Source organism: Thamnophis elegans, chromosome 9 (genome assembly GCF_009769535.1).
Source record: "Thamnophis elegans isolate rThaEle1 chromosome 9, rThaEle1.pri, whole genome shotgun sequence".
In the NCBI taxonomy this organism is placed as follows: Eukaryota; Metazoa; Chordata; class Lepidosauria; order Squamata; family Colubridae; genus Thamnophis; species Thamnophis elegans.
The window spans coordinates 42,344,339-42,416,427 of NC_045549.1; the positions used below are offsets into that span (position 1 = coordinate 42,344,339).

The following is a 72,089-nucleotide window of genomic DNA, read 5'->3' on the forward strand; positions in this document are numbered from 1 at the left end:
ATAGATGTAGTCTAATGTGTGAAACTCGGGATGTGATTTTTACCACGATGAAACAAAGAATGCCCGTTTGGGTGACTGAGGCCCCTGAATAGAGACTTTGATCACAGGACAGTAATAACTATCTTACTACAATTGTCCTTTGTTATTATAATTGTTCAGCAAGCGGTGCGTTCGTCTGAGTGTAAAGCAAGTTCCGCATAGGACCAATAATGTTCCAGAAAGAGCTTCCTCTCATGCATATTAAGTCCCTGACTTTCGAAATATTTTAAGGCTGGAGGAAAAGGAAGGAGACACTCAACCGCACCCAGGGCCCGCCGAGTAGCAGAGTAATTCGGGGTGGGGCCCCAGGCAGGAAGACCAGGATCGAGTCTAACGGAGAACCGCGGGGGAATCTGAGCGCTGGGTGTGGCAGGCCGCGAGAGCGACGCGCACTTTCTCTGGCTCTGTCCATTTCCCTTGCTTCCCTAAAGGCCATCGCATCTCGCAGCTTCGCCCCCTCATTTTAAAGGCTACGGTACGTATCGGCTTGCTTTTCGAGCGTGGAGGTAAAACAGAGGCTAGAAAGTAGCGAAAGATCCAGCGGAGGAAGCCATTGCCGAATGCTCTTAATTGCTCCACGTATCGGGTCTTTGTATCTCGGAGGCCTCGGCTGAACCCAGCCTGGAGCAACAGGGCATGGAAACGTCACAGGAGAAAGTGCTCGGGCGGTTTCCTGTGGCCGAAAGTTGAGGTTCAGCAGAGACCCGCTCCCCCCCCCCCCCCGATTTGGAGTGGGTGCCTATTGGGTTACTCCGAAAAAGGAGCTGCTCGGAGGAAACCAAAGAAAGTGGTCGGGTTTATTTGCTTGTTTCCTGAGTAGCGGTACTTGTTGGCCGCTCTTTTGAATTCTCGAAGGGTAACCCTCTGCCCCTTATTTTCCTTCGCAGCTTTTGCTCTTCACCTAAACGATCCCCGAAGCCATGGCAAAGGTAAGCCCTACCTTGTTTTTTCTCCTCGCGGTGTAATTTAAAATCTAATTTACAAGAGGGCTGAAGAAATTTTGAAAGAAGCCAATCGATTTGATGAATATATAAATAAATTGTAACGCTACCGCCATTTTGCAGGACACTTTTTGGGGGGTATTTGTACAATGAGATACTTTCAGCCATAGAGATTCCTAAATCCCGAAGGGCGACCTGCCATTCCTGTGAAATAGGTTTTTTTTTTTTAATCCAGTTAGTTTGTAATGCCAAACGAACGTTTTGGTCTTAAGGATGAAAAAAAAGTGAAGGGTAAAAAAGTTATTTTTGAGTTTCTGATTGAACTCTGGTGGCTCTGCTCCCTGCACTTTTACATTAGTTTCCCCCAATATGATATTCTCCAGCTGTGTGGGGACTAGAACTCCCAGAATTCCTAGTCAATCAGTTAGCTTTTTTATAATTTGTCAGATAATCTGAAGATGAATGACTGGGGATAAGAAATTCCTGTTTGGGGATGTGGGAGGACAGTTTCTTCCTCTCTGTTTTTCTTGTAACTCTATGCTGATTTGATCTGGGCAAATTTATCTAAATATTTAAAGAGGCCAAGTTAGGAACAGGATGAGCTCATGTTGCTCAAATGTTCCACTTCATGCTTTTTTTCCATTTTCCATTCTTTTAGCCATTTTTTTTCTTGAGCTGCAAATTTTTTGGCTGTAAGTTGTGTCTTCTTTTTAGCAGTGCAAAGGTCAACAATTAACTAAATAATGAATTTCCTATTCATTCCATTTGTATTTTTTTGCATTTTGGTATTGGATTACCATTATTCTATATCCTTTTTTTTACAAGTTTGAATATTTTTGAACCAAACTAAATCTGAAGTAAGTTTTACAGAGTTTTCTTGAAGTTTGCAAAAATGATAATGACGTGAGGAACTAAGATCATTCATAGTATGACTCAAATTCCCAAATGTCATTTAATTTACAAAAGTTAAATGCTCTAAGGGCAGGGATGATGTTGTTTAGTCATAGCTCACTCAGATTGTATGCTTCCTCGACCCTATGTGGATCTTTAACTTGATGGCCTCCAAGTTTTGATATAGAGTTGTTAAAATTCATATCAACTAACTTGTCCTGTGTTGGATAAACATTGGCAGTTGTAGCTCAACACAATGGAGAGTTCCAGACAGCTTTACAAGTGGTTCAACAAATGAACTCCTGTACACTTATTGTGTGCAAATAAGATTATGTTGAATGGCTTGTAAACTCATTTCACAACCCCAGAGAAATGTTAAGTAGCAAAGAAACTGATTTGAACTGACATAACTAAAGAAGTATTTCAAATGCATTAGTACAGCTTTCTTTGTCTCATCGTGAGTTGTAATATACTATATAATCTATCTATCTACTTTGATAGATACTTTAGAAGCAATACAGAATACCTGCCAGATGAATGTGATAAAAAGTTCAGTCATTCTATTGAGGGAATAGAAACTGCTATTGGAAATAAATGTTTGGATGTTGGAATTAGATTATGTATTTGCATAATGTAGGAATTAGATTATGAATTTGCAAAATACATCACTGAAGATACTTTCAGAAATCATAATTATAAATAATATTCATAATATAATTTAAAATGATAAAGCCTGTATATGAAGTGGATCAATGCATAACTCAGCATAAGTCCGCCTTTACTAGTACTGTCTTCTGATCTTGGTATGCTACATAAAAATTCTAAAGGGGAACCAACCTGTGCTGATCTAATTAATTAACAATGATTGCTTTATCATTGTTAATTAGGATGCCAATGTACACGAAGAAGGCATCTTGCTAAGCAAAATGCATGGTATTTTTTCTTCAGATATGTCTGACAATGAGAAGGAGTAGAGCTACAGGGAGTCTTTAACTTATGATTGTAATTGATCCCAGAATTACTTTGTAAGTTGTGGTGGTCATTACGTGGATCACCATGTGATCTTGGCTAATTTTATGACCTTTTTTGTGGCAGTCTGTAAGTGAATATCATGATTGTTAAGTGAACACAGTGGCACAGTGCTTTGAATGGTCATAAATGCAAGCTGATTGCCAAGTACCCAAAATACGATCACATGGCCACAGGTGGTGGAGGAGTTGCGGCTGTCAGAACTCCAGAACTGGTCATACCCGCTGGGAGGACCATTGTAACTTTGAATGGTGGCTCGGTGATTAGTTGTTAAATTACTTGTAGTATGGGCAAGACGGTGGGAACATACAGAGAATAGCTTGTCGTGGATACGATGGAACAAATAGTTATAATAGAGTTGTCTGAAATCTTGATCCACTTTATGCAGTTCTTAGATTTCTAATACTCAGTGTGGATTGGAATAGAAGTAGAGGCCACCTTGACAGTAGTTTCAAGACTGTTATTTAATAGGCTGCAGTAGGAAGTTTAGATAGGTAATATTGTTTTGGAAGGAAAATACAGCAGAACCCCACATGAAGCTCAGTACTGCTCCTGGGATGCTGATGCCATAGAAACCACAGCCCATGTTCTTCCATATTGCTAATTCTTGAGGGAGATTTGTCAGCAATTGATTGCTCCCCTTTTATTTAAATATATGGGGCACTCTGATAGCAATAGCACTTGGACTTATATGCCATTTAATTTTTATTTGCATTATCTAAGATCAGTTTATTTCTTTAAAAGTAGCATTATGTGTAAACATTGCCTACAAATGGTTGTGATAGTTATTGTTAGGAGATAAAGTTACTCTTCTGTTGCTCTGAATTGAATGTATATTTTAGTAGAAGTCCAACAACCTCGTCTCCATTCTCTTCTTCCTGATCTAGTGACTTTAATTGTTTTTAATCATTGATCCCTTGCATTTTATAATTTTGTATCATTATTCTAGGCAGCCAGCCAAAACAACTTTACTTAGCAAACTCTCAATTTCTTGGTTTTATATGTTTAACTTTGGTAGGATTGCTATTATGTTGTTTTGCTGTAACTAGAAATGGTGCTTTAATTATTAAAATCTTTGGAAGTCCTTAAGAAAGTTGTAATATCTTTTGATGATTTTTTTAAATATTTGAACTTAATTTGATAAGTCCAATAAGTTATGATACAAAAGTCATTAATTTTTGAAGATATATGGTCTGAATCTTAATATTTCATATTTTAAAGCACATTGAAATGTGCATACTTTTCATTTTCTGCCTTCAGCAATACTTTTTAAATGAATGTTAATGGAAATGAAAAACAAATTACACTCTTTCAACTTGCTTTTGACATTTATAAATGTGTCTTCCCTTTTATAGTGCACAAATTTAAAAATGCCTGCCACATTATGTAGATGTTCCACAGTCAACAGATTGTTTTTGAAAGTAGCCTTTTGTCTTTAGTTTTAGTTGCTAGTAGGAAGATTTGGGGGAAAAAACACCCTGCTGTTTAGGATTGCTTCCTCAAAGTCTGCTTTTTCATTAAACACACCAAAGAGCAGTTTCTGTCCATTTTTAAATTTCTAAATTTCCTGCCATTTTTTCTTCATGAAGGGAGAAGAATACAGGATTCTTCCCATTTTGCTTTGAAGTCCAGGAAATAGAGTGAGATTTCTAAGATAGATGGAAAAAACTTCTTTTTCTTATCCAAATATTTATCGAGATTTTCAGTCATGGTTCTCCCAAAGGTGCTTTTTTCAAAAGGCAACTGGACTTTCTGGTTTTTCTTTGAAGACATTTTGCTTCTAATCCAAGAAGCATCTTCAACTTCTTTTCTCATCCAACTGTTCTAAAAAAGTTCCCAAAAGATGAATACAACATCAAGTGGAGGGTCTCCATGCAACTCCTACCTCATGTTTATTTTGGAGAGTCAATATTCAAAGAAATCCATCAAAGATAAAATGTGGGGTATGAGAAATGAGTATGTCGATAATGTAATCAGACAATCTTAATTGCAGTTAACATATATGTTTAGTCTTATATTACATTGTGGTGCCACTTGCTGATGTCTAGAATAACTTTCCTTCTACACACACATTACTTACCTGTTTATTTGTAACTGGAGTTTTTTAACCTTCACTTGCCTTTTCTAACAATACTGTTTCCATAGTAGCTGCAAATAGGAACTTGTGTACGTCATTCCCAAAAAATTACAAAGGAGACATAAATAATCTAGCTTTAGCAATATATGTATAATCTTAGGCGACTCTCAAAACACATAGACTAAGAAAACCAGAACATGCTGCTTTTGACATCACTCTTTAAATTGGATGTGGTCAGACCATGGCCTCAGAACTCTGTACAGCTTCAGCAGCCCCTTCCTAACATGTTGGAGTCACCTCTGAATTGAACTCTACAGTTTCCTGACATTCTGAGTGAAGAAAAATATGATCCAAAATAGCTGTGCTGTAGTTAAAACTAAGTAACCTATACAAACATACTATGGCTAGATATGTGATATATTCCATCTATTTTGTGAACCTAAGTCACTTGCCCCAAAAGTTAAATATAGCCCTTGGTCTCTACAAGGTTGTCCAACTGGCTCCTGATTTAAATAAATTGATTTAATGCTATTTCTGGTTAAATAGAAAATAACTAAAAAAATTGGTCATAATTGTAGAAAATGCAGGATGCCTGAATGTAAATGTTTGAAGCTGGTAGAATTAGGTTCTCCCAAGGCTAAATGTTCATGATAAATAGAAATAATAATAATTTTAGAGTCTTAATTTGAATGCTAATGGATAAGAAAATATAATGAAAGCTATATTTTTACAGAATTATTTGTGGCAATATATGCAATTCCCAAATAAAATTGCTAAATTGCACTAAATATGGCAACTTACTTGTGGGGCTGATACAGAGGTGGGTTCCTACCAGTTCGCACCTATTCGGTAGAACCGGTTCGTCAAATCTACCAAACCGGTTAGAAGACGTTCCACCAGTGGACCCGGAAAGCAGGCCACACCTACAGAAGAGGTTCCAAAATTTTTGAAACCCACCACTGGTCCTTGGATATGATTATTCCACACTATCATGCTCATATTTATAAAACTCTGCCTCTGTGGAAGGTAAGGATGACTACTGCGTTTGTGGTGCAATCAGAACGTTGCATGTGTTGAAGTTGTTTTAACGCAAACCAAAGATGCCTTTTAAAAAACAAGTTTACATCATATTCTTATGCATGCCAGTGCTGTGTGTGAGGTAATTTAAGGTGGTTCTGACAAGTGTCGTCGGCATCTTCATATCCGGTCACATGGGTGGCAAGCCACTCCCATCCGGTCACATGGGCGGCAAGCCACTCCCACAAAGGAGGCCACACCCACAGAGTAGGTTCGAACAATTTTTGAAACCCACCACTGGGCTGATAGGAGTAAATGAGTAAAAGTGTTCAGAATGTTTTATTAAGGCATGTAGCTTTTTTCCTGGGCTGAGGAATGCACTTGGCTTTTGAGAAGCATGCAAAGGATAAGATGAAGAGAATTACCGTAAATCCAGAACATGACAATTTTGAATTGCTTTCATTTGCAATGAAATACAGTTAAATAAAGTATAGATAATAATTATTCTAAACTCATGCTTGTATTTTTTTAAAATACTAAGCATTATAATTTGAAAGTCTCTGGAGTTGAAAGTGTCTGAAGGCCCCATTTGGCCAAGGATGTCAGATTCTATGTCTTTGATTTATGGGATGAAAGTTGGTTTTACATAGGGATAGCATCTCTAATCATGGATAGTTTACATGATTGGGAAAAAACTCCTTTCTGGAGTTCTACACATTTTGTATAGAATCTTCTTAGGTAGCAAAGTATATGAATGCCTTCCTCCCTCAAGGTCAGCACAAAGCAAAGGATGGGAGAAAATAGGCAGTGATTTCATCCTTACTCTCCCTCTTTCATGAAAGATTTATGTTTTTAATCAAGATAAAATCCAATCCCACAAGGTTGATTAATGAAAAGGGGAGTGGGAGTGGATGTGTGGGTCTTTGGTCATCCTGATGTTATCTTCTAAATATTTCCCAGCTTCTTATTATTCTTTATGTAGAAGATAGATATTGAAACATAATTTTCCCTCATGAGTTCCAAATAACATGGGAATAAAGGAAATAAAATAAGTTATTTCACCTGCTTTAACTTTGGTTTACAACAATGAACTTTCATTTAAAAGTAAAACAAACATTAGTAAATTACATTGGCATGTCCTGTTTGATTTGGCCCCAATTTGATCTTTTGTTTGCTTTGCATTACTCATGACCAGCATTATGTTCTTTGGCTCTTGGGCAGCATTATCGTCTAAATGCTTTCATTTTGTTAGTTATTATCTACAGCAAGCATCACAGTCATGGTGGCCATAGGTGGTAGAAATTATAGAATGCAGTTGGATATGAGAGTCTTGGCTTATCATTTTCTCCATGCATTTGCTCTTGCTCCCCATTCCCTGAGTAGACACAAATAGTTTGATCTAAATTTCTTCCTGCAACTTCAAACAGTATTCATTGCATTGGTGACTAGTTAATAGAAACATAGGTATAGTGACTGGTAGTCAACCCTGAGAAACTGGGCTGTTCTCTTGCAAAGATCTAGAAGTTTTAACTACATAATTAATTCCATTGTTTCTTTTCTTTAGTGTATATTTTTAAATATTTTTTTCATTCTGCCTTTATTGTTTTACTTTATAAGTAACTCAAGGCAGTAAACATAGATAATATTCCTTCTTCCTAGGTTCCCCATAACAACAACCCTGTGTGGTGAGTTTACAGAGAGTGACTGGCCCAAAGTCCTTTAGCTGATTTTCATGCCTAAGCAGGGGTGGGATTCAGCCGGTTCAGACTGATTCAGACAAACCAGATGTTAATTGTAATCTGGTTTGCCAAACTGGTAGTTACAAGGACTAGCTGACCCCACCCACCCCTCCCCTCCCAGGAGTCTCCACGTGTCCCATTCATCATGCCAGGAAAGTGAAGAGCCGGTGCAGAGGCTCTTGGAGGGCAAAACATGGGCCCATTTCCAGCCTCCGAAGAGCCTTCAGAGCCTGGAGGAGGTCATTTTTGCCCTCCCGGAGGCTGAAAAAAGCCCCTGGAGCCTGGGGAGGGAGAAAATGCTCCCCTGCCTCCGTGGTGCAGGAAGCTGACTAGGCCACACCCCAATGGCCACGCCCATCCAGCAACTGGGCAGAGAACTGGTTGCTAAACTTTTTCAATCCCAGCTCTATGCCTAAGCACCTTTATCATTTCACCAAACTGGTTCCCTTTTTTATTTACACAACAAAATCCTAGTCATCTAGTTACTTGCAAGATTAGGGTCTCAGATAGTTCTTTGCATGGAATTATTTGTATTTCCATGTATGCATGGAAATTGATTACAAAATGCTGCATGTTGTTTTCAGTGATTACATTGTTTCTTCTGTGATACCCGTTCTAAAATATTTTGTTGGAATTTTCTACTGGTAGCACTTGTGTTTCAATAAAGTGTAGAGATGAAAATAATAGGAGATATACATAATTCAATTATTTAATGTTGGAAGATCAGATTCCATGCTTTCTTTTCTCCCTTGAACATCTAGAATATGCACTCAAGTTATATAGATTTTTGCTTTCATTCATAATATAATTGAATAAAGTGCCCAAAAAAGGTAGTTTCCTTGGGTTATTGGTTGGCCTTGTTAATTAGGACAAGCATTGTTTTCATAGCTTTCCTACCACCACCAAAAAAAGTAGGTCTCTGCCTGCCTTTCCAATAGAAGAGCAATTAGAGATGATCTAGGTTGGACATTATAGGGAATTGGAAAGAAAGCATACCTAGTTTCTGATTGGCCAAATAAATAATGCATGCCTTTCTTGTGAAGTACTTGGCTGCTGACTAATTAGCCAAGGAGGCCTCTTGAGAGCTTTACAACCAAACACTTGTCAGGAATCCCAGCTGGAGTAAGAACTGCTGGCTAATTGCTGGAATGAATCTTCATACTCTACCTCTTCAGCCTCAAAGGGAGGAGGGCTAGTCATTTATTCCACTTGCCTAAGAACTATCAGCATGATTATTTTAGCTTGTCAAGATAGCTATCCCATAAGGAGATGGTGATTCATTTCAGGATTCAAAAGACATATATTTGTTGCCAAATTATAAATGACTAATAATCACATGGCAGCTATACATTTTTTTCCACTAAATTTTGGTGGCTTTCTATGCCAGTTCCTTTTGCTGATTTTTAACAATATTGTGGACTTAATATGTGAATATTTAATAATTGAACAAACAATAGTTGAATTTGCTTTCCGAAAATAAAGAATATAGCTAGTTTCTGAGAAGTTAAGAATGAGGAAGTAGTTGGTCCTCTACAGTGAAATGTAGTGATATTGAAAATGTTCCCTCTTAGATTGAAATACTGAGATTTCATGCTACCACTTTTCTGTAACAAGATGGGATCTAGAATAAATAAAGCTAAAGAGAGAATCCTGTTCTACTTAACATGTTGTGGGACATGTTGTCCCAGCAACACTTATGATTGGGCATGCTTAATGGGGCTGCTGGGAATTTAAGTTCAGCATTTGGAGTATTGTGGGTTGTTTGCTGATTCAGGTGAACTGAGAAAATGAAGTCTAACAATGTTCTTATTTCATGATTCGTGTATGTTAATTATGCCACATACTCATCAAAATAGTTTCTTCAACTTGAAGCTCTTTAGAATTGTTGGAACTATTTGCCAGAATTATCAACTGGTGTTCTTACTACCACCACCCTCCGGCCTGTGAGTAACGCAGACACTGCCCAGGGTCCTCCACATCTTCCTTAGCAGACACATAGGGTTCCTCGCTATCCAAGTCCATCAGCAGCTCAGACGGATCCTGCTGGGCCACAACACATAGGACTGGGTTCTACATATACAGTTAGACAGACTATAAATTGTATATCATAATTTTATTATCTGATTTCATTCATGTTAAAGCTTTTTTCAGGAGTAAGCTCTTTACAACTGTGTTCCATATAACTCCTATATAAACTAATCACAGAATATGAATTATTTTTAATATAATTGTGCTATGAAAGAACTGCCAGGAAGATATTGTTAAACTCATTTTTTATTCATATCCTTCTGGGAAAATTATTTTTAATATTCAATACCTGTTTTATCAGTAAACTCTGGAAATGTTCTTGTCTTTCTGTTTGTAACAGAGTGGCTAAACACATACATAACAACACATCATTTTGTTACACAGAAGAGACCATAAATGCCTTTCTAAGGAATTGTTAGAGAGCTGATTCCCAAACCTCCAAATTCTACTATACAAGCTTTGCTCAAGATCTGATTTGTAATATTCGAATGCAAGCTTTTACCATATAAGAAATCTTTGCACTCAATATTTGCAAATTGTGTCAGATCATATAGATTTACTACTATTAGGTTTAAAGCAGATTATTTTCTAAGCGATCAATATTTAGATTTTTTAACTCATGTTTCTTGATTATCAGTTTTCTAATAAATGTCACTAAAAGGATGCTACATGAACAAAATTTTATTTTTCTTCTAGTATACAAGAGGTACTGTAAAAGACTTCCCTGGATTTGATGCCAGAGGTGATGCTGAAGCTCTTCGCAAGGCAATGAAAGGATTGGGTAAGCAGAAGCAAATAATGTCCCATTGAAACCTTTCCTGACATACAGTTACTATTTTGTGAAAAGGAATGCGTACTCTCTGCAATCATCCCTCTCCTTCCTGTCTACCGTGAATTTGGGCTCAAATTTCAGTAGCAGAGAATCTTCATTGTGTAGGCTTCCTAATGATCTAGGATGGGTGTTGGCAACGTATGGTTACTGAGCCACATGGAGCTCCTTCATCCCCCTGCTGTGGCTCCCTGTTGGCTGACTGGCCCCAACCCTCACCCTCCCCTCCCAGTCACTCCTTGCGTAGCCTGAGAAGGTAAGGGAGATAGTGGGTATTGAGACTTGCTCCATATTCCAGAACAGAAGGAAAACGCCCCTGTACTTGCCTCTCATCTTGCAGGCGCTTCTTCCGGATACTGCGTGCAATGTTCCCTCTAATTTTTTTTCAGTGTGTGCAGAAAAGTATAGTGTTTGAGCGGCATGTTTTCATGCCTGAGCACCTGAATTTTTTTTTAGCCATAATTGCCATCAGAGCAGATGTTGGGGAGTGGGGCAAGGAGGAAAAGGGTCCCCTCCCTCTCCCTCAGACCCCAGGAAGGAAGGAAGGAAAGGAAGGGGGAGGGAAAGGAAATGGGAAAGAAGAAAAGGAAAGGAAAAAGGAAAGGAAGGAAAAGAGGGGGAAGGAAAGGAAATGGGAAAGAAGAAAAGGGAAAGGGAAAAGGAAATGGAAAAGAAGAAAAGGAGAAAGAAAAGGAAATGGGAAAGAAGAAAAGAAAGGAAAAGAGAAAGGAAATGGAAAGAAGGAAAGGAAAAAGGAAAGGAAATGAGAAAGAAGAAAGGAAAGGATGAAGGGGCAGGGAAAAGGAAGGCAAAAGGAAAAGGAAATAAGGAAAGGAAAGGAAGAAAGGAAAGGAAATGGAAAAGAAGGAAAGGAAAAAGGAAAGGAAAAATGAAAGGAAAAGAGAAAGGAAAGGAAAAAGAAAAGGAAAAGGAAAGGAAGATAGAAGAAGGACAGAAAGGGAAAGGAAAGAGTGGAAAGGATTGGTACTGCTCAAAATCAAGGATCCCGTGGACCCCTTTGGCTCAGGCAGTCCAATTCCACCCTGGTTCCCTCTCCCCAAGCGAAGGGATCGCAGAAAGACTGCCAGTTCAGAACAGGGCTTCAGACGACGCAATGCCTGAGAAACCCCGGATGTGCAGAGAAACACAGGCTACAAACAGCGAATCACGTTTTCCCAGGAACTGACGAAGCCCCATAGGACCAATGGGAATTCTCTCTTCTGCAGCGTCATTGGTCTCCGGCAGAGTCTTCCTTGATTTCACCAATCACCAGATGGAGGACAGAGTTCAGTGCAGAGAGAGAAGAGAGGGAGGGGGGATATTTTCAGTCACATTTAAAGAAACACTGCGCTTCAGTTTAATACGTCTGCATGGTGTTTTCTTGTTATGCGCGCAGGCGCGCAGCGTAGAGGGAACATTGACTGCATGCACCTCAGTCACTCAGGGAGACGCACAACTTGATCTCCGCCTCGAGACACTTGCCCCTGCCTGGCTGCAGCCAATTCTCCGCATCTTAATGGGCTCCAGGAGGAGGAGGGGATGCCATCTCCCCCATTATAAAGGATGCTAATTTAAGTGTGCTGCAAAAGGTGCCGCAAGAGCAGTACCTTACACAGCACACTTAAATTTAGTGTGCTTCACAATGGGAGAGATACCTTCCCCTCCTCCTCTTGGAGCCCATTACGACACGGAGCATCGGCTACAGCCGGGCCGGGCCAGTGTCTCAGACCAGAGAACGTTGTGCATCTCCCTGAGCGACCGAAGTGTGCATAGCAATAAGAAGCACCTGGTAGATAAGAGGCAAGTACAGGGGCACTTCCCTCCCACTCTGGAATATGGAGTGAGTCTCCATACCCACCGTCACCCTTACCTTATCAGGCCATGTGAGGAGTAACTGGGAGAGGAGGGCGAGGGAAGAGAGAGATGAGAAAGAAAAGGAGAGAAAGAAATGAGAAAATGATGGAGGGAGTGAATTAGAGAGAAAAAAGAAACAAGGGGAGAGGGGACACAGAAATGAGAGCCAGAGGGAGAGAAGGAGAGATGGAAAAGAGGGAGAGAGAGAGAGAAGGGGAGAGAGAGAAAGAGGGAGAGGGAGAGGAAAAAGAAGAACGAGGGAGGAAGGGAGAGAGAGACCCATTTTCCATGGAAAACACTCAGAACCATGTGACTGGGTGGGAGTGATGTTGAGTTGGCCACACCCACCCAGGTTTTGTGACTCCTAATGTTTTCTGAGGGAAACAGGTCCAAATGGCTCTTTGAGTGTTGGAGATTGGAGACCCCTGATCTATGATCAGGAACTAATTAGTTCGGGGAATGATCAGAAATAGGTTGGCTTCCTGCTGTAGTGTGAATATTAGACAGATAGAGTAAAATAATGTTAAAGGATGTTGGATTATTTCTCTTTACAGGAATCTGATTGGATGTGAGATAAATTTAAAATAGACCTAAAATGTTCTACTGGCAGGATCAGAAATATATCACTGTGGTCACCAAGTTTTCTTTATGCTTTGGCTTGGCAATATTTTCATAGCTACTTGCATAAGTAGACAATAATGGCAAAAGCACTTAGATTTATATACCGCTTCACAGTGGTTTACAGCACTCACTAAGTGGTTTACAGAGTCAGCATATTGCCCCCAACAATTTTGGTCCTCATTTTATCAACCTTCGGAAGGATGGAGGGCTGAGTCAACCTTGAGCTGGCCAGGATCACACATTAAGGAAACAGTCATTAGAATGGGAAGGGACCATTTAGACCATCGAAAGAAATCCCTTATATGGTATAAGAATCCAAAATTAAAGCATTGCCAGTTCTTCAGTATCCCTTCATAGTCCCTTGTTGCCACTGTTGCTCTTTGAACATGTTTATGGAGCGAGTTTCAACTTGCCGCTCCTGAGGAAGTGGACAAGGCCATGGGAGCGGTGAGCGCCTCCACCTGTTTACTGGATCCATGTCCCTCCTGGCTGGTCCTCGGCCAGCAGGGAGGTGACGCGTGGCTGGCTCCAGGGATTATTAACACCTCTCTTCAGGAGGGATCCTTCCCGCACCCCCTAAAGGATGTGGTGGTGAGACCCCTCTCAAGAAACCTTCCCTGGATCCAGCCATTTTGAACAAGTATTGCCCAGTCTCCAACCTCCCATTCGTGGGAAAGGTTGTTGAGAAGTGGTGGCCTTTCAACTCCGATGGACCTTGGATGAAACAAATTAGCTGGATCCCTTTCAATCGGGTTTCAGGCCTGGTTTATGGCACTGAAACTGCTTTGGTCGTGCTGACCGATGATCTCTGGCGGGCCAGGGGATAGAGGTCATCCTCTATCCTAGTTGCTTCTTGAACCTCTCAGCGGCTTTCGATACCATCGACCATGTTATCCTTCTACGAAAGTTATGGGAGGTGGAGTGGGAGGCACCGTCCTAAGGTGGTTCTCCTCCTACCTCTCAGACAGGTCGCAGTCCGTGTTGGTTGGGGGACAGAGATCGACCCTCAATATGAGGTGCCGCAGGGTTCGGTCCTGTCCCCCCTCCTGTTCAATATCTCACTGAAGCCGCTGGGTGAGATCATTCGTCGGCACGGGATCAATATGCGGACGATACACAATTGTATCTGTCCGCCCCGTGCCAACTCAGTGAAGCAGTTGAAGTGATGTGCCAGTGCCTGGAGGCTGTCAGGGTCTGGATGGGAGCAAACAAACTTGCACTCAATCCAGACAAGACCGAGTGGCTATTGATGCTGCCTCCCAAAGATGGTCCTGGACATTCCACCTCTTAGCTTGGGGGGTGAAATTATTCACCCTCGGAGAGGGCCCGCAATCTGGGTGTCCTCCTGGATCAACAGCTGATGTTAGAACACCATTTGCCGGCTGTGACCAGGGGGGCCTTTGCCCAGGTTCGCCTGGTGCACCAGTTGCGGCCCTATCTGGACCGGGAGGCACTTAGAATGGTCACCTACACCCTCGTCACTTCAAGACTGGATTACTATAATGCACTCTACATGGGGCTGCCCCTGAAGAGTGTCCGAAGACTACAGCTGGTCCAGAATGCAGCCACGTGAGCGATAATGGGTGTACCTAGGTACACCCATGTTACACCTATCCTCCGTGAGCTGCACTGGCTTCCCATTGTTCTCCGGACCAGCTTCAAGGTGCTAGTCGTTACTTTTAAAGCCCTACATGGTATTGGACCTGGCTACCTGAGAGACCGCCTCCTGCCATTTACCTCCCAACGACCAATAAGATCACACAGGTTGGGCCTCCTCCGGGTGCCGTCGACCAGACAATGCCTTCTCTGTAGCTGCACCGGCCTTGTGGAACGAGCTACCTGCTGAGATCCGGGCCCTCACCACCTCTCCTGGCTTTCCGTAAAGCGACCAAGACCTGGCTGTTCCGGCAGGCCTGGGGCTGTTGATTAATTTCCAGTCCCACTTGATGGAATGGATGTTGTATTGATTTTAATTTTGTATTTTTAATATTTTAAATGCTTTTACTTGTTGTGAGCCGCCCAGAGTCCCTAGGGATGTGGGCGGCATACAAATCCTATTAAAGTTTAAATTTCTCTGAATTATTAAATGGTGCTGTTTAAAATTTTACATATACATATAGAAATAATAATTGGACATATATCACCCCATAGTGCTTTACAGCACTTTCTGGGCAGTTTACAGTGACAGCATATTGCCCTCAGCAATCTGGCTCCACATTTTACTTGACCTCAAAAAAATGGAAGGCTGAGTCAACTTTGAGCACCATCAGGATTGAACAGCAGGCTGTGGGCAGAGCCTGCAATACTGCATTCTAACCCCTTTGTCACCAGGGCTCCCTAGATATACTACTCAGATTGGATAGTATATGTAACTATAGTATATGTAACTATTAATCTGTACATACATACATACATACATACATACATATATTATATAAATATAATCTTTACTTTTGAACATTATTTCATTGTACTATGTAGAATGTTTATGGGGATTCTTAATCGTTCAGGTCATGGTTGTCCCAAAGGTTTTTTTCCTCAAAGAACTGAAGAAGCTTCTTGGATGAGAAGTGAACTATTTTCAAAGAAAAAAAGCAAAAAAGGCCACTTCCTTTTCGATTATGCACCTTTGAGGTACTAACTTGTTTTCCCGAAACTAAAACCTCCCCGGATAATAAGCCCAATCGGGCTTTTGAGCGCATGCGCTAAAATAAGTCCTCCCCCAAAATATTGCAAACACAGCAACAGTTATGAGATGACCACGCTCGCCACCGCCTGCACCTCAAAAATAATAAGACCTCCCCGAAACTAAGGCCATGTGCTTATTTCGGGAGTCAAAAGAAAATAAGATCCTGTCTTATTTTCAGGGAAACACGGTGTGTAGAATCTTCTTGGGACAATAGAATTGTTGCTTTGTGTTTAGTTTTTTTTTTTAACTGGAGTTCCTGAAAAGTTAATGACTGTCTCAGTATCTTTATTTTAACTTTTAGTCATACAACAGAAATATTGACTTAACTTTATCTTAACTTTTATTAATGTAAAACAAATTCTGAAGGCCAGATAGTGAATAGGAAACAGATGTTTTATCAAATGTGTTGATTTATACTGTCAGGCTCAAGCATCCAGAATGACCTGGGGATAGTTTCCAAAAGAGCTTTATTGCTAGTCACCATCGTTACAAAACATCTTGCCAGATTGACTGCATTTTCTTGGGAAGGTCAGATAAGGGATTCTAGGAGAATGGTCAGACTTGTGCGGCTTTCTGCTCGGCCCCCTCTTAACACCTTCCTTCAGTCTAGTTCAGAGATCTTCAAACTTGGCAACTTTGAGACTTGTGGACTTCAACTGTCAGAATTCTGGGAGTTTGAAGTCCACAAGTCTTAAGTTGCCAAGTTTGAAGACCTCTGGTCTAATTGAAGATTCCACCACATATATTGACTTAGTCTCAAGAAATATTGAGGCAAACAATGTGTTAAATGCGGAGGAAACACTTGTATGAAAGTTTTGGCTAATCAGTAGTGATTGGCTTATTCAAATCCAGTTAGTTGTGCAGTCTTGTCATATTTGTTTTTTTTTTTGTTTTTGAATGAGCGTACATACACCTTCTATTGTGAAAAATTGTCACAAAGTTAAATCCAATTTGCTACCTAATTATGTGATGTCACTCGGAATTACTTCAAATTCTACTGCTAGACTTTTGCTTTTTTTTCTTTTAAAAGTTGCTCAAGCAGTGGATTTGAAAAGAAGCATAGGCCTTGATAATTATTCTCAATCATCCACACAAATTTGGTGGAAAACAAGGCTTGAAATGAAACAGTGATTGAAAATGAGGAATGCAGTGGCTCAGTGGCTAAGATGCTGAGCTTGTCGATCAGAAAAGTCGGTAGTTTGGCCTTTCTAATCCCTAGTGCCGTGTAACAGAGTGAGCTCCCTTTACTAGTTCCAGTTTCTGCCAATTTAGCAGTTTGAAAGCATATACAAATGCAAGTAGAAAAATAGGAACCACTTTTGGTGGGAAGGTAACAGCGTTCCGTGTACCTTTGGTGTTTAGTCATGCCGGCCACATGACCACAGAGATGTCTTCAGACAGCACTGGCTCTTCGGCTTTGAAATGGAGATAAGCACCACCCCTAGAGTCAGGAATGACTAGCACATATGTGCGAGGACAGCTTTTACCTTAATGCTTGAAAAAAGTAAGAGGATGATATTACAAAATTGTCTCCTTTTGAATTTTATTTTGCTGCCAAATATTTTCATGGGTGAAAACTAATATACATTCCATTTTTTTCATTGCTGAATATGATGTGCGTGGTTATTTGGGCAGTAAGTGACTCATAGGTACAGTAGTGACAAAACGGTAGCTTTGAGACCAATCCTTGTATTTATGAACCTTCACAGGGATGTAAAGCAATGGAAGCTGAAAAATTGTTAAATCATGTGTTTCACTTAGTGACTGCTTTGCTTAATGATCTGAGTTGCTGAGTCCCAGTTATGATCACTTAACAAGTGAGGACTATGTTTACATTAATATAGAGTTTTTCCAAGTAAGAGAAGATTTCAAGAAGACTATATGGACTTAATGGTTACCATTCATTAATAAACTATTCTGGTCTTTCAGTGAATGATTTTATTTAACTTGCATAATTTAAGGAACTGATGAAGACCCAATCTTGAAGATTATAACAGGCAGAAAGCAATGCTCAACGCCAGGAAATGGCGGTACAATTTAAAACTTCTTTGGCCGGGTAAGTAAGTGATTCCACTTGTGCTTTTTCATAATACAGATATTTCATGGATGGTTAATTCTTTTGGTTGGCTGATTATTACTTGTTATTTTTCTTACTGTTCACTTCTGGTGTGTGTGTGTGTAATATATATAATATATATAATATATATAAATACATACACAAATGTAACAAACGGCATTTGTAAAAATACTGGGTTTCTGTGCGTGATGGTCTCTTGTGACCGAGCCGATAGACAGAGAATGGAAGCAGTTTGCTTCATCCCATGTTGGGCATACCAGGGGTTGTGACACTAATTACATATACATACACAACCACACACACACACACACACAGCATTTTGTGACTTCCTGAAAGCCCGGCTCCTTTGCAAAAAAGGATGTTCATAGGCTTTCAGAGAGCTCCTGGGGGCTGGGGGAGGGTGAAATGAGCAAAAAACAGGCTGTTTTTTTTGTTCAATTTTGCCCCCTAGTCCCCAGGAGCACTCTATAAGCCTCCATAAAGCTATCCAAGCCCTTTTTTGATGAAAAATGGGCCCATTTTTGCAAAAAAAGGGCCATTTTTATCATTTGGGGGGGCACCCTGGGAGCACTCTACAAGCCTCCCAAAGGCTACCCATGCCCTTTTTTTGAAAAAAAAAAAAAACCAGGCCCATTTTTGCGAAAAATGGGCCGTTTTGGGAGGTTTGCAGAATGCAAAACCTTTTTTTTTAATTTGCCTCTTTAAAACCTTGGTGCGTCATATACTCCGGTGCGTCTTATACTCTGAAAAATACGGTACATACATATATATATCAGAGGTGGGTTGCTCCAGGTTCGGCCCGGATCGTATGAAGTGGTAGTAGCGGCGGCGGGAGACTCTACCCAGCCACCCGTACGCTGCTGTGCATGCGTGCACGAGCAAACCAGTAGGAAAAAAAAAATGGAAAACCACCACTAGTATATATACATATCTCCCAATATTTATATGGAATATTAATATGGCAAGGTCTAGATGGAATAATTAGAACTGAAATACTGGTATTGATATGTATTTCTCATTAATTACTTATCTTTATTCTGTCATTTAGGATTTGGCTCGAGACCTTAAATCGGAACCGTACAGGCAAACTGGAAACGCTCATAGTTTTCCCTGATGAGACCTGAACAGATTTATGATGCACATGTCACTAAAACATGCCATTAAGGTAAAATGAATGGCAGAACTTTAAATTAAAAAGTTAATTTATTTCATAATGGAATCTTTCCTTTTAATTCTGAAGTTAACAGTTATGACAATTGATCTGTTTGGTTATAATGTTAGTTTTCATTGTAATAAAAATTACTTTCAAAAATCAACAGATTTTAGCATTACCTGTGGGCTGGAATAAGAATGTTGTTATAAAACTGTTTATAATATAATGTTCAGGGAACAATGCACCTGTTTAAATTACATTTGTGGTTGAATTTCAGTTATTGCTGCTTTGCATCTATTGGGTGATTTTTAAGCAGCTGCTTACAATTGTTTTGTATTAATTAAATACACTATGCAAAAAGTAAGAAGATGTTTTGAATGCTTTGTAACTGAATTAAAAATGACGTGTGTGAGAGAGACAGATAAGAAGACAAACACAGACAGACAGAAATTAATAGATTAAGAGAAAGAAAAAAGATTTTGGAAAAGAACGAGAATTGCTTAGTGCCCAGAGAATTGACAAAAAAAGAATAAAACAGCAAATAGAAACTGATTGGAAAAAGTATTTTTGGAAGGGAGGATGTTTGGAAGGTGAGGACAACTACATTTACATATTGCTATAAAATCATGTTAAACAAAACATAACCTGGGATTTTGAATAATTCCCAGTAACAAAAGTAATGTGTGTGATAAGGAATTGACTAAGAATGTAAGTGTATAAGTACGAATGAATGAATCAGCCGTATTAATGCTACCCATTCAGAGGAATACATTCACAAATAGGAGAAACATTGCCCTCTTCAATTTCTTAAGAGGGTACATGGTCATTGGATAGTTGCTATTTGATGGTTGGGGGCAAAAAATTTGATAAAAGTGGATATGAAATGGTGAATAAGCCACCTGAACAAAATAATTTCATACTGAAACCATTTTGGTTGCATTGTCCAATTATTAAAGGCTCATAATAGCAATAAACTTCTATTTGATTAATTCAACTGACTGTGCAAGTTCTGTAATATGCAAGTCATGGATAATTATAATTAATATTTGTGAACGTTTTTCTGCTGTCATTCATATTTCAGCATATGGAGTTAAAAATATTACTCTATTAAGTAACTCCTTAGAGGCCTTGTGCTCGTGGTAATTTTGTTACCAATACTGTCACTCGACAAAAAATCCTATGTAGTATTGCAAGTCAAAAATTGATTTTTAATGCTAATATTTGAAGGAAGATAGATACAGTTTAACTTACGGAGTCAGTGGAAAAAACCCCTAACACTGATCTGATTCAAGTGATAATATCAATAAGGTACGGACAGAAGAAAGAAGAGGAAGTAGGTTGGAAAATCAGGTGATTTTTCTTCCTCTCCCACAGAAGAAGCAGCTGGGAACTTTGGAAAGGGATTTTACGGCAATCACACTGTGTTAATGATTAAAAATGTACTGTTAATTTCATATTGATTGCAGAGTGACTAGATGTCTTTAGCTTTTGAAACCTAGAACAAGCAGCCATTGACTATTTCTCTGGGCCATTCAATTGCACTAGTTTTTTCTTTTTTTACCTCAGGAACTAGATCTATATATTTGTCAGGAAGTTTCTATCAGGTCAGCTCATGACCATTATCATCTCTTCATAAGTGTAGGTGGATTTATGAGACTCTGACAGAGTGAGAAATGGTAGTTATCTGCTTATCTGAAGGGGGACATTTTCTCCTTTACCAACCTACTTACATGCTGTGAAAATAATTTCCAAGGCTATAGTGGGTGACTTAAAACCAGTGGGTTTTATGTGATCCCTTGGCAACCCTGTTGATACCTCAGAACCCTGAAATCACACTGGAAAGTTTAGCCATTTCCCCCAAGTTTCTAAATGGGCTATGCTGCAATGTCGCCTTTGTTTCTCCTAGTGTGATAGGTGAACCCAGCCAATGTGCCTTGTTCCTCACCACAGTTAAAATTAATCCTGCTTAGTATAATATGATTTGAAGTGTTGGGTGTTTGTGTTCTTGTATTCTGTTTGTAACAGACCGAGTGGCTGTGTGTTTTTCCTCCCAAGAATTTGGCCAGTATTCACATCACTCAGGCTGGGGGTGAAAATTTACGCCTCTCAGACAGGGCGCGCAACTGGGAGTCCTCCTGGACCCACAACTGACTTTAGAACATCACCTGTCGGCTGTGACCAGGGGGACATTTGCCCAGGTTCGCCTGGTGCACCAGTTGCGCCCCTACCTGAACCAGGAGGCACTCGCAACAGTCACTCACGCCCTCGTGACCTCAAGACTGGACTACTGCAATGCGCTCTACATGGGGCAGCCTTTAAAGAGTATTCGGAGGACTTCAACTCGTCCAGAATGCAGCCGTCGCAGAGGCGATTGTGGGTGCACCTCGGTACACCCATGTTACACCTATCCTCCACGAGCTGCACTGGCTACCGATCGGTCTCCAGATACGCTTCAAAGTGCTAGTCGTAACTTATAAAGCCCTTCATGGTATTGGACCTGGGTACTTGAGAGGACCGCAGCTGCCAATTACCTCCCAAAGACCCGTCAGATCTCACAGGTGTCGGCCTCCTCCAGGTTCCGTCCACCAGCCAATGCCATCTGGCTACTACCCCGGGGGAGGGCCTTCTCTAGTAGCAGCTCCGGCCCTTTGGATATGAACTCCCCGCGGAGATCCGGACCCTCACCTCTCTCCAGGCCTTCTGGAAAGCCGTCAAAACCTGGCTTGTGCCGGCAGGCCTGGGGTTGATGAGTTCCCCTCCCCTCTCGACTGGTATGGCTGTGTGATTTTGTGTATTTTAATTATGTGTACTGTTGTTTATGTTCCCTTTCCCCTTTGAGTTGTTCACCGCCCTGAGTCCCCCCTGGAGAAGGGCGGCATACAAATAAACCTAATACTAATACTAATACTAATTGAAACCAGCCATTTCACATCAATATTATTAAATAAGCCAAAATTGAAATGTTTAGCGATTGTAATTATGATTAAAAACTGTCACACCATCCTCTTGGTCATAGGATCGCCTTTTATAACCTTCCCAGATGGCTTCTGACCTGAAAAGTCAATGGGAAACCCAGCAGGAAGTGTCACAAGTCATGGTCATACGATATCTCACTTAATGACTGCATTACTTTACAATGAACTCTCTAGTTCCCTTTGTGGTTGTAAGTCGAGGACTATTTATATCTTCCAGTTACTACACTATACTTGGTTACATTTGGATCCAAAATAAGGCGATATCACTGACCTGTTATTTTCCAAAGTGAGTGAGTTAAAGAAATAGTAGGATAGTGACCATGTGAATATAGTTTTTTTCCTGCTAGTTGTGAAAACAGCTACCTGATCTCTTTACTCCTAGTTGCAGCCCACTTCTATAAACCATTATATATGAACTGCCAGTATGAAAACATTCCTATAAATTTTCCATACTTATTTTATGCCAAAGTATTTCCGATATATGATAGGCATTGTATTTCATTCCAAAATTCTCAGAGCAGGAAAATAAATTGCTATGGTTGCCCTCCATGAAATTGCCTCTATTGTAATAGAGCAAAACTAACTTGTGATTGCTACGTCATGAGAAAGCTGATCCCTAAAATATATTCCTTTGGCAGGAATTCTTGTATGTATATGAGTACTAGAACAAAGATGCAAACAGTGCTAAATATATTGGCAGATAAGTAAATTACAATTACCTAAATTTAGGAAAGTGGAATATATTAATGTAATTATTAGAATGGTTTAGGAAGGCCAAGTGCTGCAAGAAAGAAATCTGCATAGTTTTTAAGAATAAATCTTTTACGTAGTACACTAATCTGGACTTTAGCTTTTTGCATTCCAACTGTGCATACATTTTTATAAGATTATACAAACTAGAATGCCAAACATGTTCAAATACAGAGCTTCCTTATTAAACATAAGATGGTTTTACCAGTTATTGAAAAAGTATGACAATTAAATGTTCAATCCTGGCAAACAGATTTATAAATTATAATAAAAGTCTATTTTTGTTAAACATTTGTATTTATTTAACATTTTAAATAAAGAGAAGCAATCTGAATTCTTTTGAGCTAAAAAAACTGTTCAGCAAAATCTGTTGGACAAAAGGACTATATTACAGGAATTCAAATTTCAGCAGTAAGCCTGCCACATTTCCTGTATGAGTCAATTGGAATCTATTTATGTAGTTTCACCCACCCTTATGGATCTTATGGTAGGCATTCTCAAACTAAGAAATAGGCATTCTTGAACATTATGGATTTATTTCAAATATATTGGAGTTATGCTAGTATTTCTTTACATTCTGATTATAAAAATAAATTTTGATCTGATATTTCAGCTTAAAAGAAGAATTATAGAAAAGAACGCTGCAAGTTAGCTTGATTGTTAATACTATACTAAGAAAAATGATATGATTTCATGATCTCATTACATTGGTTTCAGGGGGCAGGAACTGATGAACAAGTCTTGACTGAAATTCTTGCATCTCGGACACCTGCTGAATCCGAAATATAAAGCAAGTTTATCAGGAAGGTAATTTTTGGTTGTGGGAGTGTGGCATGTTTCGGGGGTGGACATTTGTGGAAGCTTACCATGTTTCCCCTAAATTAAGACATGTCTTAATGCCACATTTTTCTGGTGGGCAAAAAATATAAGCCCTCACGCGCAAATAAGCCCCCTGGAAAAAAAACCACATCCGGCCAGGCACAGCGCAGCTCACCAACCTAGCGGTATCCCAAAGGTGCCAAGCTGCGGGAACAGGGGGGGAGGCAAGGTGATCACATTGCTTAGCACCTTCAGGATACTGCTAGGTTGGTTGCTGTGTTGCGCTCCTGCGACAGCGCTACACAACCATTCGCCCATGAGGCTGTGCCTGGCTCTTTGGGAGCCCGCTCGCAAGAGAGCAGCCACCTGGCAACCCCAAAACAATAAACCCTCCCCTCATCATAGGCCCAAGCCATATTTTGTGTGTAAAAGAAAATAAGACTCTGTCTTATTTTCGGGGAAACACAGTAGATCTTTAGCCAATTTTCTCAATACAATATGTTTCTGTTCAGGAATAAATGCTTATGGCATTCTGAAACTAAAGTGACTGGCCTTTGAATAAAGGAAATGTTAGTCATGTATTTTTTTATTTTTAAATTCAAATTTTGTTTAATAATGCAATGGTTTGGATTTTTTTGCAGAATATGGAGCCGATTTAGAAGATCATATCACATCAGATACCTCTGGCTACTATCAGCGAATGTTGGTAGTCTTGTACAAGTAAGGTCCTAAGATTGAAATCAAATAAATGGTTCAGAAATTGACCAGCTTTTATATTAACATTGTGTATCTTGGATCTTTGGGACTGGACTTTGGAAACATATTGCAGGCAGCTAGTGGGCTTTGTTGAGGAAGAAAGAAAGGAAGGATCGGTGAATGGATAGAGTTGGTTTGGAAGTCACATGCAGCTCTAGAGCTGCAAGATACCTAACCTGATGTATCTTTCTTTTCCAAATTGTGACAAAAGTAATACCATTGATGCATTGATATTTTGTTTCTTATCTCTAGTCTTGAGTTGACTTCCATCTTTCCTTATGGATACACATCTTGTAGTTTGTGCTGCATTTTAATAGTACTAGTAGTTAGGGCACTTTGCCATAGGATTTATTAGGTTAGAATCCAGTATTGTAGTTAGGAATCACTTGGACAATGTGCAAAGCATATGCCTAAGAAACACAGAGAGAGAGACCAGAGAGAGAGAGAGAGAGAGAGAGAGGAGAGACGAGAGAGGAGACAGGAGAGAGAGAGGACCGAGAGAGAGAGAGACAGAGAGAGAGAGAGACAGAGAGAGAGACAGACAGAGAGAGAGAGACAGAGAGAGACAGAGACAGAGAGAGAGACAGAGAGAGAGAGACAGAGAGAGAGACAGAGACAGAGAGAGACAGAGAGAGAGAGAGAGAGAGACAGAGAGAGAGAGAGACAGAGAGAGAGACAGAGAAAGACAGAGAGACAGAGAGAGAGACAGAGAGAGAGACAGAGAGAGAGAGAGACAGAGAGAGAGAGAGAGAGAGAGAGAGAGAGAGACTTGACTGATATAATAACCACTGATTTTTAAATACTATCTAATTATAGTCTTGATTCACAGAGTCATAAAACTTTTACTTGTACTCCTTTTAGGCCAACAGAGACCCTGATGGCCAGATTAAAGAAAGCCTAATTGAGCAAGATGCTCAGGTAGGTAAAGATTCCCTCTTTCTGTTTCACCTCAACTATCTAAAATGGGACCATTGGGACATTAGAAAGTAAGAGATCTCAAGTGATTGAACAAGCTGGATTCTCGTATGGAAACGATACAGGCAATTTTTTCAGTTAAACATCATTACCGCAAAGAAGCCAGGAATTCTAGCTATTTTTTCCCTTATATGAAGAATAATAATTGTATAATTACTGCATTATAAATACGTGAGTAATAAATAAGTATATATCACAATAAAGAAGTAAATAATGAATCACTTTTGGAATTAGTGCTGGATCCAGATGTCTCCTTGAATTGTATGGTTCCATTCTCAAACTAGGGGTAAATTAGTTCTAGTTTGAATGTTTATGTGTGCCTGCAAGTAGGTGTTTAAGACAGCAAACATCATTTAGTTTTGGAAACATAAAAAATTGAGCTTATTGTTTCCATTCCTCAAAATAGTTCTGGAAAATGGTATGCTAGAAAAATGAAAAAGTTGGTAATAAAAGCTTGAAGAGTTTATAATTGACATCCCTTTTTAAAAATTGGAAATAAGGGATATGGTTTACGTTTTTATGTCTCCAAGAGACATCAGTTGGAATACTGTCCTGGAGATCAACACAGGATACCTTATTTTTGTACTAAATCTGTAATCTGGTATCTGAGTAAGTGGCAGCACCTAACTGACCTTGATTAATCTTAAAAAGGCAGCTGAATTAGCCATAATTAAAAGGACTTGAAAGGAGACAACTACCCAACCACTACCCTATTGTTATAAACTTGGAGGCCAAGTTTCTTGAAGTCTAAGTAACTATCTGGAGGCAGCCTCTACTCAGCAAAGAAGTAGTTACGTTTTAACCCATAACTCCAGTTGATGCTTTCTATATGAAATGGAGAAAGGAGAAGGAAAGTTCAGGCTTGCTTTATTGGCAAAAATGTTTTGCTAAATATGAGTGTCTCACCTTCCATTATGAAAAGCCTTGAGCTAGTGGTTTCTTTCAAAATATTGGTGACTATATTTAGCAACTTCAAATATTATTTAGAATGCATTTCATTATTGTTCTAGTTGTATCCAAGAAATTCTCTAGTGAGATTGATTAAGCTGGTTAGGCAAACACTATATTGTGTATATGGTAGTTTCATAACTGATCTTTCCTACTTTATTCATTCAGACTTCTTCCAGGACCTGTATATGACAATGCTTAATTTATTTGTGTCTATTTAACTCTTATCACTGTGCCAGGTTTTTTTTTAATAACTTGGTACATTTCAGTATTAAGGGCTGGAGATTGTAGGAGTTGAAGTCAACATATATGAGAAACCACCAGATGGAGATGAGGTACTATACTGTACTGGCTGACTTTGATGTATGACATATAATTAATAATTACTTAGAGTGTATGAAAGGATTTAAAAGAAGGAGTGCTAAAACTACTTGTGTAACATTATTTCAAAGTAATTATAATTCACAGCATATAAGTGTTCCAGGAATCTTAGGAAAGCAAATATTCCAATGAATAATGTTTTCCATTGTTCTGTTAATATTTGGTTTGCATGCTGGAAAAAGGAGTTGTAGCAACCAATAAGTTTGTTGCTCATAGAATATCATATTTCTTCTTAAATCAGATAAGCTTTACAGTTAATCATAGTAATTAACTGTTTTTTTCATAGGAATAGTGTTTTCTGTCAACAGATATTTAAGTTTTAGATGGTTGAGAAATGTATGCTCTCCCAGAAAAAGAAGACAAAAAGGGTCACCTTTATGTTGCTCTTGCCTTCACATATTGTTTGTTCTGTACCTTTTTATGCCTTGTTGATACAGATTTTAGTATTGTGCTAGCTAACAAATTGTACATGGATATCTTCTTTGTATAACCAGTAGTAGATCCCTCAATAGTAGCAGTGACGTGCAGTCAGGTGAGGCAGGGGAGGCACAGCCTCACCACTCCAATCATGAAAGAAAAAAAATGTAAAAGGAAAAAGGTGAGAGCTGAGGTCAGGCTGAGCTTAGTTGCTGCCTCTCCGTGGATGACTCTGCTTAACTGTTTAAAAAACACCTCTACTATGAGGCAGGGGAACTGTGTGCCTCATCTAGTCTGACTTTAGGGCATTTTATGATTACTTGAGCAGAGTTAAGCAAGGGTTAAAAGCCTAAAAATTCCTGATGTAGATGAGGTACACAGTTCTCCTGCCTCATAGTAGAGGGCGCTCGTTTTGGGTGGGGCTTCTTCAGAGGACCCGAGGGCAAGAGCAAGTTGAAATCCTCTCTGAACAGCTGAAAAAGGTACGGTAGTGGGTCAGAGGGAGGGGGAAGAATTCAAACTTCATCCTCCTGGTGCGGGGCTTTGGGCAAAGCTGGAGGGAAGGACCCAGGCTCGCTTGTGCTCTTCCTCCCCAAGTGTAGCTTGCTTGCAGGCAGTGCCACGTGTCTTTTCAAACCTGTAATCAGTGAAGCTGGGCTGGGGGGAAAGTATGTTGTGCTCCAGTATGGCTCTTTGACTGGATTCTTGCCTCCTCCTGTGATCTCCTCGCATACGGTGCTCTCCTCCAATCCAACTTTGTGTTTGTGTGTATTTGAGAGAGAGAGAGAGAGAGAGAGAGAGGGAAGGGGGGAGGAGTCCAATCCAACTTCTCTATGTTGTGTGTGTGTGTGTTTGAGAGAGGGGGGGGAGGGAGGGAGAGAGGGAGAAGGAGGGGAAGGAGAAGAAAAAGAAAGAAGGAACACTTCTTTCGCAAGGAGAAAAACAAATGCTGTCGCTTTAAATCGGAACTGAGCATGCCTGACTGGAATTCTGGGAGTTGAAGTCCACAAGTCTAAAAATATTTGAAACCCACCACTGTGTCAGTGCCTCACCAGCCATAAATCTCACCGTATGTCACTGAATAGTAGTATGTATTGTCATACAGAGGTGCTGAGAGGAGACTATATAAATAAAATTCGATGGGGGCTTGGCCTTATTTTCGGGAAGGTCTTATTATTTTTGAGGTGCAGGAGGCGGCAAGCCCTGGTCACCTCATGGCTGCTGCTGTGTGCAGTATTTTGGGGGAGGGCTTATTTTGGGGGAGGGCTTATTTTAGCGCATGTGCTCAAAAGCCCAATTGGGCTTATTATCCGGGGAGGCTATTTCATGGAAACAGGGTAATATTGATACCGTAGTAGTGTGTAGGAATGTCCCTTGGAAGACAAGAGGAAAAGCTGCACAGTAACAAAAGGCAGCCAAGTCCTCAGAAAGAATGGAGTTAAGGCAAATGCCTCAGAAGAGACCCTTCCTAGTTTCTTGAATTATAAAGACAAATTTATACTTGCAGACTTCCAAGATTCTGTTATGGGGCTTGCAATAAAGTTATAGCTAATACTTCTCTGTGTGCCTCTTGTCTGAATTACCTTGTGAAGTTGACAATAACTCAGCTTGTAATGTTTATAGGTAGTCTTGAGTTATGATCATTTGTTCTATGACTGTTATGATGGTGCTGAATAAATGGTACAGTAGTTAAAATTTGGTTCTTGAACTTCTGGCCATTGCAGCACCTCACAGTCATATGATCAAAATGTGGGCATTTGGTGATTGCCCTGCATTTATGTCTGGTCACAGTGTCCCATAGTCAAGATATTCTGCTTCAACTGCAGGTCCCAGATTCTGCCTCTGTTTCAACCCCAGGTGAATTGGAGACAATGGAAGGGAATGATAGCTATACTGGTAAGTGTAGGTAGTGAAATGGAGGACAGCCAAAAGATAAGAGATGAGAGGGAAATGGAGGAGTTAAAACAGAGGCAGTTCATGCAAGACAGGAGAAGCATGATGTCCTTGCTTAATGATCACATTGTCCTGGTCCAACAACCACAATCTGGACTACTGAAACTGTCCTACTAAGTGATGCAGTCATGTGATGTTTTGCTTCATAACCAGTTTGCTCAGTGATGGAAATTCCAGTCCCAATTAGAGCTGTAGTCCAAGGACTACCATTGGGCCCAAAAGTTTTTCCAGCATGTTTATACTAACTTATTACTCAAATTTCAGTACAATCTCAATACTTGGAATTAGTTTGTCAACAATTATCCTTTATGTAGCAAGTTAAAGAATGTCAAGTAAGCATAGGAAATCAGGAGTCCAGGCAGTTTAAATGCATATTATATGCTAATGCTCACTACAAGAATCTGAACTACTAATGGTAAGTAATGGGAGACAATAGATAAGAGTCAACAGAATTCAAGGTGGACTGGACTTAGATCTCTTGTGGGTACAAAGGACTCGAGACTAATGATGTGCTTGACACCTCCCTCAGGCTCTGCCTAGTTATCCCCTATAAGGATAAAGTATCTTTTCTGCTTTATCATTTTAAACTGAATTATGACTTTGTCATAAGGTTGTTATGAAATTAAAGGTACAGAGATGATATTGAATCATTCTGTTCCAGAGAGGTTTTTGAAAAGTCATTAACACTTTTTATGTAAACACAGTTCTGTTTCAAAAAATGGATTAATCCATGATACATCTCGTGATCATTAACTCTTTTATAAGAGCTGGACTTAGAATCTGCTTTTTAATCAGATAGAGTGGACATTTTAAAAACAGCCACTTATTAAAAGAGGAAGCATATAATTTTATAACAGATCGTCCTTGACTTATGACCACAATAACACTTTATATTAAAAAATTTGCAGTCATGTCAGATGCACTTTTTATGACAGTTTTACAATGTTAAATGAATCACACTGTCGTTAAGTAAATTATATGGTTATTAAGTGGATTTGGCTTCTTCAATATAGTGTGTGTGTGTGTTTATGTATGTATGTATGTATGTATGTATGTATGTATGTATGTATGTATGTAGTGTCACAACCCTGGTATGCCCAAATATGGGAGGAGGCATACTGCTTCCTTTCTCTGTCTATCGATTCATCACAAGAGACCATCCAGACAGAAAGCCAATACTTTTACTGTTGCCTTTGTTACATTTGTGTTGTATTTGAGCTGTATTTGAGTCTCCCTTATTTATTTATCAGCTCAAATACAACACACACACACACACACACACATACAAACACATATATAAATTTACAAGGTCTATTCTGAAATGGTTGAAATTGTGTGGTTTTTAAAAAACAGACTGGCATCTAGAATGTATTTTCTTTAGAAAGTATTTGAATTATTCAACAAGAAATGTCACGTGATGGCATCATCTCCATTCCACAATGTGAAGCTGTTGTCTCATGAGAAAATTATAAAGGACAGAAATAATGGTTCTTACTGAGATTGGTGGGAAGTCCAACACATTTGAAGAGTAGCAGTATTGGGAAGGTGTGATTGGGAATCATATTGAAGTGGCCAAAAGAATGAATGCAAACATACTATTGTGATAAGGATGGTTCAAAAGTCTTCTGGTAAACACATGATCTAATATTGAACCCTTACCTAAGATAATGTTGTCTTTATGACCCTTGGCTTTATGTAGAACACAGAAAAATCTTACTATTTCTTTTATTAATAACTTTCTTTTTATTCTAACAGGAGCTGTTTAGAGCTGGGGAACTGAAATGGGGAACAGATGAAGAAAAATTTATCACCATTCTGGGAACTCGAAGTATATCTCACTTAAGGAAGGGTGAGTAGTACTAAAAGAGTAGTGATAAGTGTTTTTAATGACTTTAAGAAATATGTAGTAGCACAATAAGCTGGATGTATCTTTGAATATTTAAATTTTTCCCTTTTTGTAGCTGACTTAATTGTCCTGCCCATATGTTGAGGCATGTATATGAGTTTATACGTATGTTTTTCTAAGCTTGTTTGAAGAAACTAAAAGTAAGTAATATGTAATAATTAAAATGTAGATACCACTTTACCTTTTTTTCTTCTTTCAGTTTTTGACAAATACATGACAATTTCCGGTTTTCAAATTGAAGAAACAATTGATCGTGAAACATCTGGTGCACTTGAAAAGCTGCTTCTGGCAATTGGTAATGTATAGTCCCATTCTTGAGAATCTTAAGCTTGTATATACTAGGCCTGTGTTATCTAGCAACATAGATTCCATTAACTAAGTGGGTGGCCTCAAATCACTTCAGGACAATGTTGTGAAAGAAATTTCCTGTCAGTCTTTTTCTGCAGCTCTGACCAAAGAACTTCCAGGCTGGGTGGTTTATGGATTGCTGCAGTTTAAGGCTCACTGATGTCCTAAGCACTGACAAATCTTGATGCCCCTCCTTTGTACATATTATACAAATCTTCATTGTTTTTTTTTTCTTTCTCAACTTTGTGGTGCCCCCTTTGGGCATGGTGCCTTAGTCTGCTTAATGTTAATACACCACTGGATTGATGATATTATATTCCAAAATTGCACAATCTGGAAGACCTTCAGACAAGCTACAGAGTCTTTGGACTGAACAGTTGCACTGCAGACAACAGTTATATTGCTATGTAAGTTATAGATAGGGTATAAAGCCCCTTGTTGCAAGAGGCACTGGGCTGAGCAGCTGTGTAAATGGATGGTCATTCTGTACAAGGAGCAGTTGCCATCCATAGTCATTTAAGCGGGTAGTGGCATGATTAGTGGCTGTGTGTGCTCCAGATATGTTTTGGAACAAATAATGCTCCAAAGTACAGCTAATTAGTTGATGACCCATAAGCAATGTCACCATTTCTGCCTCGTAACTGCTCAGATGAAGCCCCTTTAATTGCAAAGTTCCTGCTTAGTCAATGGAGGAGGGGAGTGGCATGGACATATTAGTCAGGAAATTTGGAAGTTCTTAGCTGGCTGGCCCATATAAAAGGACAAGCCAACCCAAAGTTCCCTGAGAGGCTGTGGGTTGGTGATAACCATGTTGCTATGCATGTCACAGGTAGCTCTGCTGGCTCTCCTTTTTTTGCCATGTACATATATACATCCTAACTAGACTGTGTTGTTTTTCTGTGTCATATAATATATGTGGGTATATGCATATTTTTAAACTAAGACAGTGATGGTGAACCTTTTTGGCTTGTGTGCAAAAGTGGGGGGAGCACAGGGGAGTCATGCGTGCATGCTACACCCATACTGCTATGCGCACACCACAGTGTGCGTGACCAGCGCTCCCCCCATTTTTGGCATGCTTTATAGGAGCCTGGGGAGGACAAAAACAGCCTCCCCTGCCCCCCCAAAGGCCCTCTGGAGGCTTCAGGAGCTTCCCCAAGCCCCTGGAGCGTGAAAAATCAACCCTACGGGCAAACCAGGAGTTCAGAAATGGGCTCCCGGTTTGCTTGTAGGGCCAGTTTTAGCCCTCTGGAGCCTTCAAGGGCCTCCAGGAGGCTTCCCTGAAGGCTCTGGAGGGCAAAAAAACAACCCTACAAGCAAACTGGAAGCCTATTCTGGAACTTCTAGAAGTGACTTCCGGTTTGCTCATAGTTTCATTTTTTTCCCCTCCGGAGCCTTTAGGGAAGCCTCCTGAGGGCTCCGGAAGGCTAAAAACCGGCCATATGAGCAGGTTTGCCTGTAGGGCCAGTTTTTTGTGCTCCGGAGGCTTAGGGAAGCCTCCGGAGGGCAAAAAATGGCCTCAAAAGAAGGCCGAAGTCAGCTGGCCAGCACGCACATGTGCACTGGCCTGCTGACAGAGCAAGCCTCGCGTGCCCCTGACAAATGGCTCCACCTGCCACCTGTGCCATGTGTGCCATAGGTTCGCCATCACGGGACTAAGAGAACAACTGGCTTAAAATTACTCATGAGCCCTTCAGTTAAATGAAGAAATAACCTGGGTCTTTAGGCAAATCCAGTGTCAAAGATTTCACTCTACTTCTAATCAGAGAATTGTCAAGGGTTGTTTCGGTTAATTCCCTGTTTAAATAGATATTAATGTGTGATAGAATTGTGGATCAAATAATTTATTGTAAATATTTGAAAACTACTTTTTGGTCTTTAGGGGAAAAAATGCCATTTATATAGCTGTTTGTCATCTGATAAGTAATGTTAAAATATTTGTGATTCACATAGATTGTTTTTCTTCTTCTAGTGAAGTGTGTCCGAAGTGTTCCTGCCTATTTTGCTGAATGTCTCTTTTATGCAATGAAAGTAAGTATTTATCATTTTAAATAAAATCAACATCTTCAAGCACTACTATTTTAAACAATCTCAGACTGACAATATCTAAGTTACTTTCTTGAACATAAATATTTTGGCTTCTTGTTATTCCATATATATTTATGCAGAAACAAGGCTTGTTGTGTTCAATGACCTTTATATTTTAAGAACACATCCGTAGGATTTCAACCTCAGTCTACTCTTGGAGAAAAATTGAAAAGGAGATAAAATGAAGAGGAAAACATTTCATTTTATGAATTTTCACTTCTCTTGGTATTGTAACGTTTACAATATAGTATTGAAATGTAGATTTGAGTATTGAGTGATAAGTATTAATTGATCTGACGTGAGGTGTTCATTATACAATCCATTTTCAATATGTTGCTTAAAAACTGGAGCAATTTCTATGTAGCAGTAGTCATTTTTTAGTTTTGTTTCTCTTTTTGTTTTGTCAAGTTTTACTAAATTCCCATGTTTTGAATTCTTTTTGAAGTTGCATTACAGCAGGGGTTCTAAAACCGAAGGTAATTTCTCCAATGGGTTAATGATATATTTTTTTATTTATCAAATTTATTTGCCATTCATCTTGTGGTTTAGAAGACTCTGAATGACTTGGGCGTAGAGTGGAACTAATGGACCAATTCTAATTGCTTTGTTAGCAAGTTGAGAATCCAGTTTGGGATTGTCCCTACTGCCACAACTGACAGAGTCTGGCTTTTTTTTATGAGGGTAAATGATACTATTCAAGGCTGGGAAATGGGCTCATTGGATCCAACAGTTTAAGACCTTTGTTATTAAAATAATAAAATTTAAAAAATGAATTGTTTCTCCTGAGTTGCAAAAAATTCAAACATCATGCTAAGTCATGTTTAATTTTAACTATGGTTTGTGAATAAGCCACAAAAGTGGCTCCAGCAGAAAGAATTAATAATGGGAATTGGTAGAATTACTGGCCAGTGCCCTTAATCGATTGCTTAACTTTGGTTTACTAGGGAGCAGGCACCGATGATGATACATTGATCAGAATTATGGTTTCAAGGAGTGAAAAAGATCTACTTGATATCAGACAGGCATTCAGAAGGGATTTTGCAAAAAGTTTGCACCATGTAATTCAGGTAAATTTTACCTCACTATGATTATTAATTCACATTATTTGTAACAGAAAATACTGCTTGCTTCATGTGACCATTTTCTTAAGAGTAATTACAATCTACTAAGCTTTGAGTTATGTTTCAGCTTAGATTAGTTAAACAGAAGAATTTTAATCATAGTTTGTTTTATACTTACTTATATGTAAATGTATGTCCACCCTTCTTCTAGGAGCTCAAGATTTATACCAACCACAACTCTGTGGCATTTAGGGCTGAGATAGTGATTGCTCCTAAACCACCCAATTAGCTTCTATGGCTTCTATAGCTGAGGGTGATCTTGAATCTGACACTCCTGATCATTTCTCCTTAATACTCATTCTTTGTAGGCATTTTATCAAGGGCAACAGCATATTTAAACATTTACTACTAATAGTATTTGTAAATAGTGTTGGTTTGCAGCTATAGATTCTGATGAACAAAATTCTTTATTTAATAGTATGTGTCCATCATATGATTAGAGAATAGTCATACAAATAGCAATACTAGAAAAACTGTCCTTTTTTGAGAATCTATGGACTCATTGTTGGTTGATCCTTTATAGAAAGATACATCTGGTGACTACCGGAATGGGCTTCTGCTGCTGTGTGGAGGAGAAGACTAGTGAAGTCTACAATAACACAGAGGACAGAATCTCAAATCATGCCTTGTGCCTTTTCCCAGTTGTATGGCATTTAGATGGCAAAAGCAATGTACTGTTGTTAGTCACATATTATGATGCTTCTTCTTGCACTGGCTTGCTTACGTAGGATTATTTTCCTTACCAGGAAGTTATATTGTTTCATCCATTTATTTTACATAATTGAAATTTAAAATCAATGGAACAAATTTGGATCCAATCTTTCATGTGTACATTCCTTATTGAAAAAAAAATTGACAAAAGTGCCTTTAAATAAATGTGGTTTTATTTTTAAAATCAAAAGTCCAAATCTGAGGTGCTTCTAGGCAAAGCTTTATTATGCAATTAGCACTTACTAAAGTTTCACAGGGGGTCCAGATGACACTATTTTCCTGGAGGAACTTACTCAGAATTTTCCACTGCTGTTTCTGACTATTTTGCTCACAGAAGATGAAAAACTATAACAATTGCACAATGTCTTTGAGAGGATAGTGTTGATAGTTGGCTATCTAGGAGCATTCCTCCATTTCAGCAAAAGTGGAAGTAAAATACATTCCAAGAAACAAAACCCAATTTCCTCTTAGCTAAACTTGCACTATATATCTTGCACTTTTTACTCATATTAAAGAACATTTCTGCTAATAGATTTAAAATTGTGAGCTATGCATTAACTGTCCTCAATGTGATTTTGGTACAATTAAAATGTTTATAAACAACTAAATGGCTACGTTGTCTCTATGGTACCCTGAGGACCAATAAAAGGAATACAACTAAGCGCACTGTGAATACATGGATTTATTTAAGCTTAAAAAATGTTTTCCACCTTGTTGGAATTAGCAGGAAAGATCTTATCTTTAACCATTAGAAAGCTTTATTCACAATTTCTGTGTCTTTTATAATTTCAGTGCAGGTTGTTGTATGCTTACGTTCTCCTGAAGATTAGAAACATTTTTAAAATGTCACAATATTGAATAATATGCTTTGTGTATTACTTCAAAAAAATTGTGTAGAACACAAACATACATATTGAGGGAAACATATTAGTTAGTATATATCTATTTAATAAACAGAGTAAAATATCTCTGTAAATGCAAAGGAGAAGAGGGACACTGGTTCGCTGATGTGTTCAAATGCCATAAAAAATTACTGCTATGTACGTAGTTTCTGTCCTATTGCCAATATTAATGCTATTATGTTGAAGGGTGTGGTGAGAATACTATTCTGTACTTCAATTAGGAATGAACTTTGAATCCAGTTTAGAATGGGAACATCTTTAACTTCTTCAAGCAGGAGTGGCAGTATCTCATTGTGTGTATAGTCCTTAGTGATTTATTTTACTCTTTATCCTAACCTTTTGTCCAAAAATGGGAGAGAGGAGCTGCGGTTTTCTTGAGCAATAGAATAAAAAATGAATAGGGACAGGCTTCTCAGACAAATGCAGAGTAGCCTGAACATTTCCAAGTTGAGCATTTGGCTACAAATTAGATGGGAGACTCCTTGTATAACTCTAATTGTTATTATATTCTGCAAAATAACTGCCCATGAAAAGCATTCGGAAACTCCAATTGGTTCAAAATGCAGCTGATGTGTACATGTGCCACCTCTCCTGTGGGAGCTGCACTAGCTGCTGATTTGCTTCCAGATGCAATTCAGGGTGCTAGTTGTTACCTTTAAGAGCTTTCGTGGCTTGGGATCAGGTTATTTGAAAGACCATCTCTTCTCAGTTATATCCAGCAGTTCCAGTAGAGTGGGGAGGGAGGGAGGTTTCAGGGCCTGTCTTGGTACATTGATGGGACCCAGAAGAAGGGTCTTCTTCATAGTGGTTCTGTCCCTTTAGAACATCATCTTTGGAGATTACACTGGCCCCACTTTCCCAAGGACCTGAAGACCTGATTCTGTCAATAGGCCTGGGGAACCCAAGCGGGCTGGACAAGCAGGTGGCTTGTTTGATTGTGTGTTTTTGCCAGGGATGGTGGTGGGAAATACTGTTTTTATTCTTTCATACTGGGTTTTTTATTGTTTGTAAGCCATCCAGAGTCACTGAGAATGAGTAGGGCGGCCATATAAATCAAATAAATAAAGGGAAAGGGAAAAGTTTCCTGTGTTCAGTCATTTCTGACTCTAGAGGGCAATGCTCATATCCTGTTTCTCAGCCAAGAGAGTCAGCATTGTCCAAAGACATTTCTGTGGTCATGTGGCCAACATGACTATACACTGAAGCACTCAGAACACTGTTACCTTCCCAACAAAGTAGTACCTATTTATTCAACTCTGAAGTAAACCTGGCTGAAGCCATCTTGTCCTGCCTCACAGTTGCCACGAAGTCTGAGAAAGAAACCTGAGAAAGAAGGGGAGGGGAGATAGCCCAGCTTCAAAACAAAAAGTTTTCCTGTGGGAACCAAGGTCATCATAACAGGTGGCTGGTGAAAGAGGAGTGGAGTCTGCCAGCCATATTCTTTGGACAATGTGACTGATGACACTGGGGAGCAGAGAAGTATTAATCTTTGAATTAAGTGAAAACCGCTTGAACTTTAGAGTTGGTTTTCACCGGCTGTGTTGATATGATGTATCCAATAAACATAATCTTAGAGAAATCTACCTGCTCAGAGTACTGCTTTCAATGGGTGCATTACTCGGGACACTGACATAAATAAATAAATAAATGCTTCTTTTAAGTATAATAGTCTGACTATTTATGTAACTACTGTAGATTGTGTTGTAGCTTATTAGTAAACCTTGACTTGTTTTGGCTTGGAAGTAGACATTGCTTTGCCCTTGAATTTTCCCCTCCTATTATTCTCTGCTTCCTTTATTTAAAATCACATTTTTCTGCCACAGGATTTATAACATTCTGAGGTATGTTTTGATTAAGTGGTTTCTAAGCCAAGATTTATTGTTCAACATGTTTGAGTTGTACTTTATTCAATAAGATGTTGGTACACTATCATGGATTAAGGCGTGTGACTTTATTATTGTCCATATTAACAGTTAGATATATGGCTTACCAGAAGATGGTGCTGGTGAGTTATTTATGCCTTTATCAAGTTTTCAGTGCTCCAACTTTTTTTAAAAAATTGAAAGCCAATCATTCCAATCAATTTCTAACCCGTAGACATCAACCTCTTTTTTAGATATATGTTTTCATTCTGTCTAAAATAAAAAGTATTCTATGTAAATATTAATGCTTTTCTGAATTATGTTTTTAAAAAGGACCTTCATTTATTTATTTAAGAAAATTTATATCGCTGCCAAACTCACTCTCAGTGACTCCCAGGGATTTACAAAAACAAGAAGCTAATATAAAAACAATAAAAAGCAGCAATGCTCACTCCTCTGATACTAAATAAGTTTAGTTTCTCATTAAACAGATACAGCAGAGTGGAGAGCTAGTCATTTGCGTTTGCTAGGACAAACCAAGAAACAGCAAAAATTGTCATTTTGCCAATTGAGCTGAAAGTCTATACTCAAGCATCCCCATTGAACTGAAACAAATTTCTTGTTGTTCAATGCCAGCAGAACCTTTGAGAATACTGTCTTGAATGCCAGCATAGAAAAAGTGCAATATGCAATACAGAAATTAAAAAAGCAAAATATTCTTACTATATTAAACAAGCAGCTCATTGTATGTTTCACAATCAGTTGCATATATATTTTTGTGTTATCTTCTTGGAAATAATCTGTTGACTCTAGAAACATATTTAAAATTATTTTTGATACAGTTTGTAATGCAATTACATCTTCCAGGAACCTTGGATAGTTACAAATTTCTTCTCTATTCAAGCTGAGTGAAAGGGAAAATGCCACCAGCTGACACTACTTATAAATTTTGTCAGAGCTCCAATCAAGGCATTTGCCAGGAAAGTGGCAGACTGAAATTGAATGCAGTGTCTCTATAGGCCATAATAGCTGAGCACAAAGAAAACTTGACAAGCTCTGCTTGTCATGATGGACTAGAGAAACTCTGAAACTCCTTGATCCTTGCAACAATAAAGAAGAACAAGGGACTATCATCTTTTGCATCTTGTGTTGCTTTACTGTCAGGATTTGGAAATGACAACAGCAGCCAAATAACCTAAATGATAAGTGTTCAGTTCCTAGTAGTAGCTCTGGCATAACATATCTTTGGATAAGAAAAAAGAATGACAAAAACAATAAAATAAATCATCTGAATAAGAGCAATCAGACTCTAATGAAACAAGCAAAATACTATTTATGATGTTTATGTAGTTACTTATCAACCACATTTAAATTATATTAAAGTAATCAAAATATCTTTACCCTCCCCAAGGCATATCACAACTTTTGAGCACTTCTGAAGTTTGGAAATTGAAAGTTGAAAAAATTGACATGTCTTAATAGTACAATAATAGTATGTTTTGGCTCTTCAGTACCATTGTCTATGCTGATTGAGGATGATGTAATAATTCATCACATTTTATAAAACCAAAAAATAGTCTTGCCCAAAACTGAACTCTTAAGCTTCTTGAGATATTATCTTGTATATCCAACCCAATGCTTAGGAAGAAATCCCATCCTGCGGGTAGCTCATCTAATGTCATGTGAAACATGTCTGCAATGCTGTGTGGATGTTGTGAGATTTTACATGCACATAAACATTGGCATCCTTCATCTTTAGATTTCAAGCTCAAGAGAAACCAATTTTCTATTTAGCAGAATTTTTGCCATCTCTAAAGGCTAAGAGACATAGATACGGTGCATGACTGCACCTTTTCTCAAGGCATGTGAGGTAATTTGCTAAAAGTCGTCAACAAAAAATAATTCAAGAAAAGTTATCTAATCCTATTATCTAATCCTATTACTCAGAAAAGAGTAACAAGCATAATTAGGGCAATAAAATTAGTCCTATGATGAGATAGGAGGAACTTGGAAAATTTAGCTTTGAGAAAAGAAGTCCAGGATGGGTTGCATATGGTAAATTTCTTCCACACGTGGAAAAATGTTACCCAGAAGATGACCAAGATTTGTTCATCTTTACAAAGTGCAGGATGGAAAATGATACCTTCTAACCACGGGAAACAAATTATTGCTGACTGCTAGAGCAAACACTTCTTATCAGAGAAGTCTGGTGGTGGAACTAATGGCCCAGAAATATGGATTAATAGCCTTTATTAATGTGTTTAAATAGAAGCTAGACAACTCTTTTTCAGTTCCTGCACTGAAGTGGTTATTCAATGATCTAAATGTCCCCTTCTAATTCTATGATTTTGTGACAAAGAAAAGATGCAAGTGTTGCTTTCTAGAAAGTGCTGAAGAAAAAATAGAAGTGTGTACGTGTGTGTGCCACAAAATATGGGGTGGGAATGGTAGGTGGAAATGGAGGAAATGGAGGAAATGGAGAGGAATTAGATAAGTCCCAAATGTGCCATGAATTCAAATCACCAGGACCAGATGGATTACACCCCAGGGTTCTGAAGAAACTGGCAGATGAGAGCTCAGAATCACTGAACTATATCTTTCAGAGATCCTGGAGCACCGGGGAACTGCCAGAGGACTGGAAAAGAGCTGATATGGTTCCCATCTTCAAAAAGGGGAAAAAATAGATCCAGGAAACTACAGACCTATCAGCCTGACCTCAATACCAGGAAAGATTCTGGAAAAGATAATCAAGCAATGAATTAAGGAACACCTAGAAGTAAACAAAGCAATAGCCAAAAGCCGACATAGGTTTGTCAAAAACAGATCATGCCAGACTAACCTTATTGCATTCTTTGACAAAGTAACAAAATTAGTGGACCAGAGGAATGCTGTCGATATAGTTTACTTGGATTTCAGTAAGGCATTTGACAAGGTAAACCATAACCTACTACTAGATAAAGTAGAAGAATATGGGTCAGACAGCATCACCACCAGATGGATTCGTAACTGGCTGACACTCAATGTGTAGTCCTGAATGGAAATGCATCTACATGGAGGGAAGTATGCGGTGGAGTACCCCAAGGCTCTGTTTTAGGCCCAGTATTCTTCAACATCTTTATCAATGATTTGGATGAGGGAATAAATGGGGAATTCATCAAATTTGCAGATGACACCAAGCTGGCAAGAATAGCCAACACTCCAGAAGATAGGCTTAAGATACAGAAGGATCTTGACAAATTTGAACATTAGTCACTTTCTAATAAAATGAAATTCAATGGTGAAAAGAGTAAGGTTCTACATTTAGGCAAGAAAAACAAAATGCACAGGTACAGTATAGATGGTACCTTGCTCAACAGTAGTAACTGTGAAAGGGATCTTGGAGTCCTAGTGGACAACCATTTAAATATGAGCCAGCAGTGTGTTTAGCAGCTGCCAAAAAAGCCAACACAGTTCTAGGCTGCATAAACAGAGGGATAGAATCAAGATCACATTTATAATGCCTTGATAAGGCCACACTTGGAATACTGCATTCAGTTTTGGTCGCCATGATGTAGAAAAGATGTGGAGACTCTGGAAAGAGTGCAGAGAAGAACAACAAAGATGATTAGGGGACTGGAGACTAAAACATATGAAGAACGGTTGCAGGAACTGGGTATGTCTAGTTTAATGAAAAGAAGGACTAGGGGAGACATGATAGCAGTGTTCCAATATTTCAGGGGTTGTCACAAAGAAGAGGGAGTCAACTATTCTCCAAGGCACCTGACTTTAGAACAAGAAGCAATGGGTAGAAACTAATCAAGGAGAGAAGCAACTTAGAACTGAGGAGAAATTTCCTGACAGTTAGAACAATTAATCAGTGGAACAGCTTGCCTCCAGAAGTTGTGAATGCCCCAACACTGGAAGTTTTTAAGAAGATGTTGGATAGCCATTTCTCTGAAACGGTATAGGGTTTCCTGCCTAGGCAGGGGGTTGGACTAGAAGACCTCCAAGGTTCCTTCTAACTCTGGTATTGTATTGTATTGTATTGTATTGTATTGTATTGTATTGTATTGTATTGTATTGTATTGTATTGTATATAAGATGGCTAACTGTAAATTCAGGAAACTAATACAAAACTGTATAAATACAGTTTTGTATTTATAGCAGAGATTTAGAAAAAGTGGTCATAGCATGTTCAAACCATAGACCAATAGTCTACAATGAAGGTGGAAGGACTCACGTGTCCTCTTTTGAATGCACTTTCAAAAATGGTCATCAAACAATTGTATAATTTAGATATAAATTGGGTAAATTTAATTTGGTCCAGTCCCTACCTATTGATTAGTAAATCATAGCTATAAGATAAAAGGTAGAGTGGGGCTCTACATCAGTAGATATAGTTCATACCTTTTTTAATGAAAATTATCAGTACTTTTGATCAGTGACGTCATCAAAGTAAACAAACCCACGTGCTGATTACATCACCAGATCATGCCCCCTAAGCGGAAGTGACGTGCACAGCCCCCACTCTTGAAAAAGACTTCAACAGTACACCATGTTCCGGTCAGAGCTCTTTTCTCATCACTGTGTTTACAGCGGGAGGTTTGCAGTTTTTCTGTGCAGGTTGCGCACAAACTAAACATTAATTTACCCCCTGATTTGTGAGGTAGGACTGGGAAATAGAGATTCCTTGGCGGGTACACTTTGACTTTGACTAGCCCAAAATATTGCTTTATGTCCCCAAGTTTTGATAGATGATTTGAGGGTGCCCAATTGGATACTCCTTGGTCTTATTCACAAAAAGGTACAAACTGGTGAAATCGTAGTATAAGATTTGTTCACCAGGTTTTGGTTTGTAGTACAGGCATGTAGCATTTGTTCTACCGCCAAAAAAAAGCATCTCGAGGATTCAAAGGAGCTGGGAGCTTATTCTCAACTAGAAACTGCTTCAAAGAGGTGTCATCCTCCACCATGGCATGCCACTCATGTTCCCAGATGCAGCGCACAGCATAACCCTGTGACCTGATGTATTCTTCTTTAATCCTAGTACGGCTGTGCAGGCTACCATATGTTGAATCAAGTAATTTGTTGAAGTCTTTTTCAGAGTAGCAGACAGGGCACCCATGAAAAAAACACCCGTGAAATTCAAAAGCTGTGGGGGTTCCATTTATGACCGCAAAACCATCCAAAAAATATTTGCCCACTTTCTTTTCACCACCCTTCAGAGCATGTTGAATATTGACCTTCTCAGTGTGCTCTATATACAACAACCATTGAATCGCTGGAGCCGAATACCTTTTCTGTGTATTGTGATAATTGTCCAAAGGATCTAAAGCAATGGTATTGCTTTTCAAATACATGAACAGGTACTGTGCCATGCAGACAGATGCCAATGTGATATATTGGAAGGGGTCAATGCATTGAATCTCCTCAACAATATCCAACCCGACCCCACTGTGGTACTCACACTCAGTCATTTTCATCACCTGATCCCTAAATCGAATACAGGCCTCTCTTAATATATCTACATCCTGTCTGCAATAGTAAGCCAGAGCCTTCTTTAGTTTAAACACAGTACCTCTATTAGCAGTGTGCCATTTCAGGAATTCTTCTCTCTCCCCGGGCATCATAGTTTCTGGGCTGTAATACTTAGTTTCAGGGAGTGGTCCCACGTAGTTTTGATTGGCCATTGTATTGAACAAGTGAGGGAAATATCCTTTGCAGCCTTGAAACCCCATAGCTTTGGGTAATTTGGATAATTTAAGTGGTAAAAATGAGAGGCTGTCAATAAATCGAATCTTATAGTCTGGAAGGGTAATACACAGTAGTTTCCCCCCCTGACTTATAAGTTGAACCCTAACCTTTTCACGGATCAGCTGCCTCAGTACAAGGTATCCATCATAACCTTTGGAGCTGTGTGCAATAAAAGTACATCCTTTAAACTTATGATTTATAAATTTCTTTATAAACTGTTCCAGGCATCTAACACCATAACAATCCCACCTCACAACATCTTTATCGTCCTCATCCTTCAACATATCCCTGGCACATGTATAATTAGGTATGTGGGTGCCTGTTTCTTGGCAGCATTCAAAATCATAAATAATGTATCTTTCGCCAATTCGTGGTCGGTCCAACGATTTAGAAAGCATAAATGACCTTCCAAGCTTTCAACCTTCTCAGAGCACTGCCCACATTTAGATGTAGATGTAGATAAGTTTATTTATAGGCCGCCCTTTTCCCTGAGGGGACTCAGGGCGGCTTACAACTTATGGGGAAGGGGAATACACACAATAACGTATAAAGACAATACATAATTAAAATAGGAACAACATTCATCATTTGGGTGGGGGCGGATTATAATCTTTAACCCCAGGCCTGACGGGATAGCCAGATCTTAAGGGCTGTGCGGAAGGTCTGGAGGGTGGTGAGGGTACGAATCTCCACGGGGAGATCGTTCCAAAGGGTCGGAGCTATTACTGAAAAGGCTCTCCTCCGCGTAGTTGCCAGTCGACACTGACTGGCAGATGGAACTCGGAGGAGGCCTAATCTGTGAGATCTAATAGGTCGCGAGGAGGTAATTGGCAGGAGGCGGTCTCTCAAGTACCCAGATCCACTACCATGAAGGGCTTTATAGGTGGTAAGTAGTACCTTGAAATGCACCCGGAGATCAACAGGTAGCCAGCGCAGCTCGCGGAGGATAGGTGTTATGTGGGCGAACCGAGGTGCACCCACAATCACTCGCGCGGCCGCATTCTGGACTATCTGAAGTCGCCGGATGCTCTTCAAGGGCAGCCCCATGTAGAGCACGTTGCAGTATTCCAGCCTAGAGGTCACAAGGGCATGAATGACTGTTGTGAGAGCCTCCCGGTTCAGGTAGGGTCGCAACTGGCGCACTAGGCGAACCTGGGCAAATGCCCCCCTGGTCACAGCCGACAGATGGTGATCAAAGGTCAGCTGTGGGTCCAGGAGGACTCCCAAGTTGCGAACCCTGTCTGAGGGGTGTAGTGTTTGACCCCCCAGCTTGAGTGATGGAACACTAGCCAAATTATTGGGAGGGAAACACAACAGCCACTCGGTCTTTTCCGGGTTGAGTACAAGCTTGTTAGCCCTCATCCAGTCTCTAACGGCTTCAAGACCCCGGCTCATCACGTCCACCGCTTCATTGAGTTGGCACGGGGCGGACAGATACAACTGGGTATCGTCCGCGTATTGGTGGTATCTTATCCCGTGCCTCCGAATGATCTCGCCCAGCGGTTTCATGTAGATGTTAAATAGTAGGGGGGACAGGACCAACCCCTGCGGCACCCCATATGTTAGGGGCCTAGGGGTCGATCTCTGCCCCCCAACCAACACCGACTGCGACCTGTCCGAGAGGTAGGAGGAGAACCACTGCAAAACAGTGCCTCCCACCCCCACCTCCCGCAGTCGTCGCAGAAGGATACCATGGTCGATGGTATCTAAAGCCGCCGAGAGGTCAAGGAGAACCAAGATGGAGGCATGGCCTCCATCCCTGGCTCTCCAGAGATCATTGGTCAATGCGACCAAAGCAGTTTCTGTGCTGTAACCAGGCCTGAAGCCGGACTGGAATGGGTCAAGGTAACTGGCGTCCTCCAAGGACCGCTGAAGCTGGGAGGCCACCACCTTCTCAACAACCTTCCCAACAAAGGGGAGGTTGGAGACTGGACGATAATTTTAAGAACGGCTGGATCCAAAGATGGTTTCTTCAGGAGGGGTCTCACCACCGCCGCTTTAAGTGCGGAGGGGAAGAGCCCCTCCCAAAGGGAGGCGGTAACAACCGCCTGGATCCAGCCCGTGTCACCTCTCCGCTGTTGGCAACCAGCCAGGAGGGACACGGGTCCAGTACACAAGTGGAGGCACTCACAGCTCTCATGGCCTTGTCCACGTCCCCGGGGGCAACATCCTGAAACTCAACCCAGCGATGGTCTGCCAAATTATCCTCCTGTGCCTCGGCTGGATCTGCAAAGGTGGAGTCCAAATCCGACCGAAACCGAGCAACTTTGTCCGCTAAGAACTGGACATAGTCTTCAGCCCTACCCTGCAAGGGGTCCCCCGTATCCCTCCTATTTAGGAGGGAACGGGTTATCCTAAACAGGGCGGCTGGGCGAGACTCAGCGGATGCAACCAAGGTGGCAATATATGATCTTTTTGCTGTCCTAAGTGCCCTGATGTACTCCTTGGTGCAGGTTGTTAAGAGTGCTCGGTTCGATTCGGATTTATCGGACCTCCATAGGTGCTCTAGGCGTCTCCTCCGGCGCTTCCTCTCCCGGAGCTCCTCAGTAAACCAAGGAGGCCTCCGGGGTCCGCCACCTCGGAGCGGCCATAGTGGCGCAATCCGGTCAAGGGACTCCAATGCTGCCGAGTGCCAGGCAGCAACCAGAGTTTCCACCGGACTGTGGGCGAGAGTATCAGGAATAACCCCAAGCTCTGTCTGGAACCTCAAGGGGTCCATAAGTCGCCTGGGGCGGAACCACCTGGTCGGTTCCTCCTCCCTACAGTGGGGGTTTGGTCTCCGGAAGTCAAGCCTCAGTAGGCAGTGGTCTGACCACGACAGGGGTATGATCTCATTACCCCTCAGACCAAGATCACAATTCCACTGCTCCGAGAGGAATACGAGGTCGAGCATGTGACCTGCTGAGTGGGTTGGGCCCCGAATTACCTGGGTCAAGCCCATGGCTGTCATGGAAGCCATGAACTCCTGCGCCCCATCAGAGTGTTCACCGAGCGAAGGCAAATTGAAATTCCCCAGGACCATAAGCCTGGGGAACTCAATTGCTAGCTCGGCTACCGACTCAAGGAGCGAGGGGAGGGCTGCTGCGACGCTGTTGGGAGGCAGGTACGTTAACAGCAAACCCACTTGACCCTTGAGGTCCAACTTCACCAGCAGGGACTCACACCCGACAAGCTCCGGAGCAGGGATCCTACGAGGTGCTAAAGACTCCCGGATAACAATAGCCACACCCCCACCCCTTCTCTGGGCTCTCGGCTGATGAAGCACCTGAAATCCTTCTGGGCACATCTCTACGAGGGGGACTCCTCCCTCCGGGCCCAGCCAGGTTTCAGTAATACATGCCAGGTCTGCCCCCTCGTCTAAAATTAAGTCCCGGACGAGGGGAGCCTTGTGAACTACAGACCTGGCATTTAGCGACAACAGCCTGAGACCAGGGTCCTGATTACTTGCACCATCTGGCCTCGGAGTGGAACTCATAGGGCCGGAAGGAGGGATATCTGTGACGTAGCGAGCCCTCCTTCCCCGGTAATGGCCAGCCCTAAAGTCCCCGCCATATCTGCCCCTCCCCATTACGACCGCAATGCTCCGACCCACTCCCGTGTCCGTGGTTCCCTCAACCACCCCTATAGCTCCCGCGTTCCCTGGCAGGCCCTCCGAATCAAACACACTCATTTACTCACTCAGACAATCCCCACGTAATAATTAAAACACATAAAAAATACAGTAGCAATAGGGTAATAAAAGTGGGCCATTCATTCAATCACAAACAAATCCCATGCACTCATCATACCAGTTAAAAATTGCGCGGTTAGAGTGTCCTTGGCCGCCAGATCAAAAGGCGGTTAAAGGGGCTGCCGGAGATGTTAAGTCCGGGCTGCCAAAGATGTGGAAAAAGGCAAAGTCTGAGTGGCTGAGATGGTATCGCTGGGACTGCAAGAGGTAGCACTGATCGAACAGGTACAGTTTGATTGTACATGTAGAAGCTCAAGGCTGTAGTTGCAGGGAGGATGAATAGGTGCCAATTAAAGAGGCGGTAAGAATGACAAACCAGCAGAAAAGATGGAAAAGGCACCAATAGTGACCACTGGGGGGAGCCTAAGTTCCAAGCACGTTGCCTCTCTGGAGTAATGGTGTCTAATGCAAGATGGTCCAATCTAACGCAGCAGTCCTGAGGTGGCAATAGTAGCAGGTGACACTGGCCACAACCAAAGGTCCGTCATTGGATACTTAGGGTCACAGTCCAAGCAGGCAAACAATAAGGCAACATAGAGCCCCACAAAAGCAGCGGCAAGGTAAAGAGAAACCGCCGTACCAGGAGGGAAGGGGGGGAGTCAGCAGAGCTGCGGTGGAGGCAGGAAACCAGTCCCCCAATCCAAATAGACATCTCTCCTGATCACCCAGATCGCTCTCTTGCAGTTTCCAATAAGCCCAGTCCAGCAGGGGAAAGAGTCCGATAAACAGAGTTCAAGAGAGAACGAGGGCAATGACCGTACAAGGGGTGAGTCACAGGGGGGTGGGTGGAGGGAGGCATTCAGAAGGGCTATGGCGATGGCAGTTGACTTCCTTGCACTTTTTGTGGGGGGTAAAGACATAAAGCCCCCACGTTTCACAATATTCTTTAGTCTTACACTCAACTTTTCCCTGCTTAGCGAGTTGTGTGTGTCTTTCAGCACATTCCTTAGACCGACAAGGAGCTTTGCACCTACAGCACAGCACCTTCTCCAACTCAACCTGCTGACATTCTTGCTTTAGGCACGCTCTGCAAATATATTGACACCCATGACTAAATTTGTGGTGGTAAGCCATGTGGCAGAATTTACAGAAATAGTGTTCGCCCAGAAAGCCCTTGATATATTTGATGTCATAGTAATGCTTGTTGTGTAATAATATAAATACTATTTTTTCTTGCTGCGGGTGACCTGTAACAAAAAAACGCCACCCGTCCTGCATGTAAAACAAGATCTTTATAGTGACCCGTAAATGTTTTTCAAAGATGTGTACCTGAGAAAAGTCAATCCTGTTTCCTGTGGAAATACCCAGTCTGCTGTGAAGTTCCCTGGCCCTGGTAATAATTTCTTGCTTTCTACCATCAGAACCAATCAGACAGAGCAAACAGCTGGCAAAACAAAGAAATTCGCCTTCCACATTGAAATCTACTAGATTCTGTCTTTTTTTCTCCAGTACTCTGGTGAGCAGCAAAGTATTTAACTTCCTAAGCCCACCTCCCTCCTTGTTCTTCACGATGGTAACCACTAATTGCAAATTACCCCCGCCCCCTCCACAATATCTCAGCCTTCAACACTGGTCAGAAAATCATCAGCATTTAAATCATTCATACACCTCCTATGAGAAAAGAGAGGATGGTTTAACCCCTCTGCATCCAACCGTAGTTGAACAAAATCATTTGGGCCGATGTTCATGGCTACACTATTCAAAAGAATCTGTAACACATTATGAATGGCCTCTATAGCAACTACAAAAGATCAGATTTGGTCAAGATTAACAAATCTGTATCGCTGATAGTATTCCACAGCTCTAAAATTCCGGATAGGATTTTCCCATGCGTGCACCATATCCAGATAAACATTGTTCACATTTTGAGAGTTTACAGAGCTAGGAGCTTGTAGCTGGGACATAGAATGGCGTGTATCTTCTTCTGGTTGAGAGACAATCATAGAATCACAACTAACACTGTCTGCTGGGGATTCATGAAATCCGGCGCCATGCATTTTTGCTTTTTTGCAGGACGGCTCTGATTAAACAAACAAACAAAGAAACAAAAAAGTTATCACCAACATTCCAAATAAACATGCGCACGCACGCACGTGCGCACGCGCCCACACACACACACATACATTTAGTTTCTAAAAAATAATACTAATAGAGTTATAGTTGGATAAAATGCTAGATATTATACCTCCTAACGGCCTTCGTGCTGTGTGGCTTGTGGAAGGCTGAGGGGTCATGTTATGCGGGGACCTCTGGGGTTCTGCAGGAATAGTGAGATCCACGAATGCCTGATCATCCACCCATTCTGGAGGAAAAGAACCCCCCCAATAGTCAGAATTGTTGCAGAATGTTTATAAGAATCTAAATATATGAAAGTATGAAGATAAATACCTTCATATGCCCTCAAACATTCTGAGTCTGTCAATTCATTCTAATGAAAAAAACCAAACAAACAGTCAAACAAACAAGCAAGAAAGCAAGAATGTTATAAACACTTTTTACATCTAACAAGGGGTCAGTGCACCAAAAAAAAATTAGCCATAAATCTACTTACAATTGTAACACCCATCAAACATTCTGAATCTGTGAATTCATTCTAGTGAAAGAAAAAATTCAATCAAACAAATAAGCAAGCACTCTATAAAAACCATTTTACATCTAAGTGTTTCAAAATTAGGCATAAAATTACTTACAATAGTAGATTCCATTCTGAATAGGGGTCTTCTTAGCAGTCCAAATTGCTCCAGAGGTATGGTTTTGCCAGAAACCAGTAAACATGACTAGACACGTATAGTCTCCTGCTTTTATACACCTTAGTGACGTCACAAATTAATCACATCAGAAAAGGGGAGTTCTTCACACCTTTTGAAAAAACTGTCCGCCCTGCCTACCCGGAAGATGCATTTGAATAGAAGCTAATGTAGCAAATTAATCGCATCAGAGTTGATGAGTTCTTCACACCTTTTGCAAACACTGACCAGCCCCCCCCCAACCAGCATAGGAAATCCTGAATGAATAATGTCACATGAGCTTTAATTAAATAGTATCTCTGTGTTTAACAGTGACAAGTTTAAACAGAAGGATCAGCAAAAGAAAAAACATAATACACCTTTCATATGTTTTGTAAAGCACATTTTATTATAAATTTCATAGCTTTAACAGTTTCTTGTAATTAATTTCTGTTACATTCTGGCATATGATCCTCTTCAGAGCCAATGGCAATTAAGCTTCAATCTTTGACATTAATGACAGCGGTTTATGACTCTTCTCGATACACTGTATGAATGTCTTGAGATCGTCAAGTGTATCCCGGGTGAAATATAATTTATTCACTTTGTCAGTAATACTGATGATGACCCAGAGAACATGCGGCATAGAAAGCCGAATACAAAAGCTGTTAATAAGTTCTGTTTCATTGTTTCCATCCACATCATCTTCTGATTTTAAACATCCCATTAAACAATGATGTATTATTTTAATAACGCACGCTTTCAGAACCTGCGGCATGCTGACATTTTGAGGCTCCACCGTTTCTAAAACAGGAAATAAGATAGAATTAGATTGGGGTGTTTCAACTAGTCAAAATACTGTTTTCTTAATTTTTATATTGACTTACCATTTGATATTTTGCAGAATCTGCAATAACAAAGCTTTATATTCTCTTCAATGAAGCCAGGTCTTTTTCTTATTCTACGCCCATGCTTGGGAGGTTTGGGGGTCAAATTTATATCAAAAAAATCCCCTTCTGAGGTTGACATACAGGGTTTGTTGCATTCTGGTGGGAGGGGTCTTGTGTCAGAGCATTCGATGCTGGCTTTTGCTGTTGTTTTAAAAACATCTTTGGAAACAGAGGTTGCCATCTTCAAGGAACTGCTGAAATTAAGGCAAACTAACCAGCTCTTGTAATGACAAGTGCGCTTTGCGCATGCGCAGAATCACAGGGGAAGGGGTGGGTGGGTAAGATATGTCCGGGCATGTCCCACACATGTCTCTTGCGCATGCCCGGAATCACAGAGGAGTGGGGTGGGTGAGCGAGTAAGGCATCTCAGGGCATATCCCAGGCATGAATGAACAGGCTTATCCACTGCATGCAACTTGGCGGGGTTGCCTATTGTGAACATTTTAATTCCTGTTAATATTCCTTGTCTTTTCCTGTTGGCGGGCTTCAATCTACCTAGAAATAAATACCTTTTAGAGACAAAATGGTTAAATGCAGACCCCATGTCTCAACAAAAATTAAAACCAACATTGCCTAGAAATAAATTCCTTCTACGGAAAAAAGTGGGTTTAAATGCAGCCCTTAGGAGATTGATTACAAATAAAAAACATTTTTTTATTTCACAACCCCACTCCCACCACCCTTGAATGTCCATAGAATTAATCTAGGGTTAAACTAATCATGTACACAGAGTCTTGGCATCTTTCTTGATGGGGTAAGTTTCAACAAGTCTTATCTGAAAAAATAGGGTTAGGATATTGCACAACAACTTATCTGTTAGGGCTACTCATCATGATAGGCTTAGGCCATTACACATATCGGGCTAGGGTTATGATCTTGTGAAACCTGCACCACGTGGGGTCAATTATGCACACCCCAGCCGGGGAGGAGGGGTATGGACGTCACATCCGGAGGGTGGGGGCTGTGCACGTCACTTCCACTTAGGGGGCATGATCTGGTGATGTAATCAGCACGTGGGTTTGTTTACTTTGATGACGTCACTGATCAAAAGTACTGATAAATTCATTAAAAAAAGGTATGAACTATATCTACTTACATCCCTAAATTATTCATGCCCTTGCTGGTCTTACCAATTTCTGGTGACATCATAGATGTATCCAGTATAAAAGGTAAATGTAAAAGTTCCCCTTGCACATATGTGCTAGCCGTTCCCAACTCTAGGGGGCAGTGCTAATTTCCATTTCAAAGCTGAAGAGCCAGCGCTATTCGAAGATGTCTCCATGGTCATGTGGCCAGCATGACTAAATGCCAAAGGCACACAGAACCCTGTTACCTTCTCACTAAAGATAGTCCCTATTTTTCTACTTGCATTTTTACGTGCTTTCGAAATGCTAGGTTGGCAGAAGTTGGGACAAATAATGGGAGTTCACCCCGTTATGCGGCACTAGGGATTCGAACCACCGAATTGCTGAAATTTCGATTGACAAGATCAGCGTCTTAGCTACTGAGCCCTTTATACATATCTAGTACACTTACCAGCAATCCAGAAGTGGTTTGCTCTGGTCTCCTTCCAGGATATTTTCTAAGCCTTGCACTCTATCTTACAAATTTTAAACATTTATATACAAGAAGATGCATTTAAAACAATTTGATTAAAATGGTTAGAACAAATCTTGTATTATGCAAAATGGTTTGGTACAAAAGAGGCTTGATCTCAGTGAATCTTTTAGGAAATTAGCCTATTGCAAATCCATGGAGGAGATAGTGCTATTTAAGTTTTATATCCCATTTAATTAAAGATGGCAAACTCATCACATTATCAGGTGTGAATAAATGAACTTTGTCAGTTCAGGCAGGGATTTTAAAGGAACCACACTTTACAGAATTTGAATGAGATTTCCATGCCAAATTATTAAAGCCTTATGGGCAATTTCTCTCAATGTTATCTGGTTGAACAAATAGGAAATGGTCGTGTGTGTGTGTGTGTGTGTGTGTGTGTGTAATGACCATTTCCTATATGTATTTGGTACAAATACATGTAAATACAAATAAATATATAACACACACATATACATACATATTGTGTGTATATATACAATACACAGTACATATATCTAATCTAGTATTGTGATCTGTTTAAACAGATTAAAACAGATTAAATTGTTTATAAAAGCTACATACCAGTTCTATTAATATTGCTATTTCTAATTATCTACCATACTTACTACAGCCCTACTGATGTTTCCATCATAACTAAAAGAAGATAATTTAGCATCAGTATTAGATAGACAGTAGTAGTGGGGAAATGAGTGAGTTACATTAAAAGAATGCTCTGTGAGATGCTTTCAGTTGTGAAGAGACATAACATAATTGCACACAGAGGTAACAAAGCTTAAATTTAGCAGTGTCTAGACAGGTATTTATCCATCTCTACCTAGTAGGACCTTGAATCAAATGTTCTTTCTAATTCAAGTGACTACCGGTAATTTACTCCAAAATAATCATGCATAGTTTATGAGCTGTGGTTGACTGGGTATATCATACATTGTACTGGCTCGATTAAGACAAGATTATCAGACTGATTTATTATGATTTTCCCATTGTGTATTTAGCTGCTTACTAGAGCAATTTACAGAAAAGCTAAAAGTTTTTCTAAAAGCTAAAGATGTCTGCATCATTTTTTTCCTCCCAGGGATATTTGTATTCCTTGTCCATCAAGCTTTTTCTCTCTCCTCTTCTATAACACTATCTTCCATGCAAACATAGTTTTAAGGCTCAGTTCATCCAGAATGACTAACTTGGTTACTAGCAACTCATTTTTGCAGCTTGCACACAAAGCTGTGAACACAAAACTAACCACACAGACAAGTTCTGTACAATTCATTAAGCCACAAAAATGAATTAAGTTAAAACCAACCAAGGCTAGCACATTATGCAAATGCAAGCATCAGGTCTTTAATTGATCTGATCAAATGTGTTGTGCAAATGCAACCTATAGATCATTTCAAAAGCCACCTGGAATAGGAAAAGTATATAACCACAGCTAGCAGTTCTTTTAAAAAATCATTGCCAGTTTTGGATAAAATATTATTCTTTATTTAAATTGATTTATATCTTTCTATCTTACTAATGAGATCCTCGGTGGAAGTAAACGGAAGAAGTAAACGGGAGTAAACAGGAGAAGCTTTGAGAGACCGGTCTTAGTCCAAGACAGGAATGTAACATTAGTAAATAGCTCAAAAAAAAGGAAATAAAAAGAAAATAAATAAGTAAAAGGAAAAGAAAAGAAAAGAAAAACCCTGCTCCCTAGTTCTTACAAAAATAGAGGAAAGAAGAAAACACATTCAGACTTGGAAGATTCTGTTACAATAGCTTTAAAATAAAAATAGTACTGACCTACATTGGATGCCTGCTCTTGTTACTTGGAAGAGATGACTGCAGCTGTTAAAAAAATAAAAAAGGAATATGTAATCTAAAAATGCTTCTTACAATCAACTAAAACACAAAGTGGCTGCTGAATGTATTTATTAAATTTATATGGCCATTCATCTCTCAAAAACAATTCTGGGTGGTTGACAGTTAAAACAAGATTTAAAAAAGTAAAATAAAAACACAACTAATAATCATGGAAATAAGTTACATGTTAGTAAGGGTCTCACAATTAACATAACTAGAAAAAAGGTTTATTCACACTGTCAAGGTCCCAGGCTTGACAGCAGTACTAAGATTTGAATGCCTTGTGAAAGGCTAGTAAGGTCAGGGCAGTGGTGGGTTACGACCAGTACGCCCCGGTATGGGCGTACCGGTGCCTGCTGGGAGCAGAGGGTACCATTCCGGTATGGTGCTGTGGAGGGCCCACCCACCTGGGAGCAGAGGGTACCATTCCGGTATGGTGCTGTGGAGGGCCCACCCATTCCGGTATGGGCGTACCGGTGCCTGCTGGGAGCAGAGGGTACCATTCCGGTATGGTGCTGTGGAGGGCCCACCCATACTGGTATTTGAGCTCTTCGGGGCTTCCATGCATGCACAGGGAGAGTACAACACCTGCGTGATACTCTACCGAGCAGCTGGAGCGTTGTGGAGGCGTCGTGGAGCGTCGCAGGTGGTAAATACGGATGTGCATGCTGCATGTGTGCACGGGTGCTGTGCATGTTCATGTGGTGGACACCAGGCCCCGTTGTACCATACTGGTTGCAACGGGATCCAGAACCCACCACTGGGTCAGGACATGTCTGATATTGGGGGATCCGATATCATCGGATGGCGATGATGTTTTGGGTGGGCACCATAGCAAAAATATTCTCTTTGTACATATGTCTCCAGAGAAAGCACTCTCTTGCAACTGGACTCAGAGCATAACTCTCCTGCTGGATTTAATAGGACAGGTAGATACCACTGGGGAGAGATGGATCCATAAATAACTCAGCATCAAGCCAATTGTACCTGGAAGCATACCAGTAGCCAATGCAGCTTGAAGCTCAAAAATTTATTAAGTGTTTAAGATAATGTATCTATATATTTTTTCTATTCATTTTCATTTACCTATTTTGTATTTAAATATACTTTATAATTGAGGCCTTTGAACTATGGTGCTGGAGAAGACTCCTGCGAGTCCCCTGGACTGCAAGGCAATCAAACCAGTCACTCCTAGAGCAGATCAACCCTAATTGCTCTTTAGGCCAGATCCTGAAGATGAAACTCAAATACTTTAGCCACCTAATGAGAAGGAAGGACTCACTGGAGAAGAGCCTAATGTTGGGAAAGATTGAGGGCGAAAGAAGGGGACGACAGAGAATGAGATGGCTGGATAGAGTCACTGAAGTAGTAGGCATGAGCCAGTGGTGGGATTCAAATTTTTTTACTATTGGTTCTGTGGGCGTGGCTTGGTGAGCAAGCATGGCTTAGTGGGCATGGACGTGGCAGGGGAAGGAGACTGTACAATCTCTATTCTCTTCCCACTCCAAAGAAGGTTACTGCAAAATCCCCATTCCCTCCTGATCAGCTGGGACTAGGGAGGCAGAGAAGAGATGGGAGCGGGGCCAGTCAGAGGTGGCATTTACCGGTTCTCTGAACCACTCAAAATTTATAATACCGGTTCTCCAGAACTAGTCAGAACCTGCTGAATACCACCTCTGGAGTGAGCTTAAATGGACTCCAGAGGATAGTAGAGGACAGAAAGGCCTGGAGGAACATTGTCCATGGGATCACGAAGGATGGGACATGACTTCCCAACTAACAATATTTTATTACAGCGGTGGGTTGCAGGCGGTACTCCCCAGTACAGGCGCACCGGTGCCTGCTCAGAGCACTGGGTACCGTTCCGATATGGTGCTCCGGAAGGCCCACCAGGGTCCTTACCTGTATTTGAGCTCTTCGAAGCTTCCGCGCATGGAGCACACAATGCCTGTGCGATGCTCTGCTGAGTAGCTAGAGCGTCGCAGAGACTCATGGAGGTGTCGCAAGAGGTAAGGACATGTGCGCACACGTGCTGCGCATTTGCATGTGGTGGACGCCGTACCGGTTGCAACGGGTTCCGGAATTCACCACTGCTTTATTACCATATCTTTATACCTTCATTTATTAGTAGCAAAGTGAGCCAACTAGTGTAGCACATTATCTTTTATTTTATCTAATTGAAGTGGTGCCCTCAACACTTTTAAATTAGAATAGGGTCATATTTCTATCAAGGGAGAGTACATCAATGCTGCTTCACTTGTTTTAGATTCACAATTTAAAAAAAATACTGACAATTAAAAATGTCATTTGTGAAGACAGCTTGTAGAGCTTCTAATTATATGCATTAAAGTGAATGTTTCTGATATTTAGAGAATTTCATGGACTCTTACTAATTTCATGAACCACCTACCTAAACTGTCAAGTCTCAAGAATGTATTTTACTAATGAAATTCTTTTGGTAGCCTCTGTGGCCTTGTTCTCAAAATAAACTAAGACATAATTAGCTACATTGTACTTTGCCTTAAAATGTTGGATTAATCTACTATATAAACCATGTTTTATGAATTAGTGAACTGTATGAACTGAGTTAGATTTTTAAAAAAATCATGTTTAACAATCCATAGGTTAGTGCACTTTGTGAATTCATTGTTAAGCAGGATAAGATTTCAACATATATTTCAGAATTCTAGCCAGTTAAATACATCAGAGTTCACAATACATTAGCAGTGAAAAGAAGTTTAGGGCATCTATTTCAGATATTTCTTTCTTTTCTCTGAATCATTGGACTCCAGAGCGTCCAGAAGTCAAAGTAATATTTTTAAAGCAATGCCACTTCAAGATAATATGAAGAGTAATGTGTAGGTACTGACAACCCTAAAACCAAATTAGTGATCTTCAGATGACTTTCCTGCTTACTTTTCTGAGTTGTAGTTTGAAGTTTAATAACATTTGTATGCCGCCCAATCCCGTAGGACTCCGGGAGGCTTCCAATACAACCTAAATCAAAAAGAAAAGAAGAAAAGAAAAGAGATTTAAAAAACATAGATTTAAAACACACCATGCACTCCGTTCTAAGTGGGGCTGGACTGTATTTGGGGTCAACAGCCCCAGGCCTGCTGGAACAGCCAGGTTTTAGTGGCTTTACGGAAGGCCGAGAGAGTGGGAAGGATTCGGATCTCTGCGGGTAGATCATTCCACAGGGCCAGGGAGTGTCATTTTCATTTGGAAAAATATCTTATAATGATGTCAAAATGGAAAAAAAATTCCCAGTCTTCATTTTGATGAGATTTTTTAAAGCTTTTCTCAGGTTACCAAAAAAAATTACACGAGACATAAATTAGATTCACATATCACAAAATTTAATTTGACATAATATGTTTTGGTGATTTGTCGACAATTTCCCTCCTATTATTTGAATGCATTTTCTGTAATCATCCAGCCATCTCTCTGTCACTAATGGAGACTATGATTCCTCAGTAATGGCTGTTGCCATGAGATGACAGAAATGACCAGAAGGAAAATAACTTAATCAAGCAGTGTGGGAACCAGATAATTGAGAGGTGTTAGATACTAGCATCAGCTGTAATGGTTTCCACCTTCTTCTGTTTCCACCAAGTCTTCTGTTCCATTGGGAACAGAGGTTAATCTCATTGGTTGAAGGGTCTGACAGCTCCCTATAAAAGGGCTGCTGTCAGACTCAACCTTCGCTAGATTGTACATAGTTGCTACTGAGTTAATAAAGAGCTGTTGTTACCGTTAGCCTGTGTGTGCCTTTCCATTACCTGATCTAACACTGGTGACGAGGGTGGGATTGGAAGGCAACTAGGCAAAATGAAAAATGTAGCAATCCAGCAAGTAAATCCAGCCTGGAGCTCAGTGCGGTTTTGAGCAGCCATTTTTGAGTGGCAAACTCAAAATGCCCTCAGAACACAAAATGGCCATGCACGCCCCGCTGACTCCGTATGACCCAGTCACCGAGCACTGGGACTTGTGTATGCTGAGGTTCAACTGCTTCCTCGAAGCCAACGACCTCATGGGCCTTTCTGAAGGCCGCAAGAAGAACATGTTCCTTGGTTACTCTGGATGGGAAGTGTTCGAAACTGCCAAAGACCTGTCAGAACCAACACCGCTACAATCGGTAGCTTGGTCCATGCTCCAGCAGACGCTGAGGACTCACTACACTCCCAAGCCATCTAAGCACGTCCGCCAGCACGAATTTAATATTCGCAACCAGAAAGAAGGCGAATCGATCAACAAGTACGTTGCGACACTACAAAAGGCCGCAGCGTACTGCAAGTTCCGAGACCTTGACAAGCTCATTCTTGAACCCATCATATGCAGTGTGTGGGACATAAATTTACAGAGGCAGTTACTCGCCAAATCTAACCTCACTCTACAAATTGCCTTGGACGAAGCCAGGGCATCAGAATCAGCTGTCAAATCAACAGAAACCCTGTAGTCCCAAAGCACTCCACAAGACACATGAAAGAACACACATGTTCATTGTGAGGCTGCAGAGGCTGAGAGCTCAGAAGGCGAAGAAGAAATGATAGTTGCCGCATGCGCAGTAGCTGCACCAAGCCGGCGTGCAAATTCGAACAGAGTTTCCTGCCTTGAACTAGCTGCGGAGGACACCCGTGGCACGACAAAACCGCGCTCGTCAAAATAGCAGTGATAAAATCGCGTCGCTAAAGCCGCAACGTCATCACCGCGCGTCATCACTGCCGCGACAACAGCGCGACAACAGAAGGGCGCTTTAAAACGGCGCCGCGGCAGAAAGCCGATTTCAATTAAGGTAAGGGTTAGGATTAGGTTTAGGGGTTTGTTTTAGGGTTAGGTTTAGGTTTAGGTTTAGGTTTAGGTTTAGGTTTAGGTTAGGTTTAGGTTAGGGTTAGGGTTAGGGTTAGGGTTAGGGTTAGGGTTAGGTTTAGGGTACTGAGTGCTTGGGAATGCGCGGATTTGCCCTCCGCGATTATGTCATCGCGGTAGGGTCGCGTTTTTCCTTAGCGCTTCAAACGGCGCGAATTAGTCTTCGCGCTTATGTCTCCGTGGATAAGCGCTTCGCGGATTTGTGGTGGAACCGAGGACACCATGCCCAATTGGCTTGCCATTTCCACGATGCTATCGGCCAGTGCTGCGAGCGAAAGGGGCACATTGCCAAAATTTGCAGAAGCGAGCACCCCACGACAACCTGGCAGCCAAGAAGCTGATCCAATCACCAGCAGAGGCCCAATGAAGGGGCATGGCAGAAGCCACCATGATGCTCAGAGGGTGACACCAGAGTCACCCACCACACCTCAATCGGCCAAGTCCGGACTAGGCGGCCAAAAAAGCTGAAGGTCACAGTCCTCATTGAGGGCTATCCATGCGAGATGGAGATCGACACGGGGTCATCACTGACCATCATGCCGTAGTCTATACTCAAGTGGGCTATCCCTAGCCTGAAGAAGCAGCATCTACGTGCCCCTGACATCCGCCTCCGCGATTACCAGGGGAACCGAGTTCCCATTGTGGGCCAGAGCACCTTCTAGGTACAATTCAAGTAATACAGCAGCCAGCTTCCAGTGACGGTGGTCAACGGTGACCTGCAGAGCCTCCTGGGCCTCCTGGTTCAAAGCCCTGGGCCTAGAAGTGACCGGTATCAAGGTCTTGAAAGATAAGAGCGCTGAAGAGATTTTTAAGGAGTTTGAGGATGTCTTTGGCACCGGTCTGGGTAAGTATGTGGGGACTCCAATCTCTTTTAATTTGGACCCCAACATAGCCCCATAAGGTTAAAACCAAGGAGAGTACCTTTCGCTCTCCGCCCCAAATTGATCTGGAAACTGACACGCTCATAGGCCAGGGAATCCTAGAGCTGGTTGATCACACATGCTGGGAGACCCCTATAGTGACACTTGTCAAATCTGACAGGTCTGTCCGCATCTGCGCGGACTACAAATGCAAAATCAATAAAGCGTTACAACAAAGCGCTTACCCTGTACCCATTGTATAGCACCTACTACATTCTCTAGGCCCTGGCAAAGTATTCGCTAAATTGGACATGGCGCAGGCATACCAACAATTGCCTGTAGATGACGTTACGGCAGAGGCCCAAACCATTGTGACACACAGGGATGCATCAAATGCCACAGCCTGCAATTTGGAGTTAGTATCGCCCCTGGACTGTTCCAAAGCGTCATGAATGACTTTTGCAGGGGATTCCAGGAGTCGCCCCCTATTTTGATGACATCTTGGTATCGGCTGCAATGAGGCGCAACTTTTCAAATGTTTCCAAACTGTTTTGGCTAGAATTAGAGACAAAGGCCTCCATCTCAAAAAGGAAAGGGTTAAAGAGGCAATGAAAGGATCACCATGAATGAAAGAGGTTATATGGAGCCAGAGAAAAAGGGCTCATCCATGAAATGGAAAAAAATCCTTACACTTTGATGGAATATCATATACAAAAGAGGAAGCCAATTAGCCTTGTCCTCATTCAGACTAAGACTCACAGATTCTCAATACACTGAAGAAACAAGGAGGTGAGGAGTACATAGAAATATCATTCCCAGCAGTGGCTGATTTATGCAATTAAGCAAGATTTAATTAACATAGCATGAATACATCAGCTGAAGCCACAGCATCAGATAAAGAAGCTGAACTTGATGATATCATAGCAGAAGCACATTTATCTGAACAGATGTACAAGATGGATAAAACCAGGTTATTCCTGGAAAAAAAAAGTGAGAATGGACCTACATAACACAGAGACTAAAGCAATGCCTGAACATGAATCATTTAAGAACAGAGTAACCCTACTATTGGTAGGAATGTCTCTGAATTAAGCTGAAACCATTTCTGATCCACATATCAGAGAACACTCCCCCCTATGCTTTTAAAAAACATGAGCAAGCACACATAATTGGCCGTTTACAACCAACACAATTTGAAGGCATGGATAACACAAGTCCTCTTTGAAGATTGGTGTACAAATTATTTTATTCTCCTGGGACTTCCAAATGAGTATGGCAAACTGAAAACTACTTCACAAAAGTGAAGGTGAGGACCATGGCCATGTTTTTATGCAGTTTGAATGGCAGCATTCTGTTCACAACTAATGTGATAATCTAGTTACATTTAAAGGTGTTTAAAGTGTTTCAAAATGTTATTCAGTTCTTTAAAGGTAAAAGAAATTGAGTAAGGAAGGTAGAAGTTAAGCCTAGTTGAGAACATGGTATTTTGACTTAGCGACTGATTTACTTAACAACCAAGTTGGTTGTTCCAGCTGTCATTAAACAAAGACTATCTCTATTTCATTCAGCCATAATTTGTTTATTTGTTTTTGTATAGCATATTATACAAATACCAGATTTTTGTTTTATTAGTTTGGATAATTGTGCCATATAAGCCACTCAGGGTCCTCTTTTAGCAGGTTGCCTTATGGATGTGTTAGTTGGCCCTTTTATGCTCAGTGATCATGACATAAATTGTTAAATAGTTACTGCTCTGACTCATATGCACAATTTATTTTAACATGGCTTTATTTACAGCTAATGGCAGTTTTAATGATTCAAGAAATTACTTCTACCCATGAACGTGTCATTTTCTATGGAATATGTGGATGTACGTGAATGCTAATGCTTGGAAACAGGCTACAATTGTAATTAAAATTTCAAAGCATTCTTCTTTTTTAAAAATACATGTCAATGTGTGATTTCAGCTTCCATTCAAATAACACACATAGCATATCTCATTTTTCCACAATCTCTTTGCTGCTAATATGTATGGGTATATGTACGACACACCCTTCTCTACACAACATTTGAGTAGCTCCCTCTCTTTTTTTTTTTAAATATATTTTATTCATTTTCACATTCCATTTTACAATCACTTATATACAGGGTATTTGCTATAAGAAAAAAATAATAAAAAAAAGAAATAAAAAAAAATTAAAAAAGAAAACACAACTCATCATTCACAACCCCACCTGACACTTCCATCCTCCAGACACCCATCTACCCCCTCCAACTTTCCTTTCCTCCCTCTAACGCTCCCCTCCTACTTCCCTTTCCCTCAAACCTTCCTTCTCCCTTACTCCCAACACGCCCTCCTTACATTCCCTTACTCCTTCCTTACTCCTCCCTCCTCTTCCCTCTACCTCCCTCCTTGGTGTATTCCTTTATTCAAATGTTGTTTATTATAATCTGATAAAAAGTAAAATAAACCAAGGAAAAAAAAATATAAAGAAGAAAAGAGAAAAAAAAGAAGAAAAAAAAAAGAACAACTGTATATAGGTGCATTCTTGTTCTTATTGAGACTATGTTAACACCCACCCACCCACCCCCCATAAATCCCCATCCCTACTCCTCCCGACTTCCCAGGGCCCACACCTGGCACTGCCTTCTATCTAAAGTATCTTATGTTCGTATGGATTAAAAATAAAAGTATATATTAAGGGAAAAAAAAAAACAAAAAAAAGAAAGAAAAGAACAAAGAAAAAAGAAAAAAAAAAGAAACTCTTTGTGTTAAGCTCAGCCCCCCATCTTTATCTATGCTTAAATAGTATAAGTCATTCTATCTATATTTTATTCCCGTCTCTTGCTTCTTTGTTATTTACCCCGGCCTCCTGTAGACTCTCCCATTCCTCTTCCTTAACCTTTTATTCAGATAAACATTTATCCAAATTTGTATAGACATCAATATACAATCTAGCTCAAAAATAATCCCTTCTAGTAAAATTTAAGCAGCGTGGATCATTCCACATATTCAAATATTACTTTACAGAAGAATAATCAAACTTTCCCTTCTAATAGGATTTAAACAGCGTAAAATAATCTTTCTTAACCTTAATTTCAAACAGTAATTCAAAATAATCTGACCAAACTTTCCCTTCTTAGTAAAATTTAAGCAGCGTGGATCAAGTATTACTTTACACAAAAATCAGTTTGCATTCTATCTTAAAATGATCCCGACCAACTTTCCCTTCTAATAGGATTTAAACAACGTAAATCATTCCGCATGCATTTTGCCCTCATCCCTTGCTTCTCTGATATTTACCACTATCAAATTTATGCAGACATTAGTTTAAAATTTAGCTCAAAATAATTTCACCAAGCTTTCCCTTCTAATAAAAATTAAATAGCATAGATCATTCCACATATTCAAATAATACTTTCAACAAGAATCAGTTTACCTTCTGTTTTAAAGTAATCTCATCCAGCTTTCCCTTCTAACAGAATTTAAACAACATAAATCATTCTGCATTCATTTACATATATACATTCAGTATCACCCCACCAATATACATAAATCATTCCGCATGCATTTTACCCTCATCCCTTGCTTCTCTGATATTTGCCACTATCAATTATGCAGACATTAGTTTAAAATCTAGCTCAAAATAATTCACCAAGCTTTCCCTTCTAATAAAAATTAAATAGCATAGATCATTCCACATATTCAAATAATAGTTTCAACAAGAATCAGTTTACCTTCTATTTTAAAATAATCTCTTCAAACTTTCCCTCCTAACAAGATTTAAACAGCGTAAATCATTCTGCATGCATTTTACATATATACATTCAGTATCACCCCACCAATAAATTCCGCTTTTTCTACCGGAGAGAGGTCGCAAACCCCCATTCAATCCACAACTTTGGCGAATATTTTAGAATGTCTAAATCCTCAAACTCCGCTTTTCTGCTTCTCAGATGGAGGGGGTAGCTCCCCCTCCATCTTGCAGCCATGTGGTCTGTTGCTTGCCTTCTCCTTCGGCTTGTCTCTCCTCTTTTCCAAGTGAATCAGGAAGTCCCGCCTTCAAAGTCTTGTAATAGAAATCTCGAGCCTCCGAAACAGAATTGAGACGAAGTCTTTGATTCTCAAATGTGACCGTAATGCCGGCTGGGCCTCCCATTTATATTGAATCTGATGATTTCTAAGCTCTTTAGTTAAAAAAAGCATAGTCTCTTCTTGCTCTCAACATCTGAAATGGTATTTCTTTGAAGACAATCAAGTCCTGGCCATCAACTCTCAAACTATTATTGTAAAATTTTTGCATGATCGCGTTTCTGGATTCTTTTGTGGAGAAATATATAATTATGTCCCTCGGGAGCTGTCGCTGTTCCGCTACCAACGAATTCTGGCGATAGATTTTCCGAATCTGCCAATCAAAGTTAAGTCCCGGGCTTCCCACCGCATGGCTGAGGGCTTCAACAAAGGTCTGTTTCAGATTCTCTCGCTCCTTTTCGCGGAATCCTCTGACTCTTATTGCGAATGCCTTCTTATTAAAGTTTATCATAACGAGCTGTTCTTGAGTGTCCTCTAATTTTTTGTTGTAATATTTGAATATTAGTAGTCAATTAGAATTAGCCTCCTCCAAGCTTTCCAATTTATTCTCTATTTCAGCGGTATAATCTGACAGGGCAGACATGGCTGCAAACGTATTCGCCTTCATTTGGTCAATTTTAGACTTTAAATCACCATATAGCTCCAATACAAATTCCTTAATTTCTTGTTTAAAGTCATTAAACATTTGAAAAAAAATTCCTGTGTTAAGAATTCTCCAGTAGAGGGCGTAGGAGACAAGGGCTGCGATTCCAGTGTAAATTCTTTAAGTTCATTCATAGATTCTTTAGGCACATTTGTAGAGAGACGCTTCGATTTTGACCTGGGTGCCATTATAACTAAACAAATAAACAGCGCTTTCGCTCCCCTCTGTTTCCAAAAAAACCAAAAAAATTATCTTGTTAAGGAGCGGTCTGCAGGAAGGTAAAACCGGCTACGTACATCCCCTATCAGTCACCAACGGAGAGAAATCGCCATTTTGAAGTCCGTTTAAACAAAGAAGCCTCTAAGACAAATGGTGCTGGTATTTAAGATAGTAATAAAAGCATAAATCTCACAGGAGTGGGACCCGCCCGTATTAATCCTAGCTTCAAACAACTTTGCTTTGTCCTGGGGGGGGATCGCCTGTCTGGGGCTTGCAAAAAAAGAGCAGCTGAGAAGAACTGGCTGGAGATAAAAGCTCCGCTCACGCTGGATCTAATCTCTGTCCACAGCCAAAAAAAGAGAAAGGCTGTGAATTACGAATAGACCCTAGCACACAGAGCTACTCCCTGCCCCTTTATAGCCAAAAAGGGGTGATATCTATGATCTTATTTAGATATACAGACCAGATCTCTGAGAGGAGCTCGGTTGAGCCCTCCTCGGCGACAGGCTCCGCCCCCCGTGAGTAGCTCCTCTCTTGTCTTCCACATGAAACAGTTGAAACAGCTAATGTGCATTTTTGACATTGTGTATTGCCATCTAAAAACATATTGCACAGAAACTCCAATTTCAGTATTTAATAGCCAGTTTCCCTTCACATATTGTCAGACAAAATATAGCAGTGGGCAGAGATATTCTGTATTTTTCTATCTATTCCTATTTGCTTTGATGAAAAGAAATTTGGTTCTAAAGTTCTGTCAAAAGAGAAGAGAATGTTGGAGAAATGTCGTGGCTAGAATAGTTGTTCTAGAACTTATGTGTTCACTGATAAGTCAGTTTTATGACTTAGTGCATTGTGAAAACTAGACAGATTTATTGAAATATTTCTCTGCTGCTACCACTTTACTTATAAAGTCCACAAAAACTCCAACTTGGAAATGTGGACTATTGTATTATTTTTCTCACGATCCTAATTTAAAACTCTTTTATGCTGCCAACTGGCTATTGTCCTCAAGTACTATTTTTCTTTTTTAAGTGAATGCAGATTTTCTCATGGATATTTTATAGACTTTCCAAATAGCTGAACAAGTACCTAGAATGCAAGTCACTATGTATGATGGATATATTTTTAAAAACAGTATTATATGTAGTCAGGGACGTGCAGTCACTAGCGGCAGGGAGGCGGGGCCTCACCAGTCTCCTGAGGGAAAGGAAGAATTTTAAATAATATTTTTTAAATAATTAAAGCCAGGGTAGTTGCTGCCAGATTCAAAGTCACAGTGGCTTCGTGTCTTCTCAGTGTTAACTATGGGAGGAGGCCAGAGAACTCAGGGCCTCTTTGCCTAAGGAATTGTTCGCCTTTTAAAAGTTAAGGAGGAGTTAAAAACTGAAAACTTTCATATGCAAAAGAGGCACTGATTCTCCCGCCTCCTGATCGGGGAGCAGCGAATCATGCCTTATGAGCACGCTTACGTTGAGCACGCTTACGTTGGGGGACAAGAGGAGAGTTGAGAGAGTTTCCACAGCTGGAAAAGGTGGATCGGACGGAGGGAGGGGGGATTCAAATTTATTGTAATTTAATTTGCAATTTTTTATTGTGAGGTTTGTGTGTGTGTTTTTTTTCTTTCTTCACAGCGGTGGGGTCAGAGGAGGCAGGGGGGCGAGGCGGTGGAGCACGGAAGCGGCAGGGACGTTCTCGCCGCTGTGTTTCAACAGGCCAGGCGTCTCACATTTATGTCCGCCATAAACGCGAGACACCTGGCCTGATGGACACAGTGGTGGTGGTGGGAGGAATTGGCTGGTGGGGGCTGGCTGGGGGAGGGGAGACCCCTTTAAAGCCCAGCACCGAGCGGGGAGGAGGAGGAGGAGGAGAGCGGTGAGTCCAGGCAGGGAGCAGGTCGGGCGGGGTGGTGGGCTGGCTGCAGGCTGGGGCAGCAGGATTGTTCGTATGAGGAGGCGGGGGGGGGCAAGGCGGTGGAACGTGACGGCGGCGAGAAGCATCTCAGATGGAGCCAGGACACCTGGAAGGCAAGCCGGCACTTAAAGGCATGCCGAAGTGCCGGCTTGCCTTCTGGGTGTCCCGGCTCCATCTGAGATGCTTCTCGCCACCGTTGCGCTCCACCGCCTTGCCCCCCGCCTCCTCGACAAACAATCCTGATGCCCCGGCCTGCAGCCAGCCCAGCACCGAGCGGGACGAGGAGGAGGAGGAGGGGAGGAGAAGAGCGGTGAGTCCAGGCAGGGAGCAGGTCGGGCGAGGGGTGGGTGGGCTGGCTGCAGGCCGGGCAGCAGGATTGTTCATCGGAGGAGGCGGGGGGCAAGGCGGTGGAGCGCAACGGCGGCAAGAAGCAACACCCCCGCCACTGTGTCCGACAGGCATCTCGCGTTGTCTGCCATAAATGCGAGACACCTGTCGGACACAGTGCCAGGGACGTTGCTTCTCACCGCTGCTGCGGTCTTGCCTCACCAACAGTAACTGTCACCGCACGTCACTGTATGTAGTCCCTTCCAACTGCTGAAGCTTTTGAAGTATTTATAGATACTTTTAATATTGTGATTGTTCTCTGGTGTACAGCCTCATATTTTATTTATGGATTTACCTGATTGTTGCTTTTAAATCTTGTACATTTCCTGGAATGCTTTTGAAAGTAAATCAGTACAATGATGCTTGAAACAAAGCAGAGTAAAAATTAATAATATAATATAACATTTTAGTTTCAGAGTCAGATAGGACAGAATGGGAACTAAGTCCTCACCTCGATAAGAGGTCTAATAAAGTAAAAGTAAAGATTTCCCTTTTCCAGTTGTGTCTGACTCTAGGTGATGGTACTCATCTTCATTTCTTAGCCAAGGGAGTCTGCATTGTTCAAAGACATTTCTGTGGTCATGATTCACATGGGTCATTTGTGTGTGTTTCATCAATGGGCAGGAGCAGGGTGGGCTGCTGGGGCTTCTCGGGGTTCTTGAGAACCTCTAGCTAAGATTCTGTGCAGTTTGGAGAACCCCCAAATCCCACTCCTGGCTGGCCCCGCCTACCCCTCCCCTGTACGAATAGAGGCTCAGGGAGGGAGAAAAATAAGCCTACTGGATGTTTGGAAAGTTCAGAAATGGGCCTGTTTCTGGCCTCCAGAGCCAAGGGAGGCCGTTTTTGCCCTCCTGGAGGCTCAAGAAAGCCTCCAGAGTCCAGTGCAGGAGGCCGGCATGCCCATGCACATAATGACTACACCTACCCAGCAACCAGGCAGAGAACCCTTGCTAACATTTTTGAAGTCCATCCCTGGGCAGGAGGATTACTGTTTTTATTCTTTTTATTGTTTTTATTGTTTGTAAGCTACTCAGAATCACTGAGAATAAGTGGGCGGCAATAGAAACCAAATACATAAATAAAGGAAAAGGAAAAGGTTTCCCTTGTCCAGTCATCTGACCCTAGGGACAGTGCTCATCTCCCTTCTTAGTCAAGAGAATCAGCATTGTCCAAAGATATTTCTGTGGTCATGTGGCCAGCATGACTGGACGCTGAGGCACATGGAAAGCTATTACCTTCCCACCAAAGTGGTACCTATTTATATGCTATCAAACTGCTAGGTGGGCAGTTGTTGCATTGTTTTGATGATATATGGTCTCATATAAAGAAGTAATCAGAAAATAGTATGAACCAGTTTAGGCTAGCAGTTCCTTCACAATCTGAGCGATAGAACAATGGGAGTCAATAATCCAAGAAATAGAATATCACAGCCATAAAATTGCAAATACTATCATTTTGAGAAGACATATCATCTACAAATATTACTCATGCTTTGAAGGTCAGAGTAGAGAAGTAGGTCTATTTTCTAGATATTTTTTGTCTTCCTTGATCATTCAGATGCAAATAGAATGTACTCTTTTGAAAGACCTGAATTCAGAATCTTTCATAAAGGCTCCTGCAGTACCCAGCTTGCAAATGAACAACAAAAATATTTCAAGACAAATTAACCTAATACCTGTCAGACAACAACAGGAACTTCAGAAAACTGCTTCATATCAAATTCATCTTACACCTTATGGCTGATTTTGAATAGCAATAATTTTCCAGGTTTTCAGGTAACAGTTTCTTAGCTCTGCCTTGGAATGGTCAACAGCTTAGTTTACATATGTATGCAAAGCATGCATTCTGTAGTCTGGTGCAGTCTTTTGAACTGTGGAAAGCTTTCTGGATCTGCACCCTGAGGCTATCCTGCTGCTTTTATCATCACAGTTGAAGGTCAAGCAAATTAGCTTCAAGGGTCAGTTTGATTGCTTCTAAGATCCAATCCAAGACTATAACTATCATTTGTGTATCCACTTCAAAATAATGAGAAATTTGAAATTCATGGAAGAGTCACTATTTTTAATGACCAAATTTTTGGTAATTTTAAAGCCCTAATTTTTCTTCCGGATTACGTAATCTGATTTAAAGAAACTATTCTTGATGGTGCTATTGTTTGGGATTATCATTTACTATAATTCTATAATATTTGAGGGAGCTACTCAAATCTATCAATTTCAGTATACCCACTAAGTATTGCTACAAATGCCTTTACAATAAATACATCAGTCGCATAAATTATGCAAATCATTTGGCAGACAGATTTCAAATGGTTGCTTGGTTCCACTTAATTTCACTAGCTTGGAGGGACTGTCATAGTCTATACTTATGCATGAGGAGAATACCTTGGGAAGGATTTGAGACAGATTCCCGAACTTGGAACAATTGTGATGACTTCAAAGAATGGATTGAGAAGGTTTTGGGATTTGCAAAGCCCAAGAAATTTGTGTCCAACTATATGCCAGTACCTAACCAAGTTTGATTTCAAAAATCTAAACAAGGATTGGTTAGAATTATAATAATAATTCCAAATAATAAACTAATTTGTTGCTTTAAAAAAAATCCTAGCAGAAGCAATAACCCCAAAACTTGGATATTCTTCCCCAAAAAACAATACAGGTTTGTCGATGAGATGATCAAAAGTTTGATTTGAGGAAATTTTACTTTTACAATTTTATCTATGTCTATGCAGTTAACTTGCATAATATTACTGTCTATTTGCAGTATAATATGTTTATTCCCCTATTATGCAGAGTAGAAATAACACATTTTGACTACTTTTCAAATAATTAATGTATGACAGATCTATGAATTACTAGCATTAAAATAAAGTTTGTAATCTGTTCAGAATTATTCTCCTGTATGTCTATATGGTTATATATCTTAACCATACCACCTAAACACCTTAGTTTCAGAAAAACTAATTTACAACAATCTTTCATTAGGAATTTCCTATAGTATTATTTTATTCCCTATATAATTAAAGATACTAAGTGTTTTAAAACAGGGGCTTTGTATAGTGTGCTACTAACAAAAAAATATAAATGAAAAAATATATACATTATGTATTTATTGTCCTTGTCCTCCATCTCCTTACCTATATACAATATTTTTCTTTTACCCTTTTCTTTAACTGTCTTATATTCAACTGCATCAGCATATTGCAAATATAATACCTCTGCTTCACTGCTGCTTTTCGGCTGCCATTGAAACGGGGTGGGGGGGGCATGGTATTTGGGAGGGGAATCATTCTGTGCTGGAGGACTGTTTAATTAGGGAGTTATTCTCACCATCTCTTGCACATGCGGAAGGAAGGGAATTTCCCGCCAAGGCCAACTGTCCAGCATTCCATCCTGATTATGATTTTCGAAGATGTCTCCCACCTGACAGTTGGGTGAATTATGATTGTACTATGGACTGGGGTACCAAGGGGAGGGGATTGAATCTTGTATTGATAGCTATTGCTTTCGTGCCTTTTTATTCAGATTCACTTTGCTTTGCTTCTTTTCGTTTGTAGCCAGTAAAAGTACACTTAATTCTGAAATATGGACTTGAGTGGTTTCTTCTTGGTTATTAAATGAAGGGGCAGTGACATTAAGCTGAATCTCACCTCGCATCCATCCCGGAGTGAAAACCTTCCAAGGGGGGTGCAACAAAAAAAAATGTCCCTCCACGACAGTGATCAAGAGGAGGATATGGGAGCAGCTGCAGCTCCTACATTAACGGAATTATTGGCTGACCTGCAAGTGGAAGAACTGACTGTTCGACCCAGATGGACTTGGGGAGTGGGACAGAAAGAGGAAACTGAAAAACCGTTACGGTGGGATTACGGTGAGGAGACCAAAAACACCAGCAGGGATCCTGGTGGGGTCCTGAAGAGGAGGATTTCATGATGGGCCAAGCCATGAAGCTCCTTGAAGGAGCGTGGGAAAAATGCCGGACTCGAGAGAGTGGGGGTGACAAAGAACTGGAGGGAGAACCGGAAAAAAGGTACATATTGCCTAGTTTTAAGGAGGCAGGGGGAGCCGAGGAATCAAGGGGATGTGTACAAGATGACCCAGAGCCGACCTCACCTCTGGCGGCTAGAGACATTTCAAGAAGGGGAGGGGAGGCATCACTGACGCCGAATGGCTAAGGTCCTTCCTCTAAGTGTGAAATATGCTGGGGACCCCAAAGAACTCAGGTTGTTTTTAATTCAGGTCTGGAATTATATGCAAATATATGGACCTGACCTGAATTCAGATGAAGCTAAAGTAAGAATCGTATTAATGGCTCTGGAGAAGAAGGCAGCTGAATGGATGGTTGGATTACATAATAATGATTCCCCTCTCCTAAGAAACTTTAACGAGTTTATGGCAGCTCTGAGAAAATGCTTTGATGACCCTCTCCCTGAGTGCAGGGCTAGAATTAAATTTACAACCCTTAGACAGGGCAAAAGGACTGTGGCTGAGTATGTGCAGGAATTCCAGGAATTGTCAGCTTATATGAGAGGAGGGTCTGAAGAGGCCTTACTAGATCGTTTCGCGGATGGCTTGAACAAAGAAGTTTACCAGCAATGTGTAAACAAAAGACTCCCC

General features: G+C 40.6%; 1 protein-coding gene across 1 annotated transcript; it reads left to right on the top strand.

The window, feature by feature from the left end:
* Positions 1–241: 241 nt before the first annotated feature.
* Positions 242–35,736, top strand: ANXA5 (annexin A5). The gene is given in 18 exon segments (XM_032223638.1): positions 242–514; positions 927–968; positions 10,458–10,542; positions 17,716–17,756; positions 17,758–17,810; positions 18,880–18,937; positions 18,939–18,974; positions 18,976–18,996; positions 23,427–23,484; positions 23,487–23,516; positions 24,170–24,248; positions 24,537–24,600; positions 25,146–25,202; positions 30,714–30,807; positions 31,064–31,159; positions 33,185–33,243; positions 34,245–34,367; positions 34,945–35,736. Coding segments are annotated over 17 exon segments (1,023 nt in total). The 5' UTR covers positions 242–514; positions 927–959; the 3' UTR covers positions 35,005–35,736.
* Positions 35,737–72,089: the final 36,353 nt, after the last annotated feature.